General features: G+C 39.5%; 7 protein-coding genes across 11 annotated transcripts in view; 3 read left to right on the top strand and 4 right to left on the bottom strand.

The window, feature by feature from the left end:
- Window positions 1-5905, bottom strand: part of ndufa4l2a (NDUFA4 mitochondrial complex associated like 2a) — a 7145-nt gene extending 1240 nt beyond the window's left edge. The window contains exons 1-2 of the mRNA XM_044210428.1: window positions 5723-5905; window positions 845-930 (exon numbers count right to left, since the gene is read on the bottom strand). Coding sequence (XP_044066363.1) covers window positions 845-930; window positions 5723-5767 — 131 coding nt within the window. The 5' untranslated portion in view covers window positions 5768-5905. The remainder of the gene's footprint in view (window positions 1-844; window positions 931-5722) is intronic.
- Window positions 5906-10539: 4634 nt separating this feature from the next.
- On the bottom strand, window positions 10540-18983 carry actr5 (actin related protein 5). Of its 2 annotated transcripts, XM_044210427.1 has the most exons (10): window positions 18553-18983; window positions 16110-16348; window positions 15743-15912; window positions 15264-15481; window positions 14776-14940; window positions 14121-14225; window positions 13738-13877; window positions 13364-13496; window positions 12770-12902; window positions 10540-11293 (listed from the first exon to the last, which is right to left on the bottom strand). In XM_044210427.1, exons 1-10 carry the CDS (start codon window positions 18934-18936, stop codon window positions 11178-11180), a joined length of 1803 nt encoding a protein of 600 aa, XP_044066362.1. In that variant the 5' UTR covers window positions 18937-18983; the 3' UTR covers window positions 10540-11177. The 2 variants fall into 2 exon arrangements, with proteins under 2 accessions (XP_044066362.1, XP_044066361.1); XM_044210426.1 differs by lacking the exon at window positions 10540-11293 and having other exon boundaries at window positions 11910-12902.
- Window positions 18984-29863: 10880 nt separating this feature from the next.
- LOC122882728 (vesicular inhibitory amino acid transporter-like) lies at window positions 29864-33590 on the top strand. The gene is made up of 2 exons (XM_044210419.1): window positions 29864-30745; window positions 31537-33590. Exons 1-2 carry the CDS (start codon window positions 30365-30367, stop codon window positions 32722-32724), a joined length of 1569 nt encoding a protein of 522 aa, XP_044066354.1. The 5' UTR covers window positions 29864-30364; the 3' UTR covers window positions 32725-33590.
- Window positions 33591-34400: 810 nt separating this feature from the next.
- On the top strand, window positions 34401-43906 carry bpifcl (BPI fold containing family C, like). Of its 3 annotated transcripts, XM_044210423.1 has the most exons (17): window positions 34401-34557; window positions 34639-34810; window positions 34940-35054; window positions 35326-35457; window positions 36871-37026; window positions 37110-37173; window positions 37322-37382; window positions 37493-37584; window positions 37839-38015; window positions 38194-38253; window positions 41169-41336; window positions 41957-42024; window positions 42106-42148; window positions 42265-42325; window positions 42817-42893; window positions 42996-43081; window positions 43476-43716. In XM_044210423.1, exons 2-16 carry the CDS (start codon window positions 34711-34713, stop codon window positions 43053-43055), a joined length of 1434 nt encoding a protein of 477 aa, XP_044066358.1. In that variant the 5' UTR covers window positions 34401-34557; window positions 34639-34710; the 3' UTR covers window positions 43056-43081; window positions 43476-43716. The 3 variants fall into 3 exon arrangements, with proteins under 3 accessions (XP_044066358.1, XP_044066357.1, XP_044066356.1); XM_044210422.1 differs by having other exon boundaries at window positions 34698-34810; window positions 42996-43906; XM_044210421.1 differs by having other exon boundaries at window positions 42996-43906.
- Window positions 43907-43983: 77 nt separating this feature from the next.
- LOC122882730 (PRELI domain containing protein 3B-like) lies at window positions 43984-51038 on the bottom strand. Of its 2 annotated transcripts, none has more exons than XM_044210425.1 (6): window positions 50891-51038; window positions 49163-49331; window positions 47917-48006; window positions 47067-47137; window positions 46647-46749; window positions 43984-46526 (listed from the first exon to the last, which is right to left on the bottom strand). In XM_044210425.1, exons 1-6 carry the CDS (start codon window positions 50920-50922, stop codon window positions 46410-46412), a joined length of 582 nt encoding a protein of 193 aa, XP_044066360.1. In that variant the 5' UTR covers window positions 50923-51038; the 3' UTR covers window positions 43984-46409. The 2 variants fall into 2 exon arrangements, with proteins under 2 accessions (XP_044066360.1, XP_044066359.1); XM_044210424.1 differs by lacking the exon at window positions 50891-51038 and adding an exon at window positions 50083-50879.
- A 5029-nt stretch (window positions 51039-56067) lies between these two features.
- Window positions 56068-57531, top strand: atp5f1e (ATP synthase F1 subunit epsilon). Its single transcript, XM_044210418.1, has 3 exons — window positions 56068-56224; window positions 56598-56731; window positions 57342-57531. Coding segments are annotated over exons 1-3 (168 nt in total). The 5' UTR covers window positions 56068-56192; the 3' UTR covers window positions 57344-57531.
- Window positions 57532-57596: 65 nt separating this feature from the next.
- si:dkey-11f4.7 (piezo-type mechanosensitive ion channel component 2) overlaps window positions 57597-70333 on the bottom strand; it is a 42519-nt gene continuing 29782 nt past the window's right edge. The window contains exons 40-56 of the mRNA XM_044210417.1: window positions 70000-70161; window positions 69365-69697; window positions 68946-69204; window positions 67643-67831; window positions 67288-67495; window positions 66968-67097; window positions 65882-66029; window positions 65565-65779; window positions 65198-65356; window positions 64846-64993; window positions 63168-63356; window positions 62166-62258; window positions 60861-61030; window positions 60262-60378; window positions 59843-59922; window positions 59270-59495; window positions 57597-58660 (exon numbers count right to left, since the gene is read on the bottom strand). Coding sequence (XP_044066352.1) covers window positions 58405-58660; window positions 59270-59495; window positions 59843-59922; window positions 60262-60378; window positions 60861-61030; window positions 62166-62258; window positions 63168-63356; window positions 64846-64993; window positions 65198-65356; window positions 65565-65779; window positions 65882-66029; window positions 66968-67097; window positions 67288-67495; window positions 67643-67831; window positions 68946-69204; window positions 69365-69697; window positions 70000-70161 — 3082 coding nt within the window. The 3' untranslated portion in view covers window positions 57597-58404. The remainder of the gene's footprint in view (window positions 58661-59269; window positions 59496-59842; window positions 59923-60261; window positions 60379-60860; window positions 61031-62165; window positions 62259-63167; window positions 63357-64845; window positions 64994-65197; window positions 65357-65564; window positions 65780-65881; window positions 66030-66967; window positions 67098-67287; window positions 67496-67642; window positions 67832-68945; window positions 69205-69364; window positions 69698-69999; window positions 70162-70333) is intronic.

Here is a 70333-nt window from a genome sequence, read left to right as displayed (position 1 = left end):
CTGTGCCATCAACAGGACACTCTTTCTAATAATTTCATCAAGCAAGTAAACAATAATTGCTGCTAAGAGATTATGAAAGACCTGAAAAGAGACAAGACAGTGCACCATCCTGTGAGCTCTTGTTAAACACACATAGCTGTGTCTGCTGTCATCGGCATATCATTAAGGGTAAATCAACAGTTTGGATAGCAGCAGGAGGAGTGGAAGTCCAAGTAAATGGCAGTTTGACAGGGAAATGAAAGCAAGCAAGGATCCCTGTTGTCAGTAACAAAATCCCTCTGCTTAATTAGAGTGTAAAAAGTATTCATCTGCTCTTCATATGTCTTGTTAAAATGTTGCAAATCTGCTTTTCAGGATGAAATTATAAGAGGAAGGAAGTCTAACCAGTTTAATTAGTCCAACAACCATAATTTCCTTGTTTATACAGTACATCTTAATAATGTTATCTATGGTGGTGTACTCCATCCTGTGACCATCGCAGGGGGTCATTGATTCCTCTTTGGAAATTGCAGTCTAATTGTCCAAAAATAATATAAAAACAGAACTAAACAGATGTTTAGTTCACACACTTATTAACAAGCTAATTAGCAGAATCCTTGTGCAAGTTGACGCATTTGATTGAAGAATGATGGCAAAATGTATTAGGCCTACCTGATGCTCAGTCTTCAATATTGAGAAAATGGAGATGTTGACGTCATCTCTAGGTTATTGTTCTGTCAGTAAACAGCTCAAGACAGCCACGAAACTATCTATAATCTATTAAAGTGAGTTTTCTGTTTTACAGATTACATATTGTCTCTGTTGCATAGTATCTTAGGTCACAGGGAAATATGAAGATCCTTACGTGACATGGGGTCCTCTGGCCAACCGGATCAGATACAGAAATGCCCCACCCATTCCCAAACAGATGAAGAAGAACTGGGGGATGAGCTGAAGACAGAAAGAGATAATCAAAAGATTAAGCTTCTTAAATCTTATTTTATTTAACATTAGTTGATTTGTTATTTCTGAATTTGATATGTGATACTGTGCTACTTGTGCATTAATGACAACACAGCCTGAACCTTTCACGATAAGACTCTGAGGACAACACAACCTTGGATCACTTCGCTTCACTTGAAGAGTGGTGTGATTTTATTATCCATTATGTACATACAGATAATGTTTCAGTTTTTACAAAAATTACAACTGACAATGGCAACACTCTCTTTGATTGATTGACACTGCTTGACTGATTGGAGCCCACAGGATCAGAGGGAACAGACAGCTGTGACTCACCTCTGGCGCATCCTAAATATAATCAGTATTCTGACTTAGAGTATAGAAGTAGTATATAAGTGTTAGCAGTAAATGAACTTTAGTATCAGTGTTTATTGATATATTATTCTGTAAGTGCTTTAATATTCTAAGTCATCTAAGTACCTCTAAGCCAGGCTGTGTCCCTCTGCTTCCAGTCTTTATGCTAACCTAAGTTCTAGCTTTATACAGTATTTGGTGTACAAATATGTGGTATCAATCTTGTCATCTAACTCTCATCAAGACAGTGAATAAGCTTATTTCCAAAAAATGATTCCTTTAAAGTTTACTCTACTATTAAATAAATGTGGTTGAGCAAAACTTTTTAGCCTACAGTGCCTTAGTAAATGTACACTGGTACAGTGGTTTCAGTTGGGTGTTCTATTGCTAGTAGCAATCGCTACTGGCTCAGTTCTGTAGCAGTTGCTGCTTAACTGAAATTTACAACCATCATTTTGTCAGAAATGTTACAAAGCAAATAGACACGCATTTACTCCCCAAATGAAATGACCTTGTTGGAGCATTATCTGTGGGTACTCATTTTATTACAGCTGTTTTGTTATGTATAATTTTATTTTCTATGATCAGCTTGCTGCTAACCAAGCTAGCCACTATACTAGCTGTGTGGAGCTAAGGTTCAAGATTCAAGGTAGAATTTATTGTCATTCTCCACTGCTATGGTGTACACAATAATAACAGATACGATTAAAAAAAAGACAAAAAATAAGTACAAACAGTTAAGTGCAAGTAGTATTAAGTTGAGTAAAGTACAATGAAATTAATGAATGATTTCCTGGTCATAAAAACCAAAGTATTGTCTGTCAAAGAATAAGCCTTTATACAGTATGTTAAGCAAGTATTATCATGATGGAAAACGGTTACGCCTTTCTACATTGCATCAGCCACAGTCAGCTTCAACCTCATGAGTCCTGACACTATGTTAGCTGAACATCTCAGTGAATATGCAAATATATAAGCATATACTTGAATTTAAAAAAAGGGCAGATGTGGCAGTTTTTAGAAGTCAAACTACTCATTCAACTGTGAGAAACTCTCCTCTGAATCACATGCCAACCATCCCCCGTAACACCAGGGAAAATATTCATGTCATTTCAAATTTATATTAAGTGATTTTAAATTTTACTCCACAAGGTTTTCATGAAGTAGGAAATGTCTTTGCTGAAGTAGCTAAGATTTGCTGCAGGCTGTTGGACCAGACACATACTTTATTTGACACTTCCTGTCTACAGATTATAGTTACTGTAACAGTGTTGGTTTGAGCAGATGACCAACAACAGCTTTGAGGATTATCTACTGGCCTGCTTTTACTCAGTCACTCTCGTCATCCTGATGAACCTGCTGACACACAGTACTGTTGTGTGTGTATGTAAGGCAGTGAGGAAACTAAGTACATTTACTCAAGTACTGGCCTTAAGTACACTTTTGAGCTACTTTTACTTTACTTCACTATTTGCATTTTATGCTACTTTATATTTCTACTCCACTGCATTTCAGAGGAATATAATGTACTTTTTACTCAACTACAGATATTTGACAGCAGTAGTTACCAGTTACTTTTCAGATTACAATTTTACATTAAAAAACATATGCTAAGCTTATAAAATACAATGTATTTCAATGTTTTCGATTCCACCAAAGAGTGATTTCTTCTCTAAACTTCTCAGAACTGTTCATGGCCCCAAAAGGTAAAATCATCCAATGTTTCACAGAAATATTTTTTTTCATTTTTTTTCCTTATGTCCTCTCCCATTAATTATCTCACGACCCCTCAGATTTATCTCGTGACCCCTAGGTTGGGAACCTCTAGACTAATATACAAACAGTAAAATGCTGCCTACACATTGATACATCAGTATTAACAATCCAATAATGTAATATATAATGACATATCAGTCACAGTGGGCATTTTTCTGTAAAACGAGTACTTCTACTTTTGATACTTTACATTGTGCTGATAATACTTCCATATTTTTAATATTATGCATGACTTTTACTTGCAAAAGTATTTTTACATTATTTTTATTGGTACTTTTACTCAAGTAAAGGACAACTGGTGAAAGACAGACGGAGAGAAAAACAGCCATTGATTTGTAGTTGACAATGATCATTTAACACTTTTTACAGTCAGCTTAAGATCTACAGCAACGTGACTAAATTATTATCATCATTTTTGTCTTTAATTCTGTCTGCCTGTCAAACTTTGTCTGTCTGTCTGACCCTTTATTTGCCTGTCTGACTGTCTGTCCATTTGTCTGACTGTCTCTCTCCCATTCAGACTTTTCCTAATAACTTGTCTCTCTATATCTGTCTGCACCTCTGTCTATCTGACTGTCTGTTAGCTCTTTATCCATCTGATAAACTCATTGTCTACTCAACAGCAATGTCTCCTTCCAGAAATCATGACCTGGTTGCTCAAGATAATCCACAGATTTCTTGTGAGCAGTTTCATGTAGGAACTATTTTCTCACACCAAAACAATCTAGAAGGATAAATAGCACTACAGGTAAAAGGAAAAACATGTATTTTTGAAACTGTTTTTTGGGTGAACTGTCCCTTTAAGTAAAAGCTCTCACTATTTCTTCCACCAATTCAATTCTATATAGAGGACTATATAGTATGTAAGATGGCAGAATCAACACCACTCAGTCATCTAAATTTATTTATTTTTTCCTGTCTTCAAGATACATGATGGTGGTTAGCACTTGGTTAGTGATTGCATTTATGCAAGTCAGTTGTATAGTATATAATAATTCTCAGAATTTTAGACATCACAAGTGGGACTATATTTTGAGTGGGGAGTGATTTTGGACACAGCCTCAGTCTCTCTGACTGACTCTCCATCTGTCTCTCTGTCTCAGTGTTGCACCCACCTATCTGACCTTCTATCTGTCTGCCTCAATCTGACTCTCTGGCTTTAATAGACTCTCTCCATCTCTATCTGTCTGTCTAACTATCTGTGCATTTGTCGGGCTGAATTTCCGTCTTTCTTTAAACTTTCTGACTCTCCCTAAGAGCCTGTCTCTTTCTCTCTATCTGTCTGACTGTTATAACTTGATCAAGGAGACTTGTAGAGCCTCACAAGGATTTGCTCCCTGCAGCTTCTCTCTCTCTGGCTCAGCCTGTCTGTCTGTCAGGATGATAGACCATATCAAGGAGCTCTGATAGAGTCTCATAGGGATTTCCTCCCTGCAGTCTCTCTCTCTCTCTCTCCTGGGAGGCTGATGACAAGAAGTTAAAACTCTGTCACTTCGCTCTCTGACAGCAGAGCTGGTTAAAAGCACAGAAATAATCCTGTTCCCTGTAGGGACAATTCATATTTTTTTATTTATTTTATTCCAACTATTTCCTAAATGCTTAGATTTTGTCCGTTTAAATTTAGGAGGTTTGTAAAGGTCATGGATGTGTTCTTAAAGCTTGGCTTGATTTTAAATGACCCCTGGGGCAATTTAACATACTGAATTAAAGTTAAGAAAATTAGACTTCTGATCACGTCTCCTGCTTTCACCAATTAATTTACCAACACTCTGCAAACACTGCAGGCAATCATCAAGTTTGAAGTTAGAACTTAAAAAAAAATCAATAGTTAAGTCTAGCATTTTAATATACAGCGTATTAGGCTAAATTCATAATGCAATATTTTCTTAGAGATATATCATAAATCAATACATGCATTGTAAGACGATGTGAATAGTGATATCACAGAAGACAGAAATACATTACAATTGAGTAAGTAGCCTATAAAAAACACAGAAACCTTAATTTTAACCTAAATTTAAAAGCCTACTCAGGGATGGGGTCTGCAAATTAGCTTCAGCTAGACCTATAGCCTATACAATAGATTACATTTCTTTGTCCTATAACAATATTTAATTGTATTTATACCTGTTAAATAAACAAACAAACAAAGGAATAAAAAAACAGAATACAAAAGATGCAAGCCCAAATAGGAGGGACTATTGGTGCAACTTGTATTACTTATACTTGGGTTAACTGTAGTTAAAAAAATGTATTTACATGTGGCATTGATGTTGAATAATGTGCATTGTTCTGGCAGAATAAATACATGACACAAAAAAAGAAAAATTAGAACATTATAGGATTTCTTTTTATAGTTCATCTGACATACTATTAAAAAAACAGGAGCTGTCCAAATGCTGATTCCATTCGGTGAAACACATCCACATTTGAATGATTTCCATGTTAATTATTTAAGTTGCTGCTCTGTGATTTAAAATACTTATTTTACAAGCAAAATTCAGGAAAATGAACCATGTAAAGAGTTTGTTGTTCATCTCAGTAAATTTTAGCCACTTGTTAAAACATTTTTGGATGTGAAAACAGGTTGCTGTCACTGGCATTAAAGCACTAAAAAGAAACAAACAGGAAATAAATAAAGATTACTCACTCCAGGGTGCTTCTTAGCATGCTCTGCTGCTGTCCGAAATATCATTGCTCCAGTTTATAGAAAGTAAATAACAATGTATGAAATAAAATTATTCAGAGTTAATGTTTCTGACCCTTGTTATCAACATCAAGCTTTGCAGAGTCGTGCACAGACAGGATTTAGACCTGTTGCTCCCTGCATGTGGAGGGAGGAGGGGAGGAGGAGGAGAAAGAGGTCATTTACATCCGATTACAGCTACTATAGCTCCCTTGTTGGGGTGATTAGACTGTGCTGGATACTGTGTAACAGTTTATATTCAAACTATAAGGTTTCATCCTTTTGAATGTTCATTAAATATCCAGGCTAGAGACATTTGATGCTCATATCAGGGTGTTCAATCAGAAAAAGTTGGGTGAGCTCCTGCAGAGAGCCCAGAGGCTTTTTCTCCCTCATTTCCTTCACTGCAGTTTGAAGACTTTTCAGTCCTTTGGGAGCTGACTGGAGGAAATGGAAAAGCATACAAACACTGTGTCCTTTTAAAGGCCATGGGGGAATATATATGTCTATGGACCTCTTCAGTTGCCCAAATCATATCAGTAAAGATGTACACAGTACAAATCCCATAAAAACACTGTTCAGTTGAAAGCTGCTACAAAAAAGAGAAAGAGAGTCAGGCTCCTTGAAGTTGAAATGAAGCTAGAAGTGAAGTGAAATGAAGCTAGAAGTGAAGTGAAATGAAGCTAGAAGTGAAGACTGGTCAGTCATTTATGTGTGAGCATATTTTCATTCTCAATAATGAAGTTAACCAAATGTTCAGTAAACTATTGGTAAGAAAAAATAAGGCAAAAGATAATGAATGATACCAAAGAAATGTACACAGACTTGCACAGACGTCTGTTGTTGTTTCATGATGCCATTCATGGTGCTTCTGCTTCAAAAACACTCGGGGAAACTATCCCTTTTTCTTCTAGCTAATGACAGTTTATCCTGGCTTTTTTATCTTGGCAACCAAAGTCAGGGACACTCCAAAACATAATTATGTACCACAATCACCATGTTTGTACCTTTAAGTACCTTTCAAAAGGACACTCAGCACAGTGAAGCACATTGAGAGAGTTTGGAAAAAATGGCAACTGAGGTTGTTGACCATTAATTGCAAAAGAAGACTTAGTTTTATGCTGATGTTTAAAATGTTGGGTAAATTAAAGGAAAAATGTCCAAGCAAGTGCATGAAACGTGCTTTAACCTGGAAAAGATTAACTCAGCAAAGACATCTTCATCTGAGAGGGTCAAATCTGAAAACCAAAGAAAAATGTAACATGAAAACATAACGCGGTGAAACATAACGCGGTGAGCAGAATTAGTTCATTTTTGAGTTAATCAGGGCTCACAGAATGTTTTATTTTCTGTCCTTCATGTTGCACAATCTCTTTCAACCACAAAAGTGATAATATAAACCAAAAATAAAACTTTAAACCAACAGAGGTCAGTGCAACAATGCTTTTCTGCTACAAAAGATGTGCTGTTGTGTTTTGTAGTTCTTATGCTACTGATTGATACTGACAATAGAAAACACAGATGTACACTTGGCTGTATGCTCACATAAAAACACGCTGTGCTTTTTCTTATCAAAAGAAAATCTCTGTTCTGTGTCTCTGATTCATGGTCCTGCAGTTTAATTGGGAGTTAAAACAAATACAATTCAATTTGGAAAATGAGCTCTTCGCTTTCATCTTCACAGACGTTTCATTACCTCTCAGGTACCACACGTCTGTCCTCAGGTAATAAAGCAAGGTCACATGATCATCCTAGGAAAAACATATACTTTCATTATTCAGCTTTTATGTGGCTGGCTGGGGGGGGGGACTGGACCCAGCGATTAAATTTGCATAAAATGTTATGGAAATCATCCATCTTTAGTGCAGATGAAAACAATGATCATTTGCAAAACTGGAGCTAGGTAGTTTTTCATAACAGCAGAGACTCATTATAATGACTCCATCAGCCTCAGACAAGGTGTCTGCAGATGGTAATAAATCCAAGTGTGAGACAGGGCCATAGTTCTACCAATCTGTCAAAGCTGTGTGTGTGTGTATGTGTGTGTGTGTGTGTGCACGCGCGCGCGTTAAACATGTTTCTATGGATATTTTGGTACTTTGTTCCAGTGTACTTTTTTCCAATATTGGGATCCTTTGTCAGTGATGTGAATTCAAGCTGACAGGAAATTACAAACATTTTATAGTCATTAGTCAAAAGATAGATTTTGAGTGGAATATCACTTTAACAGGAATCTCTGTAAACAATACATGAAACAGTACCAAAGAAATAATGATTGGCCATTATTGATACAGAGACAGCAGCTTCTCACAAATTGGCCATGTTCTCTGTCCAGGCAGTAAATATCAGATCTGTTAGGGTCATTCATCTTATAATGTTGATGCTTTTCCTGCTGGTCTGTGAGCCTCTCTCACCTCTCAGTGAGAGCTATACAGTACGTTTCCTCTGGTTGGACAGCAGCCAACATTTCTGTTGAAGAAAACTGAAGACGTGAGAAAACTGAGATGTTCATGACAGTTACTGAAATATTGAAACTCCAGCTTGGGAGTCGAGAAAGTCCAACTCTGAAGGGACCATAGGGTTTTTAAATGATCATTATTTACATGTATGATAATAAAACTGGTAATAGTTCATATGATCAGTATGATCAGCACACAAATAATATAATGCCACTGATGATGACACTGGAGACTGGATAGACAGCTGCCAAGCAGCACTGAATTCATGGGTTGTGTTAGGAAATTAATCATTCAAGACAAACAGTAATCAAACATGGACGTCTTTAAGAGCATAATATCAATTTGGTTGTTCCTTGGATCTACAAAAAATGCTGTTTGGCAGCAGATGTCAGATGTTACGGCTTCTCACATGAACGCATCAACCCAAAAAAGTTGTGGCTGTCAGTGGTGCACAGAAACTATTTACATTTACACAAATACTGTAGTTAAGTACAATTTTGAGGTTGAGTATTTTCATTTAATGCTTCTTTATAATGAAACACTGTACTTTTTACTCCACTACATTTATTTGACAGCTATAGTTACTGTTTACTTTTCAGGTTAAGATATTACATACAAAACCTATAATCAGCATCTAAAATATGATACATTGTTGTAGATTAAACTTCCCAACAGTGTATATAAAATAGTTTAAATTAGCTCCACCTCAACCAGCTCACTTCAACATTAAAGTACTGCTTATATTTTAATAATTACCACACAGCAATAGCATAAAGAAACATTTAAAAAAAATATTTTAAGTAACAAATTACCCCTGAACACTTAGTTTCAAATTTTTCTCACACATTTTCATGTGGGTAAGGTATCATGCGTAGTAGGTTCAAGCTATAACCCCATTTCCACTCCCCAATGTGCAGGTGCCCCGACCAACTGGGAGTCGCTAGAAACGGTTTTGCCCCTGTGCAGAGTGAAGAGAGTCAGGAGAGAAATAGCAGGGTTGTCTGCAACAAAGGTTCTATTGGATTTCAGCTTGTCTTCACCTTATGTAGCTATGCCAACAGGACATGCTGCCAACAGGCTATTTTAAACTCTGTAACCATCAAGACTTCTCTGTAGAGGGGAAAAAAGAAGTGGATTGTGTTGTTGCTCCCAGAATTATTTAGAATTTGTGAAAGGCTCAAAGTTATACACAGGAAAAATAATATAAAATAAGATTATCCAACCATTAAAAAACCTCATTGTGCATCTGTCACACCACCAACTCTGGGGTCCTTATCTTCTCCTCCCCTCCAACACAGGACTGTGTGACATGAGCTCAGCCCTGCTTGGTGTTCTTGCTGACCTGCAACACTGCAGCTCAAAGATAAATCCTCCTAATTGGACACTAGCCAACACTGTGGCACAAACAAGGTCCAATACAGCGCGGGCTTGTTTAAAAATACCCAAGATCTGCATGGTGCACCTACAGCATCCCTTGAGCTGTTCGGTAGAGAATTTATTTAGAAACCCCACCTAATGATGACGTTTATTGGTCCTAGCAGTAAATTTGACTTGTACATCGCTGACATCTGGAAAGGTGACAGAGAAAAATGGATGGTAGACGTCAGCAAGGGGGAGGTGAAAGCAGGTATGATGGTATGGCAGTCATGGATAAAAATGGGCACCATGACCACCTATCACATCTGTTTTTTGTTGCTGAATTTGAGCTACGACATATCCTGAAGGGCTCAGAAGAACCAGGCCACTATCAACACGCATCATAACCACATAATATTGTAAATATCAAACGTCTTTATCAAAGACTCAGATCAGTAAGCCTTTAGAGATTATTCACCTGCTTGTTTATGTTATATAACAACCAAAAGCCATACAATGGCATCCCTGTTAGACAAATACGATGACTATGTATCGCATGGAGATGAAAAGGTAGAAAACACCCATAATCCATTGTATTTTTTGAGTTGCATGTGCATTTTTTCCCCCTAAATATCATTAAGAAAGCCTTGCTGAAATGTAGTGTAACCATAGAAATAAATCCTGTTTACTTGCTTTTACACATAAAAGATTGCCTTGTTTTTCCTTTTTAATCCTTCTTGTCAAATTTGAGCCAATCACCCTGCAGTCACATGCCTGTTTTGGCTCTGATTAGCCCTGCTCTGCCCTGCTGTGGAAACCAGGGTGCTGTGTGTGTGTGTGTGTGTGTGTGTGTGTGTGTGTGTGTGTGTGTGTGTGTGTGTGTGAGAGAGAGAGAGAGAGAGAGAGAGAGAGATAGAGTGTGAGAGAGTTACTGCTGCTTGAGGAGAAACAGAACAAGCTGGCTGAGGGTTTGCGCTGTGGCACAGTTTAATACTACATAATACTATTAGACCACAGAGGTCTGCTGGGTTAATAATGTGGACCAACAAGGAACAGAACAGTGCAGCAAAAACACACCTGCAAGTCACCTGACAGTTCTTCAGTGAGAGTCAAAACCTTTAGATTAGATAAGCGAGAGAGCACTGGACAGTATCTAGATTAAAAGGTTCCTGTTGTCACGTGTTCTTGTGAACATTAGACTGATTAAACTGTGGATTTGTAGATTAATAGGCTGAGCACAAATATAGTTCAACTGGCATTCACAGAAAACCACATCATCAATTTTAGCATTATCGGAAACCTACAGTGAGAATCGCTGACACAGGAAGTTTGAAACCCTTGGCTTTAAGAAAATCTACAAGAAATTACTATTACAGAGGTCAGTCTATTTATATTGTATAATAGATATACTATTGTGAATATGCTGATAACAAAAAGCAGCAGCTCAGTTGCCACTATAGACAGTAGATTTTGTGTTAATCTGTGCCATCTAGTGGTGCAAAACTATATTACAACACCTAATTGTACAGTATATATAGTATATACTGAATTTTAGGGGTTAGTTCACCCAAATTTAAATTAAAAACAAAAAAACATTTTCTCACTTACCTCCAGTTGTTTTCTATCCATGCTTGAAAATCCATGATTTGTCTGAACAATTTTCTACTGAAGAAATAGTCCCTAGCTGACTGTATGTTCTTTTGAATTATCCAAAGTAGTACTGAAATGATAAAAATTTCAAATCATTGGCAATCATTTTCCAAAGCATACCATAGGATTTTTTAAATAATATCTAATCTTCCAGGCAGTAGACAGCTGAGTCGATCAATTATTGGGTCAGAAAATCAATTATCCACAATTTTGATAATGGACTTATCGTTTCAGTCATTTATCAAGCACAAATATCAAACACTAGTCACAGCTTCTCAAATGTGGGGGTTTGTTTCTTGCCTCTGTTTTATATTATTGTAAACTGAGTATCTTTAGGGTTTGAACTGTTGGTCAGACAAAACAAGCAATTTCAAGATGCTCTCGGAAACTGTGATGTGATTCAGACTAAATCTTATACACTAAAGAACTAATCGATTAAGCAAAAAAACAAACGACCAATTAATTAGTAATGAAAATAATCATTAGTTGTCAGCCGTACTCCAGAGTAATGTGGATACAACTAGAGGTAAGTTAGAAAACATGTTTATTTGTGTGTGTGTAATTTGAGCGAATCAACCCTTTATTTGGTTTTACTGATCAAAATGTAAGACTTGAGGTCTGTTCATCTGTAACTAGTAACATCAGACAGCTGTCAGACTTGTCATTCAATCAAAAGCAAACAACTGTTTCCATTGGTGAAAATATATATTTTTTAAAACATTAAAAACAACAAATTCTATTTACATGGTAATACATGAAATATTCCCACTAGACCTTTTAAGATCATTAATTTGATGACCATTCAATATGAATGGTTTCTTGTAGTTTCGCCAGGCATAATGGAAATAAAACAAAACTATATTTCCAAAACAAGTTTCAATCAAGAAGTTACAGAAGTCACCAAAAACAGTGTGTGAATAGATGAAGTCTCCCTGCAGATTAAGAACAGACAGGAAGTGAATCCCCTTCAACATTCCTGAATGGTGACTTTGCCGGTACATTAAGGTAAAATCCATGCCTTAACACTGTAAATACAGCTACTGCTAATGTACCTTATATTTCTTCTTTTATTGTTGTTTGGTGATGTGTTTCTTTAAATTTCCACAGAGAAATGCCTAATAGTAGACCACATTGAGATTTATTCTTTGAAGTTACAATCATGCTTAGGCAGCATCACCTATCTGAATCTTCAATTAGTTCACACCTCCTCTATGGAGTTTGTTGAAAGGAATGCTTGGAAACGGTAGAGGACACAAACTGATGTAGTTAGACTGTTAGTTAGAAGTTAAACTGAATGAAAGTGAGTAAACCAAAAAAGTAAACATCAGAGACTCTGAGAGCCCAGTTTAGGAGGTAACCATAGAAACATCAGCAGCAACAGTAGAACAGGAGGGAGTCAGGGCAGACGTAAACGTGGTGACGGCAGCAGAAGCTCCAGTTGATGTCAGTGTGGTAACAGAGGGCTCGTTGGGGCGAGCAGGAACTGGTTTGGCAATTTTCATGGGAATGAAAACATTAGAGGCACAGTGCTCGCTCAGGTACTCGCCTCCTTTCTCCTCGTAGTCCTGTCTGCTGATCCATCCCTCTGCCGCTCCTCCCCCTCGTCCAGGTCGATGCTCCAAGGCCCAGTCTCTTGCCCCGTACCAGGCGTCCAGGGCTGGCCGCGACGCCATTGTCACCTGGGAAGGAGTCAGAGTTTAAACGTATTTACAAGAAGATTACCACTGGATTATCTAAACCACCAATCTGAAAAGTATTTGGGCAGTTAAGCCAGGATAACTGGTTTCCCTAGATTTTAGTCTTTTCTCTTACATTACTTAAATGCTTTTAACCTAAATTCTTTTGCTCTTTTTTATTTTTAAATAAAAATAGTTTATTCTAGGGCTTTTCTCTCTCTCTCTCATATAGTGTATATATGTAAGTATTTCTTTTAGATGAATTAGCAATATTGCAAGTATTCTTTGTGGCCTCAAAGAATTCAAATATATATATATAAGAAGTTGACCAATAAAGACAAGATCTGTCTTTACTGGTCAACATCTGAAACGTGAAGTGGGATGTGATTCAGAACAGCATGGTTTGGTACCTTAGGAACATGTAATGATAAATAGAGTTTTAAGGATGTAGGACGACTTTGTACCTTGAAGTGTGACTGGAAGGGCCTCATAGCCAGCAGTTCTCTCTCCACTCTCTCCTTCATCCCAGGGTACTGCATGTTCCCTCCTGTAAGGAACACATTGCTCACAAGCGCCTCCTGCTGCTCTGCAGTGTACCTGTAAGCAGTATGGAAGATGTAAGAAATACATGTCATTTTCTAACATTAAAAAAAAAAAATTTTATGCTAAAATGCAGTATGTATGATAAAATATAATAGGCAAAGAAAGATTTTTGCGTGATCCGTGTGTGTGTTTGCATGATTTCATTAGTGTGTGGCTATGTGTTTATATGTACAGTACGGTATATGCATATGTGTGCTTGATGTTTTTACATGCACATGGTGTATTGTAGCATTACCTGGCCAGGACGTACTGCAGCGTCTCCATTAGTCCCATCTGTTCCTCTCCAGTTGGTGAGGGCTGGAACAGGATCTCTGGACACCGCAGACGCTCCGTCCCCACAAACAGCTGGTGGTACTCTGCCATGTTGAACATGGGCTGGAGACAAGATCAAAGTTAATTTTCACTGGCATTAATGTGTGACAAGTATTGACACCAAATGTTTCAACTTATGAGCAAAGTTAGCTAGTTTCATTACTGTTCTGGCACAAAAACATAATACAGGACAAAACGTTTTCTCACACATCATGCCATATATTAAACTGGAAGATAACTGCCTGGACAGCATTAATGAGGATCTAAATATCTGTCTGGGAAGTTCCATTGACTCTGTGCCACTACCTGAACTACATTAGCAGGTTTTTCTGGCAGTGTGTCCTCAGGGAAGTCAGGATCCATCAGCGCCACTCCGTCTCCCTCATCCATCGGCTGCTCCAGCTCAGACACCTGGGAGAGAGCAACAGAACAGCCTTCAGGCTTCATGTCAGCTGCAGCACATTGACTGCAGCAAACAAGGACGGATCCTGTAGAGCCCCGCAGCACATTCACCGTAATGACATGTAGACCTAATTAATAATTGGTACATTTGAATGTGACCTCAGCTCAGTTGCTCTAAGTTTATCAGCTGCTGCCATCACTTTTGTTGAGAATACAGTGTAGTTTGACCACTTTGCTTCCTTGTTACTGTTGGCAACTGAGTCATTTGCATACCTAGCTTATAGCCAAGTGATACAGTACATACATAGAAACACTGCTTATATAACACTGCTATACACTCAAGTTATACATACATTTTATATATATTTTCTTTCGGTAACCTAATATAACTACAGAAGAAAAGAACAGACATTATATGGTTTTTTTTACATTAATTAATAAGCAACCAAAGGAAATATTTTGAATTTAATTATCCAAATGTTTTGCCAGACACAGAGCATTACAACAAATCGAGATTTCCTAATTCTGTTTTTCTCTGATTTGGTGGCGTATCACCCACCTCCGTCTTTCCCTCTGCTCCTTCGCTGTGCAGCAGTTTCTGTCTGCCCTGCTCCACAGCCACCTGCAGTTTGTTGATGTACGACTGCAACTCCTCAGCTGAGTCCATGTTGAGCTCCACCAGGCTCTTATGAAACTGATCCAACAGGCCATCCTCCAGCAGCTCCTGCACACACAAAACTCTACAGTCACTCTGCAGCACACACCAGCTGTGTTTGAAAATCAAACCGAAGATCTAACATCAAAACACAAATGTAGTTAGAGCTTCTTTTTATTATATAGTTATAGTTATAGTTATCGTTGTAGTGGACACAAAAAAATCCTTAGACGAACAATTAGCCTTTTTATAGTTAGTCTCCTTGTAACTGTCAGATGTAAATGGGTCAAAAAGTCTTTCCTATTGTATATTAAGTGTTACGCATATAAATGTTATTTGAAAAACCTAAAGGGCTTTATAATAAACCGTAAATGATAATATAGGTCCCTTGCCTGTACTGCCATAAGTCTGTCCAGCCTCTCTTGGTCCTGCTGCAGCTTCTCCTCCCGCCGGCGAGCGTTGATCTCCTGAAGCCTTCGAAGCTGCTGAGCTCGTCTCTCCTGCCTCTCCTCCACACTCACACAGCCGCCCGGCACCTTACCCGAGAAGGGAAGCTGTATACGGTGAACCTCCCGCTCATAAAACTCTGGGCTGCGCCACTTTTCCAGCTCTGTGGGAACACAACATAGAGGGAATGAAAAGTAAGTAAAGATGAAAGAGAGAAATGGTTTCCATGCATCTCCATGTCTTCTAGCTCCTTCAATTCATGTCTGTAGACAGTTTATCAATGTTACTTAAGTTTAATTTGGGGAACCTACAACTATTCAAAAATTCAAATGGTTATTTGCTGCTGCAACTTGGAGTTGTAAACTTGCCCAGCGAAGCTCTCAGTGTATCAATATATATGCATGTTTGCTCTGACATCCTGTACCTTCACGATAATCCACAGCAGTGTAACTGTGTTCATGCAGAAGTTCCTCCACCCGGCTGAGTGTGATGGCGGCGAGGTGACCTGGGTATTTCAGCTGGAGGAGGCGCTGTAGGTAGGACGCTGCCTGACTTCCAGCCACGTTCACACGCTTACAGTTCACTGCATCCAACCTCGAATCAAAACCATATTGGACTCAAAATTAGACTCTACAGAGCAAACTGTGCAAAATGTGTGTATTATTGCACTAAAGGGAGGCAGGAAAGAAGGATAGATGGGTAAAGCATTTCTTAAGAGAAAAATAATGTAAGTAAGAATATAAAATGAAAGGGCAAATACAACACAGAAGCAGTTGTCTGTGAATGCTCACCTGCCATTGATAACCGGCAGAATGTGTGAACAGTGGTATCCTGAGGACAGAACAATGCCAGTGTGTGGTGGCTGGAGGTTCCTTTGAGTGTTATTGTGGTAGAAACTGTACAAGCCGTCCACACCGTAGGACACGTATGGGACGCAGTAGCACTCAAACAGCAACTCTGACATCATCTGTCGACAGTGCAGCGGGTTACAGGGCGCCTCTGTCAGCACAATGGGGTGTGCCACACTGCCCTACAAAAGCATGAGGAAAGTAATACTGATTGATCATCAGGTTGTCATGAAAAGCTTTTTTGATGTTGCATATAAAAACAAAAATAGCAGAAATTACCAGGCTGCATTACTGTTATTATCTGCATGTCCTCCCCGTGTTACCGTGGGTTCTCTCCGGGTTCTCCGGCTTCCTCCCACCGTCCAAAGACATGCATGTGTAGGTTAATTGATAACTCTAAATTGCCCGTATTGAATGAATGTGAGAGTGAATGGTTGTCTGTCCTTGTCTGTGTCTGTGTTAGCCCTGCGACGAGTTGGCCACTGTCCAGGGTGTACCCTGCCTAAGGCCCAAAGTCACTGGGATAGGCTCCAGTCACCCGCGACCCCTAACGGGACCAAGCGGTAGAAAATGGATGGATGGATGGCATTACTGTTATTAATGCACACAAATGCTACAAAAACACTTGGGGTACATCCCAATTCCCTTATTTGATTGTTCCTCGCTCCTCATTCCTTGCTTGACCCAGAAATATTTCCAGTTTGCCAGTGTGAGGGCTGTTCCAATGCTCTTATTTGGATTGAGAAGCTAGGAGGGATCTCTGAGGAGACATGAGCGTTTATTATAAAGGGGAAAACAAAAAAAGAAAAGAAAAAAACAATGCTGCGCTGGCGGTGGTAACTGTGCGTCCTTATTAGTACGTGGACAGTGCATACTTCATAAATACAAACTTCAAACCATCGAAAGTTGCTACAGTATTGTTAAAGCTTACTGACAGCTGATCCAGCTGTGCCGCCATCATCAGAAACGGTGGTCACTTTAGATGACCGTTCAGAGGAAAGGACGTTAGAGGAAAATCATGTTTCCTCGATTCCTCTCTCCTCACATCTTTTCCTAAAATGTCTTTGTTTTAATTCTTACGTGTTGCTATGTTGTTGCCTTTGCAGAAGTACATTATCAACAGAGAAGTACACCTGGCACTTTCCGTTGGAGTTAAAAGTAAAAAATCTTTGTGTTAGATTAGAAATAAAACATCTTCTCAAACCCTCAGGCTTTTTGGCTGGTCGAATTAAAAATATCATGATGCCATGAGTTGAGGTGCCTTTCCTATCTGTATCAATGTAGGCCTAGTCTACGATATTAATGGTATTTAAATAGACTTTTTCATTTTGTGTATATAGTGCATACTTTTGAGTATTTTATTGCGCTTAGCTTTTTGTGCCATTTATACATTTCTGTATACTTGAGCTGAAAAAATTACCCAATTCATCAAAAAGTTGATAGACGGGAACACTAATCAGCAAAACATTTTTAAATGCAATGCAGTGTGTGATTGCTGCTATTCTTTGTCTGGTGTGATAGTAAACTGAATATCTTTACTATTTTTGAAATTTTATAAAAAACTAAACAGGGGCATTCCGTCAGAAAACAATCACTTTCCCTACATGTTAACCTATTTGAGAGTGTTAGAATGTGGTTTGATGAACCAGAATAACCAACCATTCACGAGACAGGGGCCCTCAAAGTTGACCCATATTGGACTCCCACCTAAAGAGACAGATATCTTCTTCAAAAATAAACATTACAGTATGCTTCGCTGATCATCGGAAAGCTTACAAACAAGCTTTTCCATAATTTCAATACTTTTGGATAGTGATTGATTTCTGACGGAATGCCCCAACAATTAATCAAGAAAATAATCAGCACAGCAGATTCATCAATGATGAAAATCATTAGTTGCGGCCCTACAGTGTAGGCTACTTGTACATGTATCTTAGTATATCTGTATAGGTCAACTTGTTTTGCTCTGACTCTGGCTTTGAACTTTTGCCTTTTAATGTTAAATGTATGGAGACTTTTTTTTGTTGATAACTTGGAATAAAATTTGATTTAACTGGAGTCTATACAACACTAACCCTAATAATAGCCTTTGTGTTAACTGTTTAGTTTAGACTGAGTTATGCAGAGCCAAAAGAGACCCTGTGTAGGCCTATAAATTAAATATGCCATAGTATGCCAAATGGCTTTACAACTAAAATAAACTTTCCCTTCTCTTTTTGAAAAGACATCGATAGGAAAATAAAATAAATTACATAATAAAAAAGATGATTAGAGTCTCTCTTCTCGTGAAATCAAAGAGAAGACGTGGGTACACATTTGCTGGGTGATACAAATTTTGGCACAACACCAGCGGACACAGTCACATCAGTCACCGCCCACTACTAACCTCTGAGGTGATGCCCAGGTGTGTAAACACATAGTCGAAGATGAGCTCCTGTATCTCGAAGTTGACCACCACGTTTCGGTCGAATTGGCTCTTCAGCAGCCACCGAAGCGGCTCCAGGTTTGGGATATCGTTACCGATCTGGGTCTCGCTGCGGGCGGCCCCACGGCTGCGCGCCGCCACCGACCTGAAGAGCAGCCGCGGTGACTCAAACTCCGCCGCTGGAGCCGCCCAGCCGGCGCGGGTTTGGAAAGAGCCGTTATCTATTACTATCGGGACCGGTGTAGGGGTCAGGCACTGGGCGGGGAGCTCAAAAATCGGGTCTGGAGAGGTTTTACAGTCCTGAAATGAGAAAATCTGATAAACCGGTTCCCCTTTAGAAGCCATTTTGGAAGTGAGTCACTGTAAAATACAGCCGAGTGGAGGCGTGGTGCCGCCGACTTTAGTTCCCAAGTGTTTTTTAAACAACTATTTCATCATACAGGCATTGAATCCGAGTGAATCTGTATAGACCAATACGCAGAAAAAATACCCTAGTAGCACGTTAAATCTATAGCAATAATATAAACGAGTAAAATAAAATGTTTTGGCTTTACTGTTTTAAAAATCCAAGTGTGGCAAACAAAATTTCCCTACATTTGTATGACTTAGTTTTTAATTTTCAGCTAATTCCTGTTCCTGCACTGCAACTAAGGTTTGTAATGTATTGTATATACCGTATTTATCCATTTAAAATAAATATGAATTTTGAAAAATATATCTACCTTTTACCAGCAGAGGTCGTACTACACTCTATGTAAATTAAGTCCCTGTGAGATGAGACACACTGATTTATCCTTGGTGGATTATTAGGTAGGCAAACTCTCGAATAGGGCCTGTTTATTATTTAAGTCACACTGTATATAGGCATCATACATTTGTATCACCTATTATTAAACTGCTATGCAGAAAATTGCAATTGCCATTTAGACAAGATAGAAATTTTATTTCACCCCCTAAATCCCTTTGGGGATCAATAAAGTATTCCTGATTCTGATTCTGATTTCTGATTCTGATTTCTGATTTATTGTTTAGCCAGTCGCTACAAACTCACGTAGTGCAACCACACTTCGTTCAAACCCAAAAAACTTGATTTTAAATTCTGGTGGAGACCCCAAAGATTCCATTTTATGGAATGGTGCAGCCATAACAAATAGACAAACATTTATCTACGGAGTCATTTCCGATCTGTGTGCAAACTAAAATACATGCTTCAAGTCTCACTGCCATTTTCTTATCATCACTCATCACCTCAAATTTGAATATAGGCTATGTGCTAGAAATGGATGAGTCCATTTTGAAGCTACATTTAAGCAATGTGACCAGACATTTACCCCCAGGCCCTCTGAGATCCCGGATTTCTTTCTGTCTGCCCTCCTGTTACTCTCAGCTGACCTAGTGAAGCCTCAGCTGGTGATGTGGGACACCTGCACATGTAAGCTACTGTACATCCCAGTTGGCTTCAATTCAGACCATTCAGTCAATGCACATGTTCATGTTGGAGATCTCACACTCAGATTTTGATTATTCTGAATTGCATGATCCAATGCAATTCCCAATTCTCAAATAGATGAAGAGTAACTGTTGATGTTAAGTAGCCTAGAGTGTAGTCAGCTAATGAACATGTGTACCAGTAAAAAAATATATAATAAATACTGTTTAGAACTTTTATCCATGTGGCTTTCCACTTTTGTTTTTATTTGAGTGTGCAGTTTTTTTCTCAATTTTCATAAATAGGAAAACGAATGACTGCTTCTGTATCTAAATTAGCAACACAGAACTTTCAAATTTCATTCTCACCTTCCTTCAGCAATCTATTAATTAACTGGTACTATGTATTAAGAAAGGTAATCTAAGTTTTGGATTAAATGGAAACACCAGTTTGTGCAGATTATCTTTTGTTTTTACAAAAACATTTTTACATGTTTTCACATCACAGCAGTTTTAATCCTTCTATTTTTGTCAATAACAAACTGCATTTGTTCTTGCCTTGTTTCTTTAAATAGGATATTTGTAATGTAATATATTCTGGCCAGTGCAGATCTAGAAAGTAAACTAAATAATTAGATTGCACACAAACTTGCATGCAATAGGCAAAGTTTTAGTTTAACCCCTTCAATGCTGCAAGGTTAATCTGCAGATCCATCTTCACAAAAGCAGTGTTCCACCCACCAAATCTTTGAAATTCTAATCAAAACCCCAAAGATGCCAAATATTTCAGGCATTTTGTGTATAAAGTAGTGCACAAGACACAGTATTCATGCATGCCATTGTTTTAGCTTGAGGCTCTCTTAGCCAGAAGAATATGCATTTTTACAACAGTGGGGAAAGTGTGTTTTCTGGATTGAGTGTTTTTATTTCCTGGATAGCCCATATATTTGGGAGCAGAGGATGAAAAGGATGAAGGACGGAGAGTATGTTTGTGTGTGGGAGGGGTGTTACTGTATGAAGCTTGATGGTGTGTCACTGAAGCACGAGCACAGTTCACTGCTCAGGCACAAAGCTCTAAGTGACTGCCGCCCCCCTCCTCCTGATGCTAATAAGCAGATCTGGGTCAGCTCACCCTCTCAAACACACACATACACATGGTTACATACCCACTGGTAAGACATACACAGACACGCACACGCAATCACATCCACACTATCCACACATCCTCACTCACACACACATGCACATACGACCACAAATGCAACCCCATCTAGTTTCTCTCCTCTCAAACATACACATACACACACTGGCATCCATTCCAGGAGGCAAGACATGACATTGTGTCGCTGTTCGTGCACGATGCTCGCAGCTCTCTGCTTGTGCTTGTCATCCAGGCAGCGGTGATGAGGCACAGGGGAACTAATAGGCTACAAGCACTCTGGGACTGCCACGCATGATGCCAAGCAGCCTCCATTTTGTGGAGGAGGAATAACAGACTGTTATTTCCCACTGACAGGGAGGGGTAGGAGGGGGAAATACAATGTTAGATAGGGTCAATCATGTTTAGTGTTAATAATACAATGATTTAATAATGTCTGTCATCATTTCTTGTTTTAATTAATTGCCTTTTGGTGTGATTTAGTAGAGAAGTGAGTGGAAAATAAAATGTTAAATACAGGAAAATGCTGCATATTAAGGATTTATGAATAATAAAATATAAATTAGATCATTTTTTATTCAGAATTTTGTTTTGAAAAAAATATCATTTTTTAGCTTTATATATATGATCTTTTTTACTACTACACTGTCTTTTTCACATTGCTCACATGTACAGTACATTGGCAGTAATGGGACAGTGATAGGTTTTCCTCACAGTTAAGCATCGACTCCAGGGATTAGAACCAGAACCCCTCAACCACAAGTTTGTTTCTAGAACATATTCTCAGAGTTCTCAGTAACAATATTCTGTTTTTCGCTCTGAGTGTGTTGTTATGAATCACAGCCTTCTGTAATCATTTCCATTTCATAGTCATGACAACACATAACATTATTTTGTAAACATCAGCATACTGGAATCAGAGGACACTTACAGTTTTTTCCAGTTGCTAACAAGCATTGTTCAATACTGAAACCACATTTTCAAAACTCTTCATACAGTCAGCGAAACAGAAGTCAATGCAGACCAAACTTCTTTTCCTTTCGGCTGTTCCCTTTCAGGGGTCGCCACAGCGAATCATGTGCCTCCATCTAACCCTGTCCTCTGCATCCACTTCACTCACACCAATTAACTTCATGTCCTCTCTCACTACATCCATAAATCTCCTCTTTGGTCTTCCTCTAGACCTCCTGCCTGGCAGCTCCAACCTCAGCATCCTTCTACCAATATATTCACAGTCTCTCCTCTGAACATGTCCAAACCACCTCAATCTGGCCTCTCTGACTTTATCTACAAAACATCTAACATGAGCTGTCCCTCTGATGTACTCATTCCTGATCCTGTCCTTCCTCGTCACTCCCAAAGAGAACCTCAACATCTTAAGCTCTGCTACCTCCAGCTCTGCCTCTTGTCTTTTCTTCAGTGCCACTGTCTCTAAGCTGTACAACATCGCTGCTCTCACCACCGTCTTGAACACCTTTCCTTTCATTCTTGCTGATACTCTTTTATCACACAACACACCTGACACTTTTCTCCACCCGTTCCAACCAGCTTGCACTCGCCCCGTCACCTCTTTTCCAGTCTCCATTGTTCTGAACCGTTGACCCTAAGTACTTAAAGTCCTGCACCTTCTTCACCTCTGCTCCCTGTAACCTCACCGTTCCACCTGGGTCCCTCTCATTGACACACATGTATTCTGTCTCAATGCAGACCAAACTGTGAACCATTTTTCATTGCTTTCAGACAAAATGCATTCAGTGACCACACTTTTCAAAATTCAGGAACTCTTTTCCCATTCGTACTCCACAACATGCAAAACACTGTGTATTTTCAGCACATTTTTCTAATGCTAACACACTGCATTCAAAATGATTACAAACACATTCAAAACAGAATGGTGGCAAATTCCAAGCATTTATGCAGTAATTATTTTAAAATACTGAAAGTATACTAAAATACTGGAGGCAATGAATGCGGGGTGTGGAGACATTTCTCCTGAAGACTGCCAGGGATGGATCAGACATCCCAGGAGGAACATACCAAGATGCCAGAGATGAAATCAGATGTGATGTTGATGAGAACAGAGAGAGCAGACTAGAACCATCACTGTAATTTACTATAATGAACAACTACACATGTTGTTGCAGTAATGTGTAGGATGTATTTTATTTATTCGTTTTCATTATCATTGCAGCCCTGGAGTTTTTCCCCTCTTTTTTCACCTTTTGGTTATACAGTTTTTTACAATCACTATGACAGTCTGTATATTCCCTGTATTTTATTCCATTGCTAATGAGAAACAGCTTATTGCAATTATGCAAATATATAAATCACAGCTGATCTCTGCCAGGGGTGGATAAGGCATGCCAAAAGATTCTTCCCACGGTGCCTTACCAGAGAAGATATCAGGTGTGATGTGGATAAGAACATGTGGCCAAATGCAGAAGACCGGGCAGATTAGAAGATTACTTTGTTTTTTTTATTATAATTCCAGTTCTTTTTCTGTTTGTATATCTTGCAGTAATGTCCTTTTGCAAATAAAGTCTTCACTGCACAATTCTGTGTCTGTATTTTTTTTTTTACATAAACTGTACATTTTATAAAGCTACTCTGAGATGGTCATTCATTTTTTGTATTGAATTTCTGCAGCAAAAGAAACAAAATGCATGCATTTACTAAACCCAACAAAACAAAAATGTAGAGCAGCTTCAAAAGAAACTACAATGCAAAACACAATCTATGATCAATACAATATACTGTCTATTGTATAAGGGCAGACCTGACACGTAAAATAATGCAGTTTCTGTAATTTTAGCTGATGATAGTGGGGTTTTTTTTGTCATTGTGTTATGATTGACTAAATGTTCCTGTTGGAAGAGAACATGTGTTAGTGTTTTGAATAATTATTTGATTTTAAAACATGTTTGCAGTGTTTTGTTAGACATAGTGTATTGTGTTAGTTTATTATTGTATTTTGAAAATTAGTTTTGGGGTTTAGTTTACAATGTGTGATTTTGAGCATGAAATTAACCATTTTGCCAATTGTGTGTTTTAGGTGTGTTGGTGCGTTAAGAGTTTAGGAAAATTGTTAAATGTATCGAAAAAACTGTCATAGCGATTGTAAAAATTTTGATTAATTTCTGATTCATTCGTGTTACAGATGCTTTCAATAAAGTGAAATTGTGTTACAGTATTTATGTGGAAAATCACTGAAACTTTAAAAAAGAAAAGTTCATCAATCATGTAATGCTTCCTGTTGTTAGTGTTTTTTAGGTCAGTGTGTTGTGAATGAAATGTGTGTTTTCTGAATGAGAAATGTTGCCAGTGTTGGTATGTTGGTCTGAGTGAGTTTTGTAGGTGATATTAACTGTTTGGCCAACATTCATGCTGGTAATGCAGCGTTTTGAAAATGTGGTTTCAGTATCGAACAATGCTTGTTAGCAACTGGAAAAAACTATAAGATGTAGCTTTAGTTGTCTTGTGTCATGATGTCACAATAGGATTATCAGTTCAAATTCAAATTAAATTTAGGCCCATTGGAATTACCATAATTAAGTACAGTATTGCCTATGCAAATCAGTCTCTCTTTGTTCACCTGTTCATAGCATTAATTCACAGAAGCAAAAGCTCCTGTGAATTAACAAATGAATCTGTGAATGTAGGAGTGACAGGTAAGAGAAAAGCAAAAGGAAAGAAAGCTCTGTGTGTGTGTGTGTGTGTGTGTGTGTGTGTGTGTGTGTGTGTGTGTGTGTGTGTGTGTGGTGTGTGTATAAGTGAGTGAAGGAATGACGGATGGAGGAAGAGAGCCCAGTTTATGTAACAACTCTGACTCTGAGCACTTCTGATATATCAGAGCCACACTACGGACAAAACCCCCTGCAAACCTCCATGACTCTTCCGCACCATGTCACGCTTGCACACACACACACTGTACACATACATACCGGTAGGCCTACACTCTATCTCTTTGTCTTTCTCTCTGTCTCTCCCTCACATACAAATGCGCGCACACACCCCCCCTCCCACACACAAACACACAGAGTCTGTCACTACCGCTCTCTTCAGTCTCTGGCCCTATAAGCCCAGCAGATCTTTTTGGGCCATAGAGTGATTCATGTGTTTGTGCACCTGTCACTATTCATGCATTCATGTATATGTGTGTGAGTGTGTGCGTGCATGGGTGTGACTGTGTGTGTGGGAAGGGTATTTCTAAAAATACAAATATTCAAATTTATTTGTGCGTGTGTATTTCATGTTGGCAATATCTGTCTTATTTAGTGGATAACATGAATATGTATGTACAGTATCAATATATTCATCCACTGCCTTTAGAAAGCAAGCATCTAAAATTTTAGTAATGTTTGGCCCTGCACAGATCCTGGTGTTTTTAAAATTATTAATGAATTACCTCCAGTCAGGTTGAAGTTGACTTGAGCTATGCTAGGAATTGACCAGTTCACTAAACTCCACCCCGGAACTGCAATTGTCCAATCATAGCAACTGTAACTAGACATGGCAGGTCTGTCCAGCTTTGGATTTCTACACTTGCCAAAGCCACATGGAGCATGGGGCTCTAATAAGAGGTATACTTAGCAGCTTTCAGGGTGGTGCCTTTTATGTTTTAAGGAAGTAGCCTAACCAAACCATGATCTTTTCCTAAACCTAACCAAGTAATGTTGGTGCCTAAATCTAACCAAACTGTGACCGTCACCTGAAATGTTTCTCAGCTAGCTTTATTTTGAAAGTCTAACCGGCAGGCACGAAAGATACTTCCAAATGAAATACATTAGTTTGAAAGTACATAAGGTTTCAAAATCAAAGAATACATGTATTAATCAGAGCACTCACATAAGAACGTAGCACTAGCAGAGCGCTAAATATTTTTGGAATTTATGAACGATTCTCTGTCAAATCAGCAGGGGGGCGCGTACAAACAGCTGTTTGCGGATTGCGGCTCTCTCTCTCTCTCTCTTTACTGTCTCTTCACTTCCCTGTTGTCTCTACACAGCAAACAGCGATGTCCATTGTTCTGAAACAACGCTAAGCGATAGTCACGTGTATCTCGGCCAATAATTTTGTTGTTTTTGCTATTTTTCCATAGATACATAAAGCTTCAACAGAGGGGGCAGAAAATACAACTATGGGGGCTAAGCTCCCTTAAAACCCAGTTTAGGATACTGCTCACTATTGAGCAAACCCACTGAGTGTCTGTTGTATAGTGAGTAGTGAATAAGTGAACCAGGGAGTTATTTCGGACACAGCCCTTGTCTCATTTATTGTTATGATTTCCCCAAAAAACAACAGGCTTTTTTCCCAGTGTATTTTTGCCTTTATTAGGCCTACATACATCAAGGAGGATCACCCCTGTCTGTCTAGTATGACATCTAAAAAAGCCTGTAAAACAGATTGTATTTAGCCTATATTTGGTGGAAACCGAGGAAGAACTGATTTGTTTTTGATGTGGATAAAGGTGGAATATTGCCACCATATGGCCATTTATAAATCCCGTAATTAGAAGCAAAATCTAATTTCCCTGACTTCTTCGGTAGGCCACGCCCATTTTCACCTAAACTGATGTGTCACCTTTTTGATTTTTGCAAAATAGTTTTTCACCACTCCTCCTACAAATCTTATCTAATCTTCACCACGCGTGGTACAAATTTGGAACATATTTGGATGAGACGTAAAATGTTCATCATTTGTTCACTTATATGTAGCCGATAACCTTGGTTTTCAAATTCCTTTAAGCGTGGCCTAGTAGGACTCTTTCACATCTTATTATTTTGCCCTGCTTTTCCTGTTGTGACAAATCAAAATGTTTGCTGTTAAAAAAAAAAGATTATTTTTAAGGAAGGCATTTTGAAACTAAATTCAGCTGACATGTGCACGTACCGCAAGCAATCCAGCAAAGTTGTGTTCTATTTGTACAGCAGCATTTTAATTACCATAAATCAGTGGTCCCGAGAATGACTCACTTGTAATTTTCTACACTATATTCTTGTACAAAGCCCTAATATTCCCAGGATTCAGATATACACAACACACTGTGTTATGCGCATCTGCATCCGGATTAGCATTACCTGATGCAGATCCGGATGCAGATGCGCATAACACAGTCTGTTTTCTATAATAAAAAAAAATCATTCTTGCGACTGTGCAGCCTTGGTAGAGGCAAGTGCTACCTGACTGTTTGTATTTTGCCTTTTCTTTTGTCACTCACTAGACAAAAGGTTAGGATTGACTTAACTGTTTTAAATTATCTTTCCATCCAGGCAGCCAAGGCTTTTAGACACACACAAAAAAAAATAACCTGTGCTGAGAAAATCTATTTTCTCTAAAATCTTAACATACACACACATGCACACCCCCTGTCCAATTACTGTGGCCATGGCAACTATCAGAGATTATTGCTTCCAGCCAGCACTGCGCGGCTGTTAAGCCTCCTATCTCCGGCCTTCACACACACACACACACACACACACACATACACACACACAACCACACATTAGGCCCAGCGTGCTTGCAAGTATACACTCCCTTGTCTGAGTGTCTCGATCTTGCTGTCTCTCACTCATACACACACATACAGCATGAATTAATCCTTCTCTTTGTAGCCTTAGAAACTAAATTGGTCGCCCCAGCAACCAATCTTAAAACCCTTTCAAAGAAAAAAGCAGACTGAAAATCAATTTTGTCATGAGGAAGTAGCTTAGAAATACATCTATCGTGTTGGAGAGAATTTATTGTGGCATGGTATTTTTTTTTTAATACTGAGTTTATTAAATTTCAGATTTGCAAAACGATTTTATATTTCTCCAGCATACTTTCTTTTTCGTTTTTTACATGTCTTTCTGTAGCAGTTTCATTTTTGCAGATTTAGGGTGAGGCAGCAGGTATTTTGCGTGCTTGCGTTTTGGTGTGTGTGCTTGTGTGTGTGTGAGAGAGAGTATGTGACATTTGCAGCCGATCCTCTGTCCCAGCGTTAGCCCGGGGACCGTGCATGTGATGGGGGAGGGAGAGATGCCTCAAGGACTCTCCCTATTTCCTCACTGCCCTACACCCACACACATACACACGCACATACCCCCAGACATGGATGACACACACTTAATAACAAACACTATGTTGGCTTGAACACAAATAGCAGCTGGCAAAACAGCCCAAGCCAAGCATGAAAATATGCGGAACTTTCTCTGTCCTCTGGCTGGTTTCTAAATTTAACCCTCTCGTCCATGTTACGGTTTTGTTTTTTTGTTTTTTTTTTGTTTTTTTGCCTTACAATTAAAATATTGTCTTGCATTTCTTAATACTTTATTCTGTCCGGACCATGACAATTTTAACCAACAGCGAAAAAATACCAAAATTGTGTTTGCTTTACATAGGCTTGCTACACTTGATTAACAGAAAGGTTAAATGTTTTTTAAAGCTCATAAATCGCTGCGGTGAGAGAAATGCCTTGATTTTTCAGCCTTCCTGCCACACATTTCTGCAAGCAGGCTGCAAAAATGTGATGACAGTTTTGTTCAACCGTGTCACAGCAGATTATGGAGGCAAAGATGAGGTGCTTCGTATTCCCGAGGATTAGAGTTGAGGTGGAGAAGAAATAGGCCCTAACTCTCCCCCTGAGATTTTTTTCCTCTGTGCAGATCTTTATTAAATGTAGCCCACTAAAAGACAATAATTAATATAGCTATTAGATGACGTGTGTGGTGCGTTAAATGGGTGGACTATTTTTTTAATTCTGTGTGAAAGAAAAAAGGCTAAGGAGAAGTCCGTTTTTTTTTGTTTAAGGAGCTGTCCGTGGTGCTGTCGGTGCTCTGCAGCAGGCCAGCTGCAGGATGTTCATCATATCAGCAACGAGTTGCATCCCATCTGGAATCAAGCTGTTAAATGAGCAGGAAATATAAAATCTGTAGCCGTGTGCATTCATGAGAAATTCAATGGAAATACTGTACTGGAATTATGTTTTGACACGTACCGTAGAGTAGTCTGTTTAATGTGTCAGAAAAAAAGAATATAAAACATTGGAAAATGCATTAAAATATTTTCTGTTGGCAAATATGCTATGTAGCCTGTGTATACTTTAGAAACACAATTTCATCATTCCTAAAAAATATTAGTCTGCCCGTGGAACATAAAGCCGTATGTCTGTGTATGGGTCTCAGAGTAGGATATGCTGCAGTCCGCGTGCTTCATTTCACAAATTTAAGATGGATTTCACATGTTAAAATACAGTTGAACAGGTCAGGCGGAACAGTTAAAACGTTTTCTCAGGAAAAAAAGAGATCAGTCTTGCACTAATAGTCTATATGGTTATGTTATATAGGCTATGGCGTTGATTGCATTTGCGGTATTGTAGATAACGCAAATACAACTGTGCATCAATGGAAGGATTTTTTTTTAAATAATTCAATACATTTTGTTAAGTTGATGCAGGGGCCCTTGTTAGATATTTATTTAGCATACAGGCATGACGCCTGCTGTTTGTTGATGGCACTGCCTGTCGACCTGTTGACAGAATGCAGCATGAAAGCAGGTGAAATGTTTGATCTCTTCATCCATGCATAATGTCAGGGACAATTCAGTAATACTAAAAGTCCCGTTGAGAGGGTCAACCTCTCTCTCTCTCTCTCTCTCTCTCTCTCTCTCTCTCGCTGCCATCGGTGACAGTTCTCCTGTGCGCGAGCCGTTACACTGGCACTCTATGCGGACACGTGCACGGTCCTCTCTCTCTCTCTCTCTCTCTCTCTCTCTCTTTGGGTGATGCAGTCAGAGATTCCAGCGCTCGCGCTGTCACCGACAGGACCCCCAACTGACAAAACTGCTTGGGAAAAAAAATGCTAAATTGTCTTTTTTAACGACAAATGAGGATATATTTTCGTTTTTCTCTCTGTTTTGGGGCGTTTCTTCGTTGAGGCAGATGACAATGAGTGTTTTGAGGGAGTAATATGGATGAGCAAGCCAAGAAAAGCGGCTGAGGATTTTTAACAGTTTGGGTGAAACGGTTAGGCTGCCGTTAGAAGGCTGGTTAGCTTACTTCGCGACGACATCAAAGAGGCAACAGGCATGACTTTCCAGTAGCAGTTTAAAAAAAAAAAGGCCAATAAATCTACCTGCATGCATCTGCCTCTCTGCTTTTTACTCGGTAATATCATTTCCAGTTGAAGAACATATTTTATTCGGATAAAGATGGCTCACCTAATACGACACAAGCTCACCAACAAGCTGACCAATGCGGCCCACACAGTGTCCAACAAATCTCAGGCCAAGGTCAGCGGGGTGTTCGCCCGGCTGGGCTTCCAGGCCGCGACGGACGAGGAGGGCTTGGGTTTCGCCGAGTGCGACGACTTGGATTATGACTACAGGCAAGGGATGCAAATGGATGTCCTTCAGGGAGAAGAGGAAGGGGGACACCTGGAGGGAGAGGGGGAGCTGGAGGGAGACAGCCACTACCAGAGAGACGGCACTGGCCGGAGGCCCTCGTCCCTGAAGACAGGAGGCTCGCTGGATGAGGATAAGCCAAAAATCACGACATGGGAAGCTGGCTGGAACGTCACCAATGCCATTCAGGTACACTGTGATTACTCTCATCTTGCATGTGTGAATGCAAAAATACCATGTGCTGCATGGATCAGGCCTGCCATCGGACAAAAAGTCACCTTGAAGATTTTCAAATTTTAATTTAAGATTTAAGATGTAGGCCTATGCAAGGGTAAATAGAGTACTCAGGGATGAGCATAATTTCACAGGCCAAGATTAGAATAAAGCAATGTGTTCACTATTGTCGAATAAAATTATATTGAGCTTTCAAATGTATTAAAAAGTGTTATCATAATCCAATCCAGGCTTCAATTTAACGTTTAATTCATGGTTTGAGAGTGAATTCATTAGAGCCAATGGGTCTTAGAATTTATTTATTCAAATCTTTTTATCAGTGGAGCTGCAGGCAAGGCCTGTTCGACTTTGATAGCCCTGAGGCTCAATGGCACCCACGTGCTTATCAGCGTCTCCATCAAATTGAAGTTGTAATCAAATGAATTTAAAAAAAATTTAAATTGTCTTTTTAATGCCTAGATTCGATTCAGCATATAGCCTACGCAAACGAAAGGCCTATTTTTCAAGGGCGAGGCCAATGAGAAAATAATGGTGTGATGCAGACATTAATTAAATGAATCAGCAGTGATAAATCCCACGTTTCTGCGTTGCATTGTTATCTTACTGCACAAAAATCATTTTTTGTTACTGTTATTATGTAAGATGTGAGCTGTGTGAGCCAGTCATTGCATGCCTGGGCTGGCTCGGTCTGTCACTGCGATGTGGGCCTCATCCATTACCACTCAACTGCTCTTCTCTGTCCGCAGGGCATGTTCGTCCTCGGCCTGCCGTACGCCATCCTCCACGGCGGCTACCTCGGTCTCTTCCTCATTATCTTCGCGGCTGTGGTGTGCTGCTACACCGGCAAAATCCTCATCGCGTGTCTGTACGAGGAGAACGAGGACGGCATAAAAGTGCGCGTGAGGGACTCCTACGTGGACATCGCCAATGCCTGCTGCGCGCCGCGCTTCCCAGCGCTGGGCGGGCACGTTGTGAACGTGGCTCAGATTATCGAGCTGGTCATGACCTGTATTCTTTACGTTGTGGTCAGCGGCAACCTGATGTACAACAGTTTCCCGGGGTTTCCCGTCTCCCAGAAAGCCTGGTCTGTGGTGGCCACGGTCGCGCTCCTGCCTTGCGCGTTCCTGAAGAACCTCAAGGCCGTGTCCAAGTTCAGCTTGCTCTGCACTCTAGCGCACTTCGTCATCAACGTCCTCGTGGTTGCCTACTGCCTCTCCAGGGCGCGCGAGTGGGCCTGGGAGAAGGTCAAGTTTTATATCGACGTAAAGAAATTCCCCATTTCAATCGGCATCATCGTGTTCAGCTACACCTCCCAGATCTTCCTCCCGTCCCTGGAGGGAAACATGCAGAAGCCCAGCGAGTTCCACTGCATGATGGAGTGGACTCACATCGCAGCCTGCGTCCTCAAGGGCCTCTTCGCCCTGGTGGCCTACTTGACTTGGGCAGACGCCACCAAAGAGGTCATCACGGATAACCTGCCTTCAACCATCCGGGCTGTGGTGAACATCTTCCTCGTTGCCAAGGCGCTGCTATCTTACCCGCTGCCATTCTTTGCTGCAGTTGAGGTTCTAGAGAAATCCTTTTTCCAAGATGGCGGGCGAGCCATCTTCCCTGACTGCTACGGCCCTGGTGGGCAGTTGAAATCATGGGGTCTGGGCCTTCGAATTGGCCTGGTAGTCTTCACCTTGCTTATGGCCGTCTTTGTTCCCCATTTCGCCCTCCTTATGGGTTTAACTGGGAGCCTCACCGGCGCTGGCCTGTGCTTCCTCTTGCCAAGCCTCTTCCACCTGAAGCTCCAGTGGAGGAATCTCCTGTGGCACCACGTCTTCTTTGACGTTGCCATTTTTGTCATTGGAGGCATATGCGCCATATCTGGCTTCATTCACTCGATTGAAGGGCTCATAGAGGCGTTCAGGTACAATATCCACGACTGAGAGCTTCAGAGATGACCTTTATTTAATGATGGTGTCCTGAAATGCCGCACTCTGGCAGGTTGTCATGACGCAGACCTTATCAAAACATCATGTTGACCACTTGACATAAAAGCCCATGAGGAGGATTATTTGTGTGAAATGTACATCTTTTTATTTTGCCTTCGTGATAATGTGCAATAATAAACTCTACAATCATAGTGTAAAGTAGTCTACTCATTCCAGAAAACATGTTTTATTAAGTGGACAGAGGAACACAACCTCCGCATGAAAGGGGGTGATTAAATATGCGGGCATTAACAAGCCTGTCCGGGTATCAGTCTTCATGCAAATTTGTCAAAGATCCAGTGAAAATGTCTGCCATGGGTCTAACTGTGAGTGTGTACATGTTTATATCTGGGGAATGAAATATGTGAAAAACAATGGAGTGAATATGTCATTGGTTTTTGAGCTGCTAGATATATCATTAATCCCACTTCAGAGAAAATATAATGCCAGGGCACCCATCACATCAGATGGTGTTCTTTGGATTATAATAAACCATGAATAACGTAGGTGTAGTTGTTTAAACAGAATTATTTTTTCAGTTTGTTTTCATTTTGTGATTTATTTTCCATCTTATGCCTATAGTAGTCCTCTGTGGCTCGTTTGTTTTCTTGGTGTTTCAAGTGTCATTCTGGATGAAGTGAATTCAAAGTGCAAGCAAGTGGGTCCTAAATGTGTTATATGAAAAATGTCTAATAATAATATTCTCTTCCTATTTAACTTGTTAATTGTGATTTAATGGAATTAATCATGGTGTGTGAGACAAAGAGTAGCTTATTTGTTGAATTAAGAGATAAATAAATCAAATATTTTATGGCTGGTGATTCTAATGTTTCCTTGAAATGTAGCCAAGGATGACTGAGAAGCGTTGCTGATTTTACTTTCTCTTTTGTTTTTGCTGTTCTGGGCTATGTTTCACTTCTTCTTAAACTGGCTGGTTAAGCTTCCCATGTGAGCAGGTTGAGTATGTTGTAGCTCCAGTGTTGTGTGTCAAATGGCATGCAGCTACATTTGCCAATTTAAATAATTCTTGACAAGGTGCAGAGGCCTCCAAAAAAGCAGATTCTGTGAAAACCTGGCACTATAGACATCGATGATATAATTGTAGTCAGCTTGGTACCTCAAAGCCAGCACACTTGTGAATTCTGAAAAAAAAACAGGATCTGGATTACAGTTGAATTTTTGAGCCTAGATCTCATAACACTGTCTTTTAGAAATATTAAAGCCAATTGCTGCTTACCTAAAAGGTTACAGAATGTAATGAAGAATGTCAAAGTCTACAGAACAGAACAGATAATTTTCACTTCCTTTTACATGTTAGTCAACTATAGCTTTATAGTAAGAATGAGGATGTTCAAATCATTTCTGATATGATAGACTTCAACCTACCTTTAAAAACACTGATAATGGCTATTGTACTTTATTCATACAAATGTATATGAATATTTCTTTCAACACTAGCTCGTATAACATTGATTTTGTTTAGAATGTAGTGTTTTTTTTACACACTTAAACTCTACCAATTATTTGGTTAATAGAGCAGAATCCAAAAATAGTTTCCTGTTCTCTCTCTCTCACACACACACACACACACACACACACACACACAGACAAACCAATGCAGTAGTCTATTGTCAGTTGTCAGTGAGTTTCACTTCTCAGTGACACAGGAAGGAGAAGCTGCAGTATATCAACAGCAGAGAAACAGTGAAGACATTTGTTCAGATGTACAGCAAACATCAGTAGCTGACTTTCAACTTCGTAAATACACTTCTTCCTGCAGTAATTCAGGTATGCTACATTATATCACTAAACAGGTGTATTGTGATTTTAGAATTTATGTTTCAAACTAAAATGTAAAAATCTCGGTAGTTCTTTGACTGTGCAGAGTATGAGCATACAGCTGGTACAGTAAAGCTGTTACACCACAGGGGACCCAGAAAAATGCTTCCATCCATAATCGTAGTGCTCATGCTCATCCCTCTTACCTGTGGAGAAAATCCTGCAATACAAGTCATTCTGACCAACAAAGGACTTCAGTACGGTAAGGCAATGTGATATGGTGTTATTCACTCAGTTGTTTCAAGTTTTGTCCGAACAAAATCGTACTGTATGATCAGTACATGAGACATTTACAACTATTAAAACTTTATGCATGTGCTGTTCATCCCAGGAAAGCATGTAGGTGCAGGATGGATTCAGGATAAGTTGGAGCTTGTCACTCTCCCTGACATCAGCGGTGAAATCCACATCAGCATCTTTGGCAGCATAGACTACACATTAACAGGGTATGATTACATTTGACATTTATAGAGGTGTCTTTTGGTTTCCAAATTAGTTCACAAGTTGTACACTGTTTACTCTTCAAAAGGAATAGGGTGTGTATGACTGAAATTTTAATTTGAACTCCAGGGTCCTGTTGCTGTCCTGTTATATAGTCTGAAAACCATTAGCACAGTATGCGTAAACTTGATTTATTTCATCAGACCTATTTACATTACACAGATCTGTGTCCTCACACCTATTTACACTTGTCTTTGCTCTCCTCATGTGCACTAGCATCACCATAACAAAGTGCGACTTTCCAGAGCCGTCTGTTGAGTTCTATCAGGACGTTACAGGATTCAAGACATCCATCTCAGGCCTAAGTGTTGCACTAACTGGCGGGTGGATAACACACTTAGGCGTAATGTGAGTTTTCCCTAATCTCTGCCCTACATGTAAACTCCTTGATCACAAAGGTGATAACTCCACAGCTGTTTAATCAGGGTTTGTAGTGCCATTTCTCAGGTTTTCCTTTTGGGCAAAAGACAAATATTCAGAGCACCTGAGGTAATCTGATCATTCCTCTTTACCACAGTATAAAAGTGTTCGAAAAGAGCGATTACATATAAATCTTTTCATTTAAATGTATAAGTTACACACTTCAGTTCGAAATGTTGAAAGAGAAATGCACGGAAAGACTTGAGGAAGTGATATTAAGGTTCAAGTTCAAAAAAGCATGTGTTCTTAGTTCATCTGAGGACAGTTATAAAAAGAAGTGTCTCTTTAAAGGTAGCATGTTAATCTCTCCAGTGCTGTATTGTTTTAACTCCTGTACTCTTGTGGGGAATATAATTGGCTATGGTCTTACACAGATGAGGAAGTCACCTGTTCACTTATGTTACATCATCCTCACTTTTTAAATTGAATTGACCTTTATTTCGGTATTTAAAAAAATAATAATAATTTATAGATAGATAATAAATTTACTGTAAATGAATTGTATTAAAACCAGAACTTATCATTCTGTCCTGTACAAAATGGTGTCAGTTAGATTAGTTAACTACTGTTAGCAATGTAGACAGTGATCAGTGGCTTACAACAAGAAGGTTATGTGATCAATATATATGCATCTTAAAAACTACTAGGTAGACTGGCCCAAAATTTGTTGTACACATTCACACTCCAAAAGGAAGAAACCAGTGATTTGGGTGACTTCCTGTTCTTTCTCCTTGTCAGGCCACTTTGAGTAACTACACTGTCATCTGCCGAGTAAATGTTGAATGAGAAAGTAACAGCTAACTGGGGATATTATTGGGCCTAGGCAGAGGTCTGCAGTCTGCACGCCACTCAGTTGTTTTAACATGCAGTTTATATCAAAGTATATATAATTAAAAACAAAGTAACAAGGTTTCTGTATGAACTACAGAGCTATGCCTATTATTTAATTGGCATTATAAACTTTAAACTTTTTTGTAACCTTAGATTTATAATTTGGTCACTAATGCTTGAATTGTTAACAAGTATGTATGCCAGAAATGATAAATTACCATTTAAATGTACTGTAAACAAGGAAGCAAGGAAAGGAAACAACGAAGAAAAAGAGAACATACTACTTTCATAAATAAGATAGATTTGCAATCAGGTGTTATTAATAATACATGTATAATAAGTTATAACTTGGGGAAGTTACTTAGGTTAGTCTGCTGATTTTATGTGTATGTACTGTACATGTACACACATATGGCAGAGGGTTGCTGTGGCTTTGGAGGTGTACGTTGCATGAGTAAATGTGCACCTACACTAATGTGCACTAACTTTGTTTGTATTGTGTATTTTCAGACATGATAGGGGATCATTCAACATGGCTATATTTAGTGTGGATGTGACCTCTGTGGTGACGCTGGGGAAAGATCCTGACGGGCATCTGTCTGTCACCAGTGTCAGTTGTGATGCTCACATTGGAGATGTGGACATACAATTCCATGGTGGAGCCAGGTACAGTAGAACAGAGGGAGAGAGAGATAAAAGGGGTGATGCTGATGTCGAGATATAAGACCTGCATTTTCATTTGTCAACAGTTGGATCTTCCAGCCTTTTGTGAAACATTTTAAGGGGTATATCAGAAGTGAAATAGAACACAGAGTGAGTGTTTCTCTATATCTTTGTCATATATATCAGTGGAGGCTTGGTCCATCCTGTATGATCATCAGATAATGCTCAGGTGAAACCTACTGTAAAGATTTTCAGTGGTGAGCACTGTAGGACATTTGTTTTGTTGTTACCTCTTTAGGTCTGCCCTGATGTGGAGGAATCCATTGTGATGTTGGAGGGCTACCTACAGGCCATGAAAGGTATTGCAGCAGGCTACATCTTCATAAAGTCCGTAATTCCAAACAAAAATGTACAATTAAAATTCATAAAAAAGATCATTCAGTCTACAAATGATTTCTATTCTGATCAGTTTCCTTTGATGTGGATCAAGACCTTACTCTTGACCTCCCTCTCACCGGCTTACCTGTTATTGATGCTTCAAATCTGAATCTGGGTTTTAAGGTAAGGATACACAAATGGAAGTAGTTTCATGTGATACTTTTTCTTTACTGTGGAAGTCCCCTCACTTTTGGCCACATAATTTCAGGCAGTTCTTTCACTTCTTTGAAAAAAATAATAATATAAACACACACCCAGGTATACGTATGTCCAACATGCTCTGGCAACCATAATTTATAATGAGGGCCAAAATACACACACACAAAAAAAATGTGATCAATAGCTGTAATTGATTATTTTCTCATCTTTATTTAAAGGGAGAATTCTACAGTATCAAAACTCATACAGACCCTCCCTTTGAGTCCCAGCCTTTCACCGTGCCTGAGCAGTCAGGCTACATGTTGTCAGTGGGCCTGTCTGAATTCACTCTGAACTCTGCCTCATATGGATACTACTCAGCTGGACTGTTTCAGGCTCTCATCAATGATAGCATGGTAAGTGCACCTGACAAGATGGAGGAGAGGAAGAAAGCAGAGAAGAAAGCAAGGCAATTTAAGTTTGGTTTAAGGTCTTGAAAAGCCCATCCATTTATGCATTCCTTCTAGTTAAGCATGGATAATTTTCTTCCCTAAACAATGTCTGTGGTTAAGAAATGTTGTTTCGTCATCTTAGATACCTCCAGGCTCTCATCTGCACCTAAATACCAGCGCAATGGGGCCTTTCATTCCTCAGGTAAGTTTATCTGTATCAGGGTTACATTTGGCAACACTGAAGTTTTATTAAATCACTGTGTGAATGGCTTTAGTCAGCATGCACCTAGTGTCACAGATCCACAGGAGCTCTTTCACTAAAGATGTTTGGTAGGAGCATGATGGCATTGTGATTCACACTGCAGTGTTTGATCTTCAGCATCAGTATCAAATTTTAAATATTATTAATGTTAAATATTATCTGGGTCGGGCTTGCCCATTCCAGAGCACAGAAAATGTGTAAGTGCCTCTATGGAGGTCAAAACTTTAGACAGTCCCCTCAATTTTCTTTACCTCGTGATCTCTTGGGCTTTTGAAAATGTTTCTCAAGAGCACTGAGAGAATGCGGGAAAAGGAAAATTATTCTTTTTGAATGGATCACAATCCTGCTGTGAAGCCACCACTTGTGATTTACAAATGATCATTAAGCACATAAAACAGGGGACACAAACCTTCTTTTAGAGGTATACATGATTTTACATTTGATTGGTTGTTTGTTTAAGTCTGCATCACATTATATTTATGATATCAACATCCAATAAAATGAATCTATGTATGTGAAAAAGTTGCTGTAATGCCAAAGCCACCAAGAACACTCAACTCTGTTAAAACAGCATTTATATTTCCTATTCAAAAAGGAGTACTCCTTCTGAAACCTATTTTCCTTTTAACTTTTATTTTCATAAACCAGTGCAGACAGCAGCTATATGGACAACCATGGATATCATTTCATTTTCTCTCTTATTACTCACTTATTTTGGCACTACATAGGCTTTCAACATTAGTGTAGGTTCTTCTTTACATTCTGAATCACAATTTTATATATTCTTCTTCATCTTGACCAAAGTTACAACAACTTACTCCCTAATTTCGATATCTTACTCCCTAATTTCGATATCTTCTAGTTAAGATGTTTCCTAATGTTAAGGTGTTTTTTTGGTACATGCTCCCAATGGGGTGCATAATGGAGAATCAAAAAGTCTTCTTTAACTGTTGTGAGGAAGATATTGGAAGCTGTAACGTAATACAAAGTCCTTTGTTAATAATCTGGCTGTCTGTTCTAACTCTGGCTTTGACTTGGATATTTAATCCCAGGAAGTTCATTAATGTTTCTGTCACCTTCGAAATATCTATATCCATATTTGTCAGCCCATGACCTTCAGAGATTTATACCTTGTTCTCTTCTCTGTGGCAGTTCTCTATACTCATCTCCCTGTAGTGCAACCCTTCAACAGATAATCGAAAACATCAGCCAGACTACTGACTAAAACAAGGAAACTAGACCACCACCACATTGCTCCTGTTTGTGCCTCTTGTTATGTGCTTCCTATTAAATGCAGATTGGATATTAAGATTGGATCGATAACTTAAAAAGCTTGAATGGTTTGTTGCATAATTTATATTTAACGTATTTAACTTTTAACACCCTACTGAGATTAAGACACTTACATGAAAGCAATTAATAGCCGTAATAATAATCAGGTTATGTGGTGAATATTATTAAAACTTTTTTTTTAATGGTTCATACATTCGCAGGGTAACCAAAATTTTTATGATCTTGAACAAACAAATAGACATGTAATATCTATATGATAAATAAGCATATAATAACAAATAATCAAGCTGCCTTAGTTGATATCTTACCTTATAGGTTGGTCTTTGAAATATGGAGGTGAATCCTTGGACCAGTCACTCTCTGACATGGTCTCAGAGGAGCTATGGTTACCCTCACTTTAAAAAGAAAAACAGGCAAACAAATAAATATATAATAACTGACAAAATATTGAGTATCCTCAGTTGACATCTTACATTAAAGATTTTCTTTAAAATATGGTGATGAATCATTTGATCAATCCCCCTCTGACACGTGTCAGAATTTTTCTTACTTTTGATTTAAACAAATAATGTGCTTCATACATAGTATCCATACTAATTTGTTACAAAAAATAAAGAGCGCCTACACCATCATACCAAACCCAGCTTCTTCTCTTGTTCTTCAATCTAGTTTTATTAAGTCAATTGTAGTGAGACCATAATGCTGATGTCTGCAGTCATATAGAAGTGTAGGAAAAGTTTTGTATCTGTATTTCAGGTCATGTGCACTCATAATCTATGGGCTCCTCATGGGCTGTTGATTTCTAAATAGAATTCAATGGATAAACCTGAGGGATAATTTTACTTCTAATATCTTATTACCAGATGTACCAGCTGAGAATATAGACACTTATGTATCTGTATATGTACACTTTCGTATCTATAAGACAGTTTACAATATCATATCCAAAATTTATACAAAGAGGTTGAAATGATCCATACTCATTGAGACCCATTGTCACTGTGAGTGAGCTGTGTAGCCTATGCTCCAACAACTCTAAATTTAATTAATTAAAAGTATGCTACTCCATTTCTGTCAATTGGCTACTTGACTAAATGGTGTCACTGGATAAAGGCTGTCCCAAAGTAGAAGTAGCTGTGAGAAACTCACCAGGCTATTTATCCTCACACTACTAGGCAGTCAGTACAAGCACCACTGATACACTACTGACGGAGGTAACGTTATAGCCTCATAGACAGTTAATACACATATTTTAAACTTCCTGTTTTAGAATCCTAAAATAAATGCGATGGTTGACCAGATTCCAACACAAACAGGAAAACATGAGGTTGTAATTTTAAATTATTAGACAAACAGTAACAGTAGGATAACAAAACTCTCTGAGGCATGTCCATTTAGTTTAGTATTGTAATGCATTTATCATGCACCACAGAATTCAACTTTTTTCCCCCTTCCCAGTTTTCCTGTCCCACTTCACTCTGTACTGTTCATGAAAACATGTTCTTTAAAGTTGTCAAAATATCAAAGAATTAAATGTTTACCATCCACTTTTAACTCTGCAGCTTCCCAAGATGTATCCAGGTCTGCTGATGAATCTGCAGGTGTATGCCAGAGAGGTTCCACTGTTTTCCTTCCAGCCTGGTGCTGTTAAACTGGGCTTCCAGGGCGCTGTTAAGGCTTTCGCCATCCAGCCAAATGGTACCCAGACCCCACTGTTCAAACTCAATGTTGTGAGTACTTTTGTTTTCTGGCCTATTGGTGTACCCCAGAATGAATCCAAGTGTTTGTGTCTTTTTCTTTTTTTCTTTCCTTTTTTTAATCTTCATGTAACAATGCATCAAAGTAGTTGTATAGTGGATATTTAAGTACATTCACTCGCCATGGGACATTTTGAGTACAGAAAAAAAAAATTTGCAAGCACATAAATTATATTTTGCAGAAAAATTATTATCACTCAAGGAATGATTTCATTTGAGCAAACATAACTCTACTCTAGACAAATAAATACATGGAACTGTGACAACAAGTCACTTCATTGTAGTGGATCATGTAATCATTCCATCCGCAGTATAAACTAGTGCTAAAAGAATTTGTTAATTAATTGCATTAATGAATTATTAATTAATTGACAGACAATTAATGGACAACTATTTTGATTATTGATTAATGGTTTAAGTCATTTATCAAGCAGAAATACTAAACATTTGCTGGTTCCAGCTTCTCATTTGTGAGATTTCTGACATTTAATAGACAAAAAAATTAACTGATTAACTAAGAAAAACAACTGACAGATTAAACATAGTAAAAATGATCACTGGTTGCAGCTGTAATTTAAACCTCTTTCTTTCAGGACTCAAAATTCAGTGGAAAAGTGTGGATTGCTGGTGGAAGACTGAAGGGCTCCGTGACAATGAACAAGTGAGCATCACCATGATTTAATAGACACAGCCGAGCCACAAACTCAAACATAAAGTAATGATACTGTTCTCTCTCAAACAGTTTTACACTGATGCTGGTGTCGAGTGAAGTGGGCACCTTTCAGGTACATGATACGTAACAAAAACTGCATCACATTTCATGTTAGTCACAGTCAGCCTTATATGTGTACAAACTGAAGAGAATCAAACAGTGACTAACGAATCACATTTCTCTTTGCAGACTGATGCTATGGAAAGCATTGCGAGGATAGGAGCGAGGGTAGTCTTGGCAAAACTGAACGGTGAGTCTTAGTTACATTTTTTTGTGCTCAGTTCTTGCTTCATGACTGTTTTCTACTTCAGTCATCAACCAGTGCTCTATTAAAACTCATCTTTCACCTGAAAGATTAGTAGCTTATATATAGTCATTTACGCTCCACTCCAATCATCACTATTGCTCTAAAAATGTATTAAATCCTTATTTTGTGTTTTTCTGTCTGCTTCGCTTAGGGACATTTGGACAAAATTGGCAGTGTAGGAAATGTAGCTTGTTTTATTATTCCATGCTTTGGAAGTTTCTCTGGAAAAAACAGCAACTAAATGCTTAAAATGTTCAGTATGAAGCTATTTGTTATCTTCATCACAGTAAATTAGAGAAACACAGAAGGATACCAAGCATTTTTTCCTTCAGAATATGACCATACAATCCAACATACTGTGGGGTAGCTAGATGCAAATAATGTATAATGTGTACTGTGCTGTCCTTGTCTTGACATGTACTTTTCTATTTCAGAGAAACTGGGCAAAGGTGTTGTTTTACCCAGAATGAAACAAGCACAGCTGGTCAACACAGTTCTGGAGGTGGAGGAGGTCAGTATTAGTAAAAGAACATTGTTGAGTTAATGTTTGCCTTTTAGAGGAAATTTTAAGAGAAATTGTTGTTGGGCTGACCATTGTGATTATTCCTAACAGGGATTTATAGCCATCTCTTCAGATGCTCAGGTGTTGCTACCAGACAGAGACTTCAACTGACAGACAAACCGGCCCGTTTAACTCTGGTACATCAAACATGGATGCTCTTCATTTCAGTTCAGATTCTTAAACTTAAACATTTCTGTAATCATAATTTACGATTTCAATTTTCAAATCAACAGTGAGTAAGCCTGCAGCTCAACTTTAGAAATGCTTATAAAGTGGAAGTATACAGCCTAAAATCTGATCTTTCTTCACACAATAATGTATAAAAATTTTAAAAATTTAAAAATGAATTCAGACTGTCTCAATATAAAAATTGTAAGACCTAGCTGATTAAAGGGGTTAAAAATCTTAGTCATCAGAACATTTATTTTTTCATTTTACATACATATTTCGACTAATATAGAAAAAAGGGAATAATTGAAATCTGTGTGTGATTTTCATGTGAATATTTTGTCTTTATCTGGTTTTTTCCAGGATGCTGTGTGTCACTATGTCATTGTTTATACTACCACCAGAGGGCACCAAATTAAAAAAAATATATACATAAAAAATCTCTAGAAATGTGCAAGATGATAGAAGGGGTTGGGTTTGGTTAAACAGGAATACATAAGTATAAGACATTGAACAATCTGTGATCCCAGGAATATGAATATCTTGATTTATCTGCATTTTTCACTTGTGGTATTAAGTAAATTAAATATAAATTTGTTTCTGATATATTTTTCAAATATTTAATTGTTCTATACATTAAATTAGAGACCTGGTAGAGTTATCATTAACTGTCAGGAGCCAATTAGCTGCTTTCTTTTGACTGAAAGCCAAAAACACAGAGGCAAAAACACTTGAATGAAACATCTGAGGCTATACTAAATAAAGAAATGCTTCAAGCAATATTACCAATCAAACTTAATGCCTTGCTTTGTACACTGGACAGGTCCCACATGGTTTTTTGGTTTGGGAGAATAAATTTCAAGAGTTCAAGTGGAAGTTTAGACATTTTACTGAACACTTCACCACCATTTTCACGAAACAATGACATCTCTTTATTTTGAAATATTTCAGTGTGCACTCTTTAGATTCTGTTACATGTTCACATTCTTGGAATGTAACACCACCAAAATATAAATATAAGCCTATACAGCCACTGTTCCTAAAATGTTGCCCATATAAAACAAATAATAATAATAATAATAATAGTAATAATAATAATAATAATATCACACTTCATTCATGAGAGGAGACATTGTGTGGATCCTGACTGGCTGATTGATCAGTTAGGCCAGACCAGACTTCAAACAGAATGATCCTGAGCTGAACAATGCATGAGGAGATGGAACAACAGTTAGTTAATTATGAGCAAGCTTTTAGAAAGAAGCTCAGCTGAAATGGAAGCAGGTGTGAAACAGACTGACATACTGTAGATACAAAGACATCTACTGAACCAACTGAAACCACGACAGTTGAGCAAGATACTGATTATGGAGCATCCTGGAAGACGTGATGCTGAGCCCCATTAATGTATGTTGTATCCCTAAAATAGCTTTAGTTGTACTACTAACCCCTTTAATGTAAACTTTAATTTGTAGAACTGTCTTTATTAACATTTCTAAAGAGAAGAAGAGAAGTACATGGGTTATAATGTTGCCTTCATCTTAATGTGGTCTTTATGAAAGAAGCAAACAGGGAAACTGAACAAAGGTCAACTATGTAGCACCTGAGAGTCAGCTATGACATACGAAAGGGAAATGTAGTATAAAAACACCACAAGCTAACAGCTTTTAAAATCGATCAATTTAACAGCCTTCTTCAATGTTCACTAATACAAATATACTATAAATAACACCATCTATAGACACTATGAAGTACAGAGTGCTTTTGTTCATATTTATAAATAAGTGTTTTGGGGTATTAAGTCAGCGAAGTTATTTCAGTCTTTACATTTATTGATGGCACACTCAGTGATCCTGAACATAACCCTGTTGAGCTCCTCCTACAACACTGGTGAACGTTCACAACACATTAAACACTGTGGTGAATGCCAACGTGTTGCTCAGTGCTCATACACTCACTTTGCAGCTCTGCACTTTTAAAGGATGCCTGCCACTTTAGTGGCAGTGTATTTAAGTACACATGCTGAAAATAAGTTCAACAGACATTCAAGTATGCACATTCTTATACTGTAACACTTAACTATACAGCACATCATCAGTGTGAGAGAAAATACTAACAAAGACAAGTGAGACTTAAAGAAACCAAGTCATTTGTACCCAGAACAAGACCAGAATGACCATGAGAGACTAGAGCATCTGAAGACCAGTCCACCATGCTGACATCTTCAGCACACAGACCTGCATCAAAGGTACAAGGCTTTGAGACTTTCGACAAATAACAAGCCGTCTTCATCGTTGTAAAAAACCTTATCAGCACCACCTGCTTTGGACCCCTGCACCTACAAGTATTCTGGATTATACACACTTACTCAGAAAACTGGTAGACTTCCACCTGATGGCACAAGACTTTCAAAATGCTGTACCAAACCTGGACAAGTACCATTTGTGTTATAACACCATGCAAGTACACCCCACACACTGGCTTTCCTGTCTGGCCACTTAATCTGCACTCAGCTCTGCTTCCTCTGAGCTGCAACGGTCTTTACTACAAAACAAACTGTTCAGACTCCAGCTCGCTGCACATCCGTCTGAGAGAAAAAAAGTGCACGGGGGGGGGCACCCCAACAAGACAGCTTGCTCAGTATCTGACCTTTGATATCACAAGACAGACAGATGATGCAGTGTGTAACTTACAATTTCAGTTACTTTTATATTTTGTTACAGCCTGTTTGCAATGCTGGGTTTTTTTGGTTTAGAGATATTTTGGTAAGTTCTGCTGTACAAAGCAAGGTCAGCCAATCCAGAAAAAGTTAGTAAAAAGACTTCAAGTGAGTTAATTTCAGCTGTTATCAGTGCTCAACTTGTTTACGAGGATTTTCAAACAATAAGACGAGAACATTGGAGAGAGATGAAAAGTTTAAGATGAAGGGGAGAAAGACAATTGATGAGATGATGTGGAGGCACAGTGTGAATAAAAAAAAATAAAAAAAAGAGCTTTAACATCACAAGACTACGTCCTATGAGCTTCAAGTGCAGTCCAATTCAACCCTGTTTGCTTTTTAAACTGTCATCAGCTCAACACTCCCCGTCACTGCCCACAGCGGCGAGTACCAAACTCGACGGCGCAGACTGCTGAGGAGGGACGAACAGCGAGTTCTTGTGACATACACAAACAAACAAACGTAGGGCCAAAGGATGGGGCTGTGGTTATTGGGCTATGCTTGCAGATTCGGTGGGAGGAAATGTATGAGAGGTCCGTCGGTTCATGATGGTGGACTAAGCAGCGGGGAAGGCCGGATCATTTGTCTGCAACAGCTGCTGCCATGGGAACGCGTATAGTACCACGAGCAGTCGCCGCCAACTCCTCGATTTCTGTGTTTAATTGTCTGATGACCCACTCCATCGCCTCCCGACCCTGAGACATAAAAAAGAAAGAGGGTTATAAAACATAATGTGTAGTGACAGGTGTACCGTTGAAAAGAGATACTGGGTCATCTTGTCATGAGCTATTGGGAGATTTTAAGGACGACTTCACCTTTCCAGCGTTGATAGAGATGGTCTTGGCCATGAGACCCTCGAGGTAGCTACTCAGACTGATACCTTTCACACTGATCAGAGCCTCCTGTGTCAGCACCGTCCTGAACACACAATCGTACAAATAAAAAGGTCAAGAACAGTACTGAAAAAAAACAAACAAAAAAAAACACAATGTTAAATCTGTTTTTTTAAAATCCATTTTATAATCTTTCAAATCAAAACAAAACATTTTTAGCAACAAAAGCAATCAGTAATTTTAGCATTTAACTTCCACTCGAAATACTCAGGCCCAAGCAGACACATGTAGGACAGAACTAGAAATCACAATCATCAATACTGCGAGTGATATCTGACATTTATAAAAAGAAAAACTTTTCTAAGTTTTATATAAAAGAATGTTTTATATTTTTTCATTTACTTTTCAGGATCCTGCGGATGTGGTTTGTATGTCAACTTCTCGTCCACGGATACCAGGTTAGTGAAGGAGATCTGGATGGACAATATAACGTAAGCATTTGTCTTATTCACATAGAATATATTTACATTATCTACAGGTATTTCAGTTAATTTAACAGCAGCTGTAGTGAGAACAGTCAGGGCAGAGCCATAAAGCCCAGACAAAACACACCGCCTTGGATTTGTGGTGAGGTTGCCAAAAAAATAAATAAACAGAGCTTGCTTTAAATGCAGCGATGTTTGTTAGCATTTTTGAGGATAACGACTCTTTTGAGAGATCTCAGGGGCAGGTCATGTGTATGTTTAGGAAACAAAAACAAGTCAAACCTCTGCCAAACAAATGTGTGATGCAGGTAAATGGTTTTCTACATAAGCAATTCACTATCACTCCTAGCATGACATTAAACAAACTGACACAATTAGGATGCAAAAAGTCTTCTACAATGGCTGGGAGTACTTAATGAAAAATCAGGTGCCTAGGCTGACTGAGGAACGGCTACAGTTTAGGGTGACTTAATCAGTGGACTTCTGTGACATAATTACACCCACACACACAAAAAAAAAAATCAGTTTTAACAGAGATGCAAATGTTACACTAGAAATAATACTGAAGTCCACAGATATAATGATTTGTTAACCAACAGAATTTCTCAACCATAATAACTTCCTGTAATCTCCTGTAGCCACATGAGTAGTAGTTTTCTCTCCTACTAAATACTGGCTCTCACACTACTGTACCTAAGATAGAGTATCACTTTGTATCACTATCAAGCAAAAACGGTTCTTACTGAAAGTGTAAGTATACTACTTACATTTGTAGATTTCAGCTCAAAGGTCTTCTCTTTGGGGTCTACCACTGAATGTTCCTGAACATAAGTGCATGTTCTTGTTACTCCGATGATCTGCAGGAAAAGGACACAACTCAGGCTTGGTAAAAAAATAAATAAATAAAACCTCCTTACATCAGGTTCGCTCTAGATGAGCCAGGCCTGCACAGAATTTATCACAGGCGATCACTAGACAATGCATTCCGGTTTGATTTCTGTCCAACTTGATCTCGACTTGCTCTGACATCATGCAAATGTAAGCAACGATAACCTCATGAGATCAAGGCAGCTGCTGTTGTTGAGGCCAGGCGCCATTGCTCTCCAATGACTGCAAAACTTCAGGGCGTGGTAGGAAATGTCTGGCTCTCCCCCTCGTCTAAGAGCCGATTGGTTTAGATGTTGGATCAACATGTTGCTTTATAGAAACTTTCATTTTTTGTTTAATTGGAGAGACTTTGATTTTATTAGTCATATTTTGCACTATGAAGGTCTGTTCTGTTAACAGAATAAGTGTGTGGCCGATGGTTATCAGTGAAACAGGCTGATACAATCAGCTTATATTACAGATAGTTCTCACAGACCGCATACAATCTATGATAACTCTAGTCTACAAAATGAAGATTACTTATTTAATTCTTTAATTATCATGAAGCAAAACAAAAATTTTGCTTACAAGTGGGATGTTCTCATGTATTTTAACTATTCATGTTTTGAGTTTCTTTAGTTTGAGAGGGACAGTGGAGCAATCAAGTCTGGGCAGCCGATTTATAAACAGCACCAAACTGATTTGATGGCATGCCTTACATGAGAATTCTAGCCCATCTAAATTCTCATGTAAAATAATTGAGTAATATGGAGGTTAAACCATTAACGCTGTTATGATGATAACAGATAGCCTTTATAGCATTTTAATAGTCTACCTGTCAACAACCTGACAACATAATTAAAAAAGCAATTATCTGTGACTGAGTACAAGCTGAATAGATCAGTCTGATAACCTTTTATTCATCTGGGACTGGATCTAACAGGATGTGAGTGTTTCTACAACTTCCTGTACAGACTGTGAAGGCTGCTGGAAACTGTCCATCTTGACTGCAGCCTTTTGTCACTGCCCCTTGCTGCCACCGCCTGCTCTCATCCACTTTCCAGGCGAGGCACAGTTCATCTCCAACGAGCCTATTATCAATCCAAATTAAACCAGCTCAAGGGTTTCTTTCATCATCTAACTTACAGACTTGGCCATGGCGGGGAGCCCCCACTCTGTGCTGAGCAGTCTGGTGCTGTGTAACCGTCCCTTTGTGTCCACACTTCTGTCCAGAACATCCACACCAAACACACTGGGATTCATGGGGTTGGGGTACTTCTGCATCGCCGCCTTGGTCACCGTCTCCCATGGGTGGCTGTTAAAAACAATAATAACATTAGAAACAGCAAGTTCGCAAAGACCATTTAACATTCTGGAAAGGGACTGCAGATGAAAATTACTCAATGTTAGCCAACTCTGGAACAATTACATTCTAATTAACATGGTGATGTCCATACCTTCATTGTTTGTTTGTTTTTTATACATTTTTCTGAACCAACCAATAAAACAAATGCATTGCTATGATATCTGAAAACATGTTGGCAATCAAGCAATAGAAATCAGATTAGGTCATTCAGCTCATTTTCACCATTTGGGTAGGTAAGCATAGTATGATGGACGAAAGCGAACAAATAACTCTGAACGTCATTCTCAAGCTTGACACAAAACATCTCTCTTTAATCAATTTGCATCATGCAAACACCAAAATAATCATGACTGTGTTTCACTCATTATACATAAAAACAGCAGTAACTATAACAACTTAGCTGGCTACATAGGAGGCACATAATTTGCTATTTTACTAGAAAATATTTATAACATGTTGTCCTATATCATCTGGATCAGCATCAAAATAAGTGTAGAGGTACACAATCATGTCATATGTTTGACAGACTTCATTAATTTGATTTCATTGGATTAAGTGCAGTGACTCATGACAAAAAGTGAAAATGATCGGACTTGTCCTACCTTACAATGTTACAAAATCATTTTCTAAAAAAATTCCTAGTTCAAATCTGATAGTGTCAATATTAAACATTGGTGCAGAATCAAAATGGTGGAATTACCATAATATTCGCACTGCCATAGACTGGTAGGAGGAGGGACGCCCACTCCGCACAGCGCGGACTATAACCATCATAGATTTAGCTATCTAGACACTTCTGGAAATGGACAAAAATGTTCCGCCCATTGTTACACTCTTATTACTGTCTGATAAACAAAAATACAGGGAAAATAGACGGATCATTGTATTTTCATCGCAGGATCTCTCGTCTGACAACCAGACCGTTACATAACGTTAACGCTCATGACTGCAGTACATACTGTCAAATTCGGTGGCAGAGTTTGTCCCGATTAAGACAAGACAAATGAAAAGCACACGAATCCCTTCACCTTCGATTAACGTGTGGCTGAAATGTTGCAATAAGCTTTAAAATAAAAACTGACGCAAACAGCTAAGCAACTAACGTTACAACATCCATCCGATAGTCAAAGTTAGCTTTAAGGCTAACAGCAAAAAGCTAGCTAACCTTAAGTTAACTCTGCTAGCTAAAGCAGTTTTCTTCAAGCGCAGAAATATCAACAAATGTAGTTAGATATTTGTTGAAAAAAACTTCAAACATACTGGCGAATGGAGGTCACGTTTACTAGCTAAATGTGGAAACTAACATAAACGACAAACGGTTAGGTAACTTAGGCGTAGGCTCTTTGTGTGAAGTTACCTAACTTATCTGCAACCTTAGCAGCTAAGGAGGTTAGCAGCTGTGCCTCGGACAGTATGGGGAACCCACAAAAACATATTATAGGAAGGGGAAACTGTTACTTAACAGACAAAATTGTACAAGACATCATCACGGACAGAAAACTACTCACTTGAAAATGTGCTCTGACGCCCAGATCTTCATTTTATTAGGCTTTTCTGTCAGGGCTCGGGAGCCGGCGACTAATGACAGCGTGACCGACGTGAGGAAGAGGGAGGGACTGTAGGAGAAAGCCTTTAATGGAACCTCAGCAGAGAGACTCCCTCTGGTGGCAGAAACAGGTGCTCCAGAGCAATCTGGGTTGGGAGAAGTAGGCTACTCAAATATTTTACTTAAGTAAAGGTAGCAATACCACACTGTTGAAAATTCCTGCATTCAAATTTTATTTAAGTAAAATTAGTTTTTTAAAAAAGCATAAAAATATATGAAGCTAAATTGCCCTTACAGTGTAAATATTTAAATACTATTTCTCTGTGTATTTCACCTTCAGGACCAGGTACTATAACTCCAGACGCTGCTATTTCTGTTGTTGGATTCTTTTAATCATTAAAAACCTGTACATACTATTTATATGTACATTCCTAATAGCTATAATACTCACTTAATAAATCAACATTCTTATTTCTTAACCTAATGCAAAGTTAATCCAAGTCTACCAAAGGAGGTCCTTAATGTAAAGATGGCAAAGATGCAGGACTCCAGGTGATTAAAGGGCCATCATACTACCAACAAACCAACCAGTTAAATACATACAGAACATCATTATTATCAGTAAAATCACTCCAACACAAACATCCAAAAAATAGATTATTAAATTATTCAATTAATTAATGTGATGGTTCCTTTTTTATTTAATGTGCAAAGGTAACTCACTCCAATTCTTGGTACCACAGAACCTAAAGGAACATTTACAATCAACTAACTGCATATATATATGTGTGTGTATATATATATATATATATATATTCCCGCAGGGTATCTGATCACTGGCAGGGCGTAGCTGTTTATTGCATGGGCCTTGTTCTTGCCATTGAGCTGACTTCTTAGGACTTGCCTTACTCGTTGGAGGTATTTGGCCATTGCTGTTTTCCTTGTTAGGTTGCCATTGGTTGAGGTTGGCATTTGCCTGTGGTATTCCAAGGTACTTATAACCATTCTCAATGTCTGCTATTGTTCCTTCTGGGAGTGAGACCCCTTCTGTGTGGACTACCTTCCCTCTCTTTGTCACCATTCGACTGCACTTCTCAAGCCCAAATGACATCCCGATGTCATAGCTGTAGATCCTGGTGGTGTGGATCAGTGAGTCGATGTCCGATCGGTGGCCAAAGGAAGAGATACAGACCACAGACGTTAAGACGCGAAAGCTCCTCACCATGCATGGAAGATTCCATCCCAAATCCAGCACCCTGAGACTGTACGCTAGCCGTAAGGAAGGCGGCCGTGGACTAGTGAGTGTGAGAGCCACTATCCAGGATGAAACATCCAAGATCCACAAGTACATCAAAGATAAGGCCCCAACAGATGACGTGCTCGGGGAATGTCTCAGGCAATGGGGAACAGAGGAAGACATGCTGGAGGAAGGACCATCATGGGAGGACAAACCCCTACATGGGATGTACCGCCGGAACATAACTGAATCAGAATCAGAATCAGAATCAGAAATACTTTATTGATCCCCGTAGGGAAACTCTTTGTTCCAGTAGCTCTTCTTTACGTCAGTGCACACAGGAGAAAACGATAATTTAAACTATAAACAGGTCCGAAATAAATTAAGTAACATGTTGGTATAAGTATAAGATAAACTAAGTGTCGAGTACCAAGTGGGTTTACTGGTAGATGGTGAAGTACAGTATAAATACAATGTCACTAATTATGTAATAAATAATAGTAAAAGCGGAGGTGCATGTACTGTCGAGAGTAATTGAGGTATATCCGTAACAGTAATAAGAAAAACTAACAAGGGAAAACTAATATTGCACTTGAGTAGTAAACAGAATATTGCACAATTATTATTAAGATGTAATGCTCAATGTCCAGTTTAGTGACCTAGGGTCAAACAGACTAATCCTTAGAGGGAGGAGTTAAATAGTTTGATGGCCACAGGCAGGAATGACTTCCTGTGGCGCTCTGTGGTGCTCTTTGGTGGGATGAGTCTTCCACTGAAGGTGCTCCTTTGTTTAGCCAGCACGTCATGGAGCGGGTGGGAGACACTGTCCAAGATGGCGTGTAGTTTGGCCAGCATCCTCCTCTCTGACACCACCGCCAGAGAGTCCAGCTCCACCCCACAATGTTACTGGCCTTACGGATCAGTTTGTTCAGTCTGTTTGCGTCCGCTACCTTTAACCTGCTGCCCCAGCATGCAACAGCATACAGGATAGCACTGGCCACCACAGACTCATAGAACATCTTCAGCATTGTCCGGCAGATGTTGAAGGACCTCAGCCTCCTCAGAAAATAGAGGCGGCTCTGGCCCTTCCTGTAAACAGCCTGAGTGTTCCTGGTCCAGTCCAGTTTATTATCCAAGTGTACTCCCAGGTACTTGTAGTCCTCCACAATGTCCACACTGACCCCCTGGATGGAAACCGGGGTCGCCGGTGCCTTGGTCCTCCGTAGATCCACAATCAGCTCCTTTGACTTTGTTGCATTGAGCTGCAGATGGTTCTGCTCACACCATGAAACAAAGTTACCCACCACAGCCCTGTACTCCGTCTCATCACCACCGCTGACACATCCCACCACAGCAGAGTCATCAGAAAACTTCTGAAGGTGGCAGGACTCTGTGTGGTAGCTGAAGTCTGTGGTGTAGATGGTGAAGAGGAAGGGAGAGAGGACAGTCCCCTGAGGGGCCCCAGTGTTGCTGACCACGCTGTCTGACACACAGTGCTGCAGCCGCACATGCTGTGGTCTGCCAGTCAGGTAGTCCACAATCCAGGACACAAGGGGGGCGTCCACCTGCATCGCTGCCAGCTTCTCTCCCAGCAGGGCAGGCCGGATGGTGTTAAAAGCACTGGAGAAGTCAAAAAACATGATCCTCACCGTGCTTGCCGGCCTGTCCAGGTGGGTGTGGATGCGGTTAAGCAGGTAGATGATGGCGTCCTCAACTCCCAGTCGGGGCTGGTAGGCGAACTGAAGGGGATCCAGGAGGGGTCTGACCATGGGCCGCAGCTGTTCCAGCACTAGTCTCTCCAGGGTCTTCATTATGTGGGAGGTCAGTGCCACCGGTCTGTAGTCCTTGGAGCCACTGGGACGTGGCGTCTTCGGCACAGGAACGAGGCAAGATGTCTTCTACAGAATGGGGACCCTTTGAAGACTCAGGCTCAGGTTAAAGACGTGTTGAAGGACTCCACAAAGCTGGGGGGCACAGGCTTTTAGCACCCCGGGGCTAACGCCATCGGGGCCTGCAGCCTTGTTCGAGTGGAGCCTCATCAGCTGTCCTCTCACCTGGTCAGCAGTCAGGCACACAGCAGAAGTTACAGGTGGGGGAGGGGGGGAGTCGTCGGTCTGGAGAGGGCCGTTAGCCTGATGGGGAGGGGGGAGCAGAGTACTCAGAGGAGATTGAGGGCCGACAGCAGCTGAGTTAGAGGGGGGATGAGCAGGAGCCGGTGTGTCGAATCTGTTAAAGAACAGATTCAGTTCGTTGGCCCTGTCCAAGCTGCCTTCAACTCCTCTGCTGCCAGTCGGTCTGAAGCCAGTGATGGTCTTCATGCCGCTCCAGACCTCCCTCATGTTGTTCTGCTGGAGTTTCCGCTCCAGCTTCCTCCTGTACTTCTCTTTGGCCTCCCTGAAGTGGCTGATATCAAGAAATCCTACCAATGGCTAGAGCGGGCTGGACTGAAGGACAGCACAGAGGCACTCATCATGGCTGCACAGGAGCAGACCCTGAGCACCAGAGCGATAGAGGCCCAGATCTACCACACCAGACAAGACCCAAGGTGTAGGCTGTGCAAAGAGGCCCCTGAGACAATCCAGCACATAACTGCAGGAAAAGCATTCATGGAGCGCCATAACCAAGTAGCTGGCATAGTGTACAGGAACATCTGCACTGAGTATGGACTGGAAACCCCGAGGTCAAAGTGGGAAACACCTCCAAAGGTGGTAGAGAATGACCGAGCCAAGATCCTGTGGGACTTCCAGATTCAGACTGACAGAATGGTAATGGCGAACCAGCCAGACACCGTGGTGGTGGACAAACAGCAGAGGAAAGCCGTCGTGGTTGACGTGGCAATACCAAGTGATGGCAACATCAGGAAAAAGGAACATGAGAAACTAGAGAAGTACCAAGGGCTCAGAAGAGCTGGAGAAGGCCTGGAAGGTGAAGGCGACAGTGGTGCCCGTGGTCATCGGAGCACTCGGGGCAGTGACCCCCAAACTGGAGGAGTGGCTACAGCAGATCCCTGGAAGAACACCAGACATCTCGGTCCAGAAGAGTGCAGTACTAGGAACAGCAAAGATACTGCGCAGAACCCTCAAGCTCCCAGGCCTCTGGTAGAGGACCCGAGCTTGAAGGATGAGACCACCCGCGGAGGGTGAAGGACAAAGTTTTTTTATATATGCCTCTATTTTCTGAGGAGTCTGTGGTGGCCAGTGCTATCCTGTATGCTGTTGCATGCTGGGGCAGCAGGTTGAGGGTAGCTGACGCTAACAGACTTAACAAACTGATCCGTAAGGCCAGTGACATTGTGGAGGTGGAGCTGGACTCTCTGGCGGTGGTGTCAGAGAGGAGGATGCTGGCCAAACTACATGCCATCTTGAACAGTGACCCTAAATCGTCATTAAACTGGACATTGATCATTAACATCTCTGCAATACATGAGATAATTGTGCAATATCCTGTGTCAATACTCCTGTGCAATGTACCCTTTTCAGTTTAAAATTCCCTATTTATTGATATTGATATTTATTCATACCTCTAGTACTGCTGTGCAATATCCTCCGTCTCATTATAAATAAGCTACACTTAACTTGGCAGTTCATGCACTATTACTTTATTCCATATTATTATCATCAATCGGTAAACCCACTTTGTACTTCACACTTGTTTTATTTTATTCTTATACCCACTTGGTACTTAATTTATTTTCTGATCTGTATTATAGTGTATTATATTTTTTGCTTAGTACTTCTATTCCTGTGTGCACTGACGTGATAGTGAGCTGCTGTAGCAAAAGAGTTTCCCCTCGGGTATTTCTGATTCTGCTAAAAAAATATATATTAAAAATATATTTTTAAAAAGCATTTACATACAGCGGTGTTTATGAGAGAGAGGCGTTGTTTGTGGGGCGGGATAAGTGACCGTCAAAGCTGTCAATCATGATCAAGCAATGTTCTTATTGGGTGGGGAAAAAACAAGCGTATCTCACATGATGTCATCGCGCACATATCCAACCTGTCCTTGAAGCCACAATACAGGCAAGATGGTCGCATACTGGAGACAAGCAGGCCTAAGGTAAAAAAATACATATATATATATATATATATATGTATGTCCACAAAGTTAGTTTTGTGGTCAATGTTGGCTGTTATTTGATAATAGAATGTTGTTATTATAACTGAATACTTTCACAAAACCGTTGTTGTTATTCCGTTTATTAAGTCCTTCAGAGAGTTATAGCTACTACTAAGTTAGCTTTAGCTAGCTTTTCCACCCGTGCGCTTAACGTTAACTAATAACCGTCCAAGATCTGACTCTTTTTGTTAATGCATCGAATACATTATTTGTTATTAAAGAAGCAGTGGTGTTTTTTTTTATATTCCAGACAGATCACTGTCAGTATTGCTTGCCCTTTAGCATGCGGCTAACAAGTGTGTCCTCTTTACAGCTACATCCGCTTCTCCGCTATCTGCGCGAACGCGGTGCGGTCTGCAATGAAGCCGCAGTTCAAAACCGAGGCAATAAAGGCCGCAGAAGCCAGCGTCAAAGTCCTCAAACCTAAAACAACAACAGCAGCAGCATGTAAGTTCATCAGATATTATAAGTTACCAGCACTTTAGAGAAACTGCATATACATGTCTGCACATAAATTCGTCATGACCCCTGGCAATCTGTATTTCAAGGAGAGGTAGCTGTGACATTGATACCGTCAGTGTGCAGGTTTTCATTTCAGTCACTGATGGAAGTATTCAGAACATTTAGATAGCAATACTACAGTGTTTAAAAACGTTCCATTATAAATAAATGTTGCATTCTAAATTTTGTGAAGGAAAATTATCAGCTAAAATTATAGCTATACGGTACACTATCAAAAGTGAACTTACTTATGCCGAATTGCCCCTTTCAGAGTGTTATATTGGATTGTTATTGCTTATGCACGAACATTTAAGCATAATTTTAATGTTGTACCTAGTCAAGGTGGTGCTAATTTATAACTCACTTAACTAGTTCATACATTATTGAGTCGTTAAATCTATAACAATGCAGTAGTTGAAAGTTTACTGTCCAAGTAGACTAACCCTGAACCTGCACTCACAGATATGAATAATTGTATTCTGTTTGGGATGCAAAATAATTTCCATGACGATATTTTCAGTAATGTTTCTGTCCTTCTGCTCTGTTTTCCCTCCAGGATATGAGACGTGATGTAGAAGTTTTTCCTTGAGTTGTGTGGTCCTGTCACTGTCCTGTCTTGCACACCACGAAGAGAAAATAATGGATGACATCAAGATGACCTGTTAGAGACTGGGGACCTGAATGAAATTGCCCCCTCCCCCTTTCATTTGTAATTAAAATTGTATTAAAGATGGGTATCGGAAATACATTTTGTTTCCTTGTATTCTTGCCCTGTTGGTGAATATAGTATTTACAGCATGAGACACAAACATTTGTCTGTAACAACAATTTTTATTTTGGTATAAATTAATCAGTGCAGTAGTCTACATAGTCATATACAGAAACATAGTATTTACAGAGGTATGTGTGTGTTGATCCATGAGTATATCAATGGTTTGTTGAAATTTCATTGTTTCTGTAAGTCAGGGAATAGGATGGCATGTGTACTGTACACTAGTAAGTTTAAAAACCTAAATCATCAGAAATGCATGCATTGCCCAGTGGGCTGAAAATCAAATAAACTATAGCAGCAAATAATAACTGACAGGCACTTTTTTATTTGTTCAACTGAAGTTCAGATTAATTGGTGTTACACCTTCTACTTTATTGTAACATGTCATTGTTGATATTCTGTATGATTTGCCTGTACGTAGTCTTTAAAATTATAATCAGTCTTGTATTCAAACCAGAAAAAGTATTTTTTGTCACTGTGAATAGTTGTAATGGTATCATGAAAACTGATCCATTTTTATATGAGCGTGCTGATTCACTTTACACAAAAATCTCTGCTTGGCCTTTCCATGAAGGTCAGAGGTCAAGATTATTTGCAGGGTCAGAAAGGGACTCAATATTGTGCCATGGGGCACTTCATTGGGATTCTTAATCACAAGTTATGCCTGTAGCTCTATTTGCCTCAAATCCAATTTTAACTGCACTAATGTTGGAATAAAAATGAAAAGACTCTACTGCACCAAATTGTATTTGCTCTAATACATCCATTTTGAATGATGGGAGTTCACATCCAGAGGTGGCATTTCACTCTTGACGTCCCGTACTAAGAGATGTTATGCCACCAAACCCTAGCTGTCTTTCTTCTCTCTGGTCATTTTGATCATGGTCTCAGGCGATCGGTAGAGGAAGATGAGTTTCTCAAACAGTGTCTCCTCCAGCTCCATCTCTCCCGTCTCCCGGACCACGAAAATATCTGTGCAGAGCTTTAGCACCCGGTCCACACACGGCAGCTCCTCAAACATGATGGATCTCGAGATCCCGTTGAAGAACTCCCTGACAAACTTTCCAATGACCAGTACTACTGACATGTACAGACCTACGATGCTGTAGTGAAGAGAAGAGGAGCAATGGGAGAAAAGTCTATTGGCATGTCATCAGTGGGAAAAAAAGTTTTGAGTTAGATCAACCTGCATTGACCTGCAAATTTGTGACATTTAAGAGAGTTAACTTTTTCTTTGTCTTAATCAGTGCTATCTATCACTCATTGAAAAATCATAGTTCTTCTATGATTGGCTGATGTTAAGAGATACAGTATAATCACCTGCAGATCACCTACTACAACACACTCAATACGACTTGTTTGGAATTCTTCAAAGAGCCAAAAAAGCACATTTGAAAAGCGTAAAAGACAAGCCTCTTTCTGAACACGATTACTCCCGATAATCCACAGACCTCATGTGAACAGTCATTTCTACCAAAGTAAAACCGCAAACCTTATGTCATTATGTTGAAAGAAGAAGCTGGTATATAAAAGGAAGAAATGAGGCGCACCATCAGCTGTCTATTATTGAGGTGAGCTATAGCAGGTACAGTATCTTAAAATGTCAGCAAATCATAGCAGCCTGAAACGGGGGGCTGGGTTTGAGGGAATGTAGCAGATAAGTCCACAATCATAAGACCGACAAAATGCAGGTGAGATGTCTTGTTACCTACCCATGTCCAGCCAGAAAGCCCAGACTGGAGGGGCTGACTTTGTCACTGAACACCACTATCTCTATGCTGTGACACTTGTGGTCGGAGGAGGCGAGAACTGGGGAGCACTCCTCCACCACCCACCACTGGTCTGCCTCTTTCTCTGAACCCCTGTTGACCTGTTGAAGTTTGATTGACATGGGCTTGAAGAAAGCCAGCGCCTGAAGGTCTGGGCGGTCTGAGTGGTCTGAGGGAAGACATGCCGAGGGTTAAATAAAACTGTATATTTTAAACAGGAGATCAGTACAGGACGTATCACTCTGATCGTTATCGATGGATCGTAATCCTTTCTTGAGCCCAGAAAGCTCACTGCTGCACATGCAAAAAGAGGCCTGATAGACCAGAAAAAATCCTAAATAGAAAGAGAGCACAAGGAGTTGAATTACACAAAGATTACCAACAAATAAGATCCTATAGTGAAAAAAAGATACCACAGCCCAGATGGATTCCTTCAGATATTATAAGTACAATGCAGTTATGATTTATGAAACAAAAATCTGTAGTATGGTCAATGTACAATAAACTGTAACTAACCTACTTTCATCCTGGTTGCCATTTTGGACTCTGGTCCTTTGGGACCCCTGATGAACTTTGGCAGTAAAGAATTAATGAGCCTACAGGACAGAATGACATAGTTTAACACCTTTTGAGCTCAAATCAGACTGAAGAAAATCTTCAGTAACGCTTCACATGTATATCTGGGTTTTAAAAGTATTGAGAAACAGCTGATGACATACAGTATTTCAACTCATATAGTGTCATGCCTACTAATGTATTTTTAAGTATGAGTTTATCTTAATTATAGCCATTACTAGCATGTTTATTTGATTTAAATAAGCTGTTCTCTAGCCTTAACATCTATAGTGAGTAAGGAAACTACATTTGAACTACACCTGAAGAAGACAAACAATAATAGTACAACCAACTGGTTGTGTCTGCTGACTGCGACTCACACAGGTTTGCTGCTATTGCCTTTGAGCATGTGGACTATCCCTTCCCTCAAGGCCTTGTCATCAAACTTCACAGTGTGTTCTCCCACCGTCTCTGCATTCATTGATATGGACGCATTCCTGAGAAGGGCAGGAGAGGAGCCTTCAGTTCAATGCTATGTGTATCTGTGCAAAATGCAGCCATATGACTTAAAAATATAGTTACTGAACAGTTTCATGAAGAGAAATTAAGCATAAAGAATTGAACAAAACAAAAAGACACTACATTTCAGTGGGAATGTCTGTCTTTATAGTAAAATTAAACTCGACAAATAGGCACCATGTTTAGTCTCATGCAGTACGAGCAGGGTTGATACATTTCCGAATTCCCAAAAAATGAATATGACATCATATAAATGGACACACATTTAATGCACAGATGCATATGCTCCATGTACAACTGTTCACATCCATTCACACATTAATGGAGTCTGTATCTTAATGAGTTAAAGTACTTTTCAGAAAATCTGTTTTCCTTTCTTTGATATGTAAAACAATGAAGAGCCCACAAATTGACCAAAATACAAAGCAGTAGAAAAGTACACACAGACACACACACTGACCTGAGCAGCGTCCAGCGTAAGGTCATGTATATATGAGAGGAGTTGCTGAGCTCCTGTATCATTGCCTCGCGACTGGCCGGGCTGATGCTCCACATCAGACTGGCATCACTCTTGATCTTAGCAACAACAATGTCGTCCGCCGCGTAGTTCATTATGAACTGCATAGCAGACTGGGAGAGAGGGGGATTACATTTCTGCAGTTATTTCAATAAATGTCACCACAGTGTTCTGAAATGAATTAAATCCCCATTGTGTCTCTGAGTGCCACATGTCAAATCAATCACACAGACAGGAAACTAGGGGATCGAGAGGTATGACATGCAAGGTCCCCGGCCAGAATAGAACCGGGGACGTTTTTGTTATCAGGTATGTATCTTAGACCAGGAAAATGGATCACATCAGTCCAGTTCTCAGATCTTTACAAAGGCCTCCTGCGTGTCAAAAATTGATTTTAAAATACTACTGTTGGCTTATAAAGCACTGAATGGCCCTAAATACATTTCTGATCTGCATTCAGTTTTTACACACCACCTATCTGGAGCAAACTCACAGAAATCTTCTACCACTTGAGAGTGGTAGAAGATCTTTTAAATTGAGGCTTAAGACTTTTAGGACTATGTATTCATATCTTGCACTGTACAGTAGCTGCACTGTAATTTCTATTCTCCTGTTAATCAGTTTTTTATTTTTTTCCTCTATTATATTTTATCCTTAAATCCTATTCATATGTGTCTTTTTGTATTGTCTTTTTATATTACTCTGTGTTTCTTTTTTCAATGCCTTTTATGTCTTATGTAAAGCACTTTGAATTGCCTTGTTGTTGAAAGGTGCTGTACAAATAAACTTGCCTAGCCTATGCATCTTAACCATTTGTTCACCAGGACTTCTTCACTCCACTATATCACTTCTGTATGTATCAACATACTGCAACCCCTCCTCCTGACAGCCACATTAAAATACTGAACAAGAGATACTTGAGCTTCCCGGTGTCCCAACACAATCAATAAGATGTATTTAACATGAACAGATATGCTACCCTGTAATCAAGATTTTTTTTTGTTCAAACAAATACAAACATTCTAATAAAAATCATAAAAAACATATATAGAAAAAAAAAGAAAGAAAAGACCACACAAGTATATACAGTATACATCTACATGCACATACATCTACACACATAAGAATAAGAGGTTATTGCTATGACATATATAGGAGATACAGTTATATTTCTGGTGGTGGATGGTTATGTATTTGGTCTCAGTTTGGCATTTACAGAAAAAATGAATAAATTGAAGTGAGTCTTACTGGATAGGTTGCATAGACTTTGGTGAGTTGGTTGAATCTAGCTTCTGTATACGGAACCAAGTTCTGCTCCTGGGCGCTCATGGTGAACAGAGGCTGTGGAAGCACAATCAGACACACTCAAGAGTAAAACATACACGTCCACCAGATACGGACAATGACTAATGCCTGAACTGCACAGTTACAGGGCAAGTAAAAATGTAATCACATAAACAGTAATGGTAATGCAGGGAAGTGGTTGTTGTTGTTGCTTTCTTTGGCTACACTAGCAGCAATAATCTAGGCATGGCAATGTTGGTCTGTCTGTCCAGACTGAAATATCTTGATAACTACAGGATGGATTGCCATGAAATTTTGTACAGACATTCGTGGTCCCCAGAGGATGAATCCCACTGACTTTGGTGATCCTCTGACTTCCTCTAGTGCCTCAATGAAGTTGACATTTGTGGTTTTGAGTGAAATGTTTCAACATCTTGGATGGATTGCCACGAAAAGGGCATTTGGTACACACATTTAAGTTCCCCTCTGGTGATCACCTGACTTTTCATCTTGCTCCATCCTCAGGTAAAATGTTATTATGTCCTTTGGTTTTATGACAAAATATCTGAAAAACTAACAACATTCACATCAGCCTCAGCTGTACTTTGTATTTAGTGCTAATTAGCAAATGCTAGCATGCTAACACGCTGAAACTAAGATGGTGACCATGTTAAATGTTTTACTTGCTAAACACTAACATTGTTATTGTCATTGTTAGCATGTTGATGTTTGCATTTAGTTCAAAGCACCACTGTGCCTCAGTGCCTGTTGAAGAAGTGTAATACTGGTGACTTTTATCTTCAAGACACCACATCTGCATCACCAACGACTTTGCTGTTTCACCTTTTAAAAGCAAGAATCCTTCTATGAATATTAGCAGCCAGCCAGCTTCAGTGTTTTAGAATATAAGCACACAAACACTAAAAGCTGAGAGTTAGCACACAGTTTACCCGTTTACATCCTGACCTCATATCCTGCAATGCTGAGCTGGATGGAGACGTCCAGCGGCTGATTGGTCACTCCGGCTGCTGACTGGACCAGTGACATGAAGAGGAGCGGGAACCAGATGATGCTGATGAGAGCGAAGATGATGAATCCTCCCATCCCGTATTTCACCACCTTCTTCTTCATCTGCCCTGGAGTGTGGGGGTATTTCTGGAAGAATTACAATTGCATTACTGTAGTTCTCACTAATCATTATTTAGTCTCCTAGGTAGAAAGATTATTTTCATTATCCATTCTTTTTTTTTTCCTTCAGCCTATAAAATCTAAAAAAGAAAAGAAAAATGTTCATCATAACTTATCAGGTCAATGCCTTCAAATTGCTTATTTTGTCTGACCATCAGTGATAAATCAAAATGTATTTAATCGATAAGTCCTCTTATTTTAGAAGCTCTAACCTAACTAATACATTGAGGGGCGAATTCACAAAAGGATACCTGCATAAATATGACAAATAGGAACCATGTAATTCTCCCCTTTCTATGCAAATGAGCCTTAATTGAAAAACAAGGTCAAATTCACAAACACCAGCGCTAACATCCACACGCAGTTAGAGTGAATTTATTAGCGTCTTTGGAGAGTTGGTGGTAACTGAAGCATATTTCTAAGGGGCGTCACACCCGGACTCAAGTGATCATGGCAGCAGTGATTGTAGCCAGGCAAAGCAATAGCGCATCACAGTACATCATATGTGCACAGGTGGCACAGAGACAGTACAATACCTGATATTCACCATGAGGGAATGAAACTGTAAAACAACATAAAACCTGCTGCTGTGAGAAACGGAGACGATGGTTACGCACTGCAACAGTCCAGCAGAGAGCGGAGTAGGAGAGAAAACAGCTCTCCATGCGCCCAGAGGCGTGAGTGAGAGCACACAGTTAAAGCAACCCAAATAACAATCCCTCCATACAGAGTGAGTCATAGAAAAATAAGAGACATCTCGCAGATAGAAACGGATAAAAGAGCAGGGGGAGTTATTAGATCATTAGAATACTTAGAATTAGAATTAGAATAAGTTCTCTTTCAAATCAAACATCTCTTTCCACATAAGTGGAAAGTATTATTCTTGCAACTGCATTTGTAACATGTTCTGACTCAAACGTTGCTTAACCATGTCATGTGATCTGCTACTTCAGTACACTTTAAGAACAAATATTACTGGGACCACTACAGAAAATTGCAGATGAACACTTAGCAGACGCGAAACAATGGCAAATTGCACTCAGCTGCAAAACTTCATGGGCGTGTTTGCCTTGTAATATCTATAGTGCAATATCTTTTGTGAATCGGACCTTGAGACGGGGCAGATAGCGGTTGCAAATGTTGCGCAATTCATGGTGCTATCAGCGGCCGCAATTTATTCTTTGTGCATTCACCCCTTAGTATTTTTACTTGATAAATGACTAAAACGATTAAGTGGTCATCAGAATACTCATTAATAAATTATCTGTTGATAAGAGAGGGAGGGAGAACATGGATAGGAATTTTAACGCACAAGGCAGATAATTACAAACTTAATGCACGTTTCATGTTATTTAAACATTATAACTTTGAGTAGGTAGTATTGTTGTAATAGTGGTCTATACATAATGATGATGAAATGCAGCAAACATTATGTGAACTACATGCTCTCAATTACTTTCTCGGACTCCCTCCAGCACTTGAGGATAAATATGTTAGCATAGATGTCTTCAACACAAATCCAACTGGAGAGAGACAGAGTGGTGTTGGTCCAAACCCAATCCATCACCGCCCTCAACTCTGTCAAGAAGGGAACCAAACGAAACCTGGAGGAGGAGACGAGATGAAAGGTGAATTACGAATAAGATGAAGAAATCAGTAGAATGCAGAAAACAAATCACAAACACTTTCAACACTCTATAATGAGTGTTTACAGTGTAGAAAATTTGTCTTATTCAATGAAGTTGCAATCACTGCATGCTGTTTATTGAGATATTTGTATTTATTAAAGCCAGTAACGATTTCCGTACCCTTGGAAGAGGAAGAGGTTCAGGTAGTTGTAGTTCTTGGTGAGGAAGTTGCCCAGGATGCGGTTTGGGTAGCCACATTTGATCTGATAGGCAGACAGGCCAAAGTAGATACACTTTACAAAGTACCAGAGCTGAGCAACAGGGTTCCTGTTGAACCTCCTGTGGAATAAAAAAGACATGAGGGAAAGAGACATCAATGAAAATATCTAAGATCAGATTAATTTTTGCTGTTTATACAAATTGAGGCTTGAAGAACTGGAACTAGGGATGGAAGTTTTATGAGATCAGTAGGTGTGGGTTAGTTTTTTCAAAGGTGATATTTTTCAAAACAGTCTAGATCAATTGAATAATAAATTCAGTCGATAACCTCTCTGTGACCCCAGGGAGGATGAAGAACATCCAGAAGTGTATGCCGAACACCAGTACCACCTGGAAAACACACTTTCCCAGCAGGGACTTCTTCAGGTAGAGGGCTCGATCCACTATCATGGTACCGAACTGCATCAGCAGCATGACCAGGAAGGCCTCTGGAACCTGGTCCTCCGACAGAGACTCTGTGATGTCAGCTGCTGCAGAGTATTTCTACAGAGAGACAAAGATCAGTCTGACTGTGTCATAATGTACATGACATGCATTTTAAGTGTGTATATTCTTAGTTTGATGAGAGGCAGGGCAGACTCTTACGCCAAAAGCCCAGTATCCATATATAGTGACGATGAAGTTGACTACATCGATGAGAAACATGAGGGCGTAGACGTCACACACAGGACTGTAGTCTGGGTGGATGATGTCATAGAAAAACTGTCTTATGGGTAAGTAAATGTGAAGGGCGCTGTAGAAAAAAAAGAATATACAGCGTCAGACCACACTTTTCTCCAAGCTGTCAGATTCACAAACTCAATTTTTTAGATTGTTAGGGGAAAAGAATAAGTAATATTGTGTTAAAATGTCATGAGGATTGTCTGTCTCCTCCATCCTTAACAGATAAACTGGTATCAATGCTACAATGCTAGTTGGTTAGCTGGAATCTGAGAACAAAGATGAGATGTGGATTTGTTTTTAATGGACCAAATGCATAATGATGTCGGCCTCCTGGTTTTACATTAAAGTTACGTTACGCAAGACTAAAACCCTCTTTTCTGCATAAATCTACCGCTGGACGATGATTTAATATCATTGTTTACTCTCTCTTCATATAATCATTTTGTCAAATCAAATTCTCACGTTGGGGGTGCCCTGGTGGCCTAGGGATTTAGGACCATTAACAGCAATGCCCCAAGTTCAAGTCCAGCCAGTTATCTTTCTTTTGTGTGTTGTTCACAATCTCTCTCTCCCCTATTTTCTTGTCATCTCTCTACTGTTGACTTTCTAATACAGGCATAAAAAGGCATATTTTCTTTATTTGTCCAAATCAAATTTTTATGGTAAGCACAGCAATTTCTGAGATCACAGGAAGGAACTAATCAAAACCTAAGATAAAAACTAAAGCTGCCCTCCAAACATCAGCAAGCAGTTCAGAAATGTCCCAGACCAGCTACAGTAAATCATGGTCCATATGATTTACAGATGTCTTCCAGAAATGATATAATTTCTGGAAGCTGACCTTTAACTTGTGATAAAAAAAATCACCTGGTGCAATTTTAACAATCATGGTGTTAGTAGACAGGCATTTCAACCTGATCTACTGGGCAAAAAGTTCTTTAGACAGAAGGTAGAGTAGTCTGACGCTCATTTAAGACATCAAATATGGACCAAATCAAAACAACGCACACTTCTATGATGGCAGCTTTGGCCTGTAGCATCCTCTCTCTCATCTGCTGTCTGATCCTCTGCTTCCTGGTCAGCAGAGCCTTGTGTTGCTGCCGTCTCTTCTTGCTGTGCTGCTTCTTGGGCTTCACCTCTCCAGTAAAAAAAAAATGAAATGTGAAATGGAGAAATGTTAGTCATATATGGTGATTAATGTCATTCAGCAACTATCAAAAACAAAAAAAGAAGATCAAAAGATAACAGAAAAGAAAAGAGAAGTAGAATTTCTCACAGTGGATTGACCCGAACTGTTGGGTCAGATTTAGATCTTTCTCAATATTCACCATCAGATTCTGCTGAGTCGTCTCTCTTTCGTCTACAGAATATGGAGGTGGTGGAGGCCTGGAGAGGGAGGAACTTCAGCCGGCGGCGAGGTTTCTCTTTGCTGCCCGTCTTATCTCCTCCTGTCATCTTCTTCTTGTCCACTTTCTTCTTCAGCTTCTTGAAAAAATCAGGCATCTCAACCTCCTTGTTGTCCCACAGCCCATGGCACTGTACAGTTATGGACACAAACAAAATTTTAACATGCAAAACTAGCTGCATGGCAACGGTGCTGGTGGTCCTTTACAAGACATACAATGGCAGATGGGTATATTTGAATGAGCAGATACATTTCAATGGTTTACTTTTCATGGTTACCTTGAGAATTGACCTGTGAAAGAACAGAGCGAGCAGCTGAATGAGGTCAAAGAGGACGTAGCCGTCTTTCTTCTCCACCCCAATAATGTTTGGCAGGGCGAAGGGCCGCTCTGCGTTGATGCCTCGGTAGGCAGAGGTGGTCCAGGGGAAGAAACCAAACTGGAAAAAGTACTTCACCACAACAGTCAGCTGAGAGAAACAGAGAAGAGAGTTATGGACCATGCATCAGCTGAAACAATGGATAATTATCACCAAATAAGGCGTAGGGAGTACTTTAAGTCCTTATTTGACAAGACTAGATTTTCTGTATTTTAGAGTCAGCAAATGATAAACACTAGATAATGTTTTTTACAAAACTAATTTATGTTCTTTTTTCTGTAACCGGTGTACTCACATATAAAACTAGTAAACCACAAAAATGTAAATTCGTACTTACTGTATGAAACACCAGTTTTAATCATTAGAGACAATGTTAATGAATGAGAGAAAACATATAGTAGGTAACTGAACTTATAGAGTGAAGGAATGACTGAATAATGGGGCCATGTTTTCTGGTATACTGTATCTCAGTGGAGCACAGAATTAAAAGAGTACTCCACCAATTTAGTATTGAACTCCTATAAAGTTGGACTCAAGATGGACGGTTTAAAAAGATCAAAATCAATGCAGCAGTCTTTTTTATTCCACGCTTTCTTCTTCCTTGTTAAAACCTGGTGCCTACGTTACCCACAATGCAATGAGAATTCGGGTGTGTTATGCTAGATGAGGAGCGAGCTACAGAGGTCTGGTAAGCTCATTTCTTATCGGATTTCTTTTCATTATTAAACTTGTAGTCTTCAGCTCCAACTGACGCTGACTGAGGCAATTTATCAGATATTGTGCAGCTCCCTCTAGAGCCACAAAAGACATTAAAGTTCTCCTTTAACCCCAGTAGGGCTAAATTAACCATACTGAATTTATATGGAGGGCATACAGAAATTTCAATTATCATTTCTTAGAAAAACCTTATATCAAAAAAACAATATCAGCTGCCAAATAAATGTATAAGATATGCAGGATTTCTAAAAGCCCTATGTTACTGTACAAGCAGAGCATTAGTTGCAGTGTGAGAAATACTTTTGTCTGCCATTTTTAATCTGAGCATTTTGAGTATTCCTCCAACAAGGACTTAATTATTTATTAAATATAAAACTGATTGCAGCCCTGGTGTTGACTTGTTCTAAAATTAATATTAATACTGCAATGAAACCCCTCACGTTTGAAGATTATGTTAAACATACCACACAATGTCGTAATAACTTACCTCTGTGTAGATTATGGCGGTCATCCAGAAGCGTTTGGACGGCCGAGGCACAGACAGCATGGCCCAGAGGAAGATGAGAATCGGCAGGATGAGGGAGAGGAACGAAGCCGAAACAATGTGGTTGAGGATGATGACAAAGTAGCACAGCATCTCTGACTTGGACACCATGGCGTTATAGAGGGCAAATAGCAGCTTCACTGGCCTCGGCAACGTCACGAAAAACTTATCGGACTCTGAGATCTCGTCATTTTCAAACATACTATAGAAAAGATGGAGGGAAGGGAAGAAAAGACATAAAATGGAAAAAAAAGAGAAAGAGTCAGAGATTGGACAGTCATAATGTCACACATTGTCTCTCTCTTGCAAATGATAAAAAATGCTCTAATCGTTCAAATAATACTTTTCTTGTGTCTACTGACTTGTTAAGCAGCAGCTCACTGGCAGTGAGGTTCCTCATTTCCTGACTCAGAGGTCTGGGAGATTCTGTGAGGTCAAGGCTTTTCTCTTCATCACTTTCCCTGAAGCCCAACAAGGTGCATTCTGGGTAATCAGCGCATTCATCTTCTTCTCTCTGCTGTGTTTCCTCGTTCAGCTCTTCTCTCTCCACCTCATGATCCTCCTCTTGTTGTTCCTGTTCTTCCTCTTCCTCTGTCTCTTCTTGTTCTTGCACACATTTCGACTCACCCTCCATGTCCTCCTCATTATCTTCTTCTTGTTCGTGGTCAACCTTTTGAGGGGCGCCATCTTCGCAGCTTTTGAGACAAGGACAGAGACAGGGATATTTCAATTTCAAGAATAAAGGAAATTTACACTTGTATAAAGACAGTATTGTGTTGTGCAAAGATATTCAAGCAAAAGTACCTATAAAAACAAATAATATAGCATAATTTACATAGGCAAGACCCGAATGAGAGGAGCACAATGAGTGAAGTTAAGCACCCAGTGCAAATAGTAAACAGGTTTTGTCAGTGTGGTCGTAGTCCAGTCCTGGATACTCTCCACAACCCTGTAGCAAATTTGTGTACCCTTTTATTTTTTGAGATTTCTCCCTCACCTTGGTAAAAGTTCGTCAATCTCAACAGAGGTCAGGTCAATGTTGGCTGTTTTTAGGAGCCTCCGTCTGTGCTGGTCAGCAGCAGGCGGCACGGCGGGAGGCTCGTCCAGCTCTTCTTGGGTCGGCTGCCGGGAGACGAGCATCGTCTCATCTGTCATACAGCTGAAGGTGAGGAGGAGAGAGAGAGAGAGCAGATATACAGTATCTTAAAGTGCAGTATACAGGGTCTTAAAGTACAGTACAGTAATAATGCTATTCATGTCTGAATATGTTGGCAATTCTAACATTACACATGCAGTACATGTATGCACACATAAGAAGAAATACAGTAGAA

The sequence above is a fragment of the Siniperca chuatsi genome, linkage group LG10 (genome assembly GCF_020085105.1).
Source record: "Siniperca chuatsi isolate FFG_IHB_CAS linkage group LG10, ASM2008510v1, whole genome shotgun sequence".
In the NCBI taxonomy this organism is placed as follows: domain Eukaryota; kingdom Metazoa; phylum Chordata; class Actinopteri; order Centrarchiformes; family Sinipercidae; genus Siniperca; species Siniperca chuatsi.
The sequence above is the reverse complement of the archived record's forward strand: the minus strand, read 5'-3'. Positions and strand labels throughout refer to the sequence as shown.

Coding starts and splice junctions, on each gene's coding strand:
- atp5f1e (XM_044210418.1), top strand. CDS start 56,193: ATGGTCGCATACTGGAGACAAGCAGGCCTAAG. Junction 56,225..56,597: donor TGGAGACAAGCAGGCCTAAG/GTAAAAAAATAC, acceptor TCCTCTTTACAG/CTACATCCGCTTCTCCGCTA.
- LOC122882730 (XM_044210424.1), bottom strand. CDS start 50,156: ATGATGGTTATAGTCCGCGCTGTGCGGAGTGGGCGTCCCTCCTCCTAC. Junction 49,332..50,082: donor ATGGCAGTGCGAATATTATG/GTAATTCCACCA, acceptor TGTTTTTAACAG/CCACCCATGGGAGACGGTGA. Junction 46,750..47,066: donor CATCCGCAGGATCCTGAAAA/GTAAATGAAAAA, acceptor TTGTGTGTTCAG/GACGGTGCTGACACAGGAGG.
- LOC122882728 (XM_044210419.1), top strand. CDS start 30,365: ATGGCTCACCTAATACGACACAAGCTCACCAACAAGCTGACCAATGCG. Junction 30,746..31,536: donor ACGTCACCAATGCCATTCAG/GTACACTGTGAT, acceptor CTCTGTCCGCAG/GGCATGTTCGTCCTCGGCCT.
- bpifcl (XM_044210422.1), top strand. CDS start 34,711: ATGCTTCCATCCATAATCGTAGTGCTCATGCTCATCCCTCTTACCTGT. Junction 35,458..36,870: donor ATAACACACTTAGGCGTAAT/GTGAGTTTTCCC, acceptor GTGTATTTTCAG/ACATGATAGGGGATCATTCA. Junction 42,025..42,105: donor GGCTCCGTGACAATGAACAA/GTGAGCATCACC, acceptor TCTCTCAAACAG/TTTTACACTGATGCTGGTGT.
- actr5 (XM_044210426.1), bottom strand. CDS start 18,936: ATGGCTTCTAAAGGGGAACCGGTTTATCAGATTTTCTCATTTCAGGAC. Junction 16,349..18,552: donor ACCTGGGCATCACCTCAGAG/GTTAGTAGTGGG, acceptor ATGCTTTTGTAG/GGCAGTGTGGCACACCCCAT. Junction 14,226..14,775: donor GAGCAGAGGGAAAGACGGAG/GTGGGTGATACG, acceptor GCTCTCTCCCAG/GTGTCTGAGCTGGAGCAGCC.